The sequence below is a fragment of the Triticum dicoccoides genome, chromosome 7A, assembly GCF_002162155.2.
Source record: "Triticum dicoccoides isolate Atlit2015 ecotype Zavitan chromosome 7A, WEW_v2.0, whole genome shotgun sequence".
In the NCBI taxonomy this organism is placed as follows: Eukaryota; Viridiplantae; Streptophyta; class Magnoliopsida; order Poales; family Poaceae; genus Triticum; species Triticum dicoccoides.
Window position 1 is genome coordinate 549,170,109 of NC_041392.1, and position 72,089 is coordinate 549,242,197.

Sequence of the window (72,089 nt, forward strand, 5' to 3'; positions counted from 1 at the left end):
TCGGTGTGACCAAAAAGTTCAAATCGGTTGCACCGAGATTGAAAACCTAGATCAACTTAGTGAACTCGGTGTGACCAAAGTGGATGACTCGGTCATACCAAAATGCACAAAGAGGTTTTGGAAGTTTAAGTCTATGATGAATCAGGGACTCCGAGTGCTCCTCACACAGAGTGGTTCGAATCTGACTTGATCAAACTTTGTGATGTAGCATGAATAGAGTTTGAGACGAGAAAAGCATAGATAGCTAGAGGAGGTTCTTAGGCATTCTTGTCCATCCATTTGGCAAAAGAGAAAAAAGCTAAACAATCAAAGCAACAAATGGATGTCCTCGAATGAGTAAAATATGCAACCAACATGCTCACACAATAAGATGGCAAATGAAATATGTGACAAAGCATGCACAATCACTCTAGCATCTATCAAGCAATTTGCGATGACTAGGTCATCTATATATGAGTATATTGACTAAGGAGTCAAATGAGAACATTTGATCGTAGGTCATACTCATCGTTTAAGCACAAGTGGGGTTGCCACTTTTACATAAAGCATTGTTGTGTTCACACCATTAGAGTTGCTTTAGCTCAATTGATTAGAGTAAATCTCCCCCTAGATGTGATATCCCCCTAAGAGGGATGAACTAACCTTGGGTTTTGTCGATGATGACTTCATGTAGTGTTGTAGATGTAGATGCTCAATGTTGATGTAGATCATTTGGAGCAATCCATTAGAGTGAGTTGCACTTTCAATACCTACATGGGTTAGTCCCACAAGGAACAAACAAGGATATCCATAGACATAGAGTGATGTTCACATAGGATGATGTCCATGAAAACATTAGGTTACCTTGTCCCTTGTCTTACCAAAAGAGGGTTTGTGACTCCTTGAACTAGTGCAAGATGTGGAAGTTGTTTGCACTTGTCCTCGCGATATGAGTGAAGTACGTTGGCAGAGTCACCCTCAAGAACTCTCTAGTTCTTTTTGTTTGGGATCCACTCCATCTTGATGGGAATCCTTGAAGTTTAGTCGTACTTGATGAAGTAGAACTTGATGTAGTCTTGGGAACCCACTTGACCAAGGCTTTGGGAGCTTCCTCAAATGCATCAATCTCCCCTTGAAGCTTGCCCTTGCCTTTTTGCTTGTGGTCTTGTGGTGGAAGATCATCTTGAGCTTGTGTTCCTTGGAAAGAAGTAGGATCATACTTCTCTTGTTGAGAAACAAATTTTGTCTTGGGGTATTGATCTTCTTCCCACTCAACTCCATTGGCATTGAACTTTCGTTCAAAACCAACACCTTGATTCTTCCGTTGTCTTCCTTGCTTGCGTACAATTTCCTCAAATTGCTTACTTCCGGCAAGGCTCTTATAAACTCCTTTCTCTATAATTCCCTTCAATAATCTATTTTCTTGCTCAAGTGTAACTTGGCTAAGAGAATCATTAGTGGAATCAAGAGAACTACTAGAAGCAACCGCATTGGGTTTAGCATGATTATTGTTACCACTAGAAGAAGAATCTTTCTTACTCTTGTTGTTAGATTTAACTTGTGGCATGTAAGTAGGCAAGCTTAAATGCTTGGCAATGTAAGAAGAAATTTTCTTGAGAAGATCATCATTGATCGCTTTGAAGAACCCATGCTCTTGCTCAAGGTTGTGCTTTTCGAAGCGTAACTTCTCATGAGTCTTTAAAAGCTCTTGATGATTTTCCAAGGTAGTTTCATGAGCCAACTTAAGAGTGTTTAGTTCTTTAGTTAGACGCTCAATCTCCTTCTTACCATCGTCATTCGTTTTATCTTGATTAGCAAGTTCATCATAGTTTTCATCACTAGAATTGTCAACAAGTAAATCATCATGTCCTAGCAAGTCATCTTCATCACTATTGAAATCAACATACTCGGGGTGTGATACCTTTGGGCCTTTAGCCATGATGCATCTTCCAATTCCTTCATTTGATGACTCAAATATGTCGTAGGAGTTGGTTGACACAAGTGATAGACCGGCAACACCTTCATCTTGAGTATATTCGGAGTCGGAGTGATAACTTCTCTCGGAGTGATTGTCGGAGTCGGAGCCGGATACTCATTCACCAACATGAGCTTCATGTCTTTGTTTTGTGTACCTCCTTGATGATTTGTCCTTCCCTTCCGAATCATTGCTTCTCAGTGATATTCTTTGTTCATAACGGTTATCTCTACTCCTTCTCTCTCTTGGTGGTGATTCTTCTCTTCTACTTCTCCTTTTGGGAGAATCTTCTCTTCTTTTGTAGGGAGTCGTACACTCAATGAAGTAGTATGAAACTTGACTGGTTCGGTTGCGGGGTGGGCCTACACTCGGCAGAGAACAACATGAGGTGCGGAGTGGAGGGATGGCCTGGCTGTCGGTAGCGTAGCGTTTCGCTGAGGCGCGCAAAACAACGCTGCTGGACACCGGACGCTGGAGCAGGCGGTCCCGGCAACGCCGGGGGAAAAATGAGAGATTGAAGAAGAATGCCAACCGTTGGATGTAAATCCAACGCCTTGTTAGGCTTCGACCTACTGGCCCACATGTCAGCCAGTCCATTTGTTTTTTAGTCCATTTGGGGGGCTGGGTGAAACAATGATGTAGCATCTTTGCAGCCTGTTTATATATATGGTAGAATTTAAAGCCCATTTGCATTTTTCTCGAAATCCGTGGACTTGCTGGGCTGGGTGAAAATATAATGTTGGGCTGGATGGAGAAATGTTATAAAAACATAAACACATGATTACACGTCTATTACTGCATTGGCCAGTAAAATCTTTGCAAGCTTATGTACGCAATCACTAGGAGTTAACTTGCCAAGTTATATATAAACAATTATTATTATTATTTTGTAAGAACTTTCAACTTACAAAATAAAATAACATTTTAATTTGATGAGTTCATAGGACATGGGGTATTATTATTTTTTAGCCTAGACGTGGGACAGTTGAGTTGGTACTAGGGAAAAGTACTAGGAGAAAACTCAGTTTACATAGAAAAATAATGTGGGAGAAAATTCAGATATAGGATTAACGAAAACGAGAAATAAAGGAAGTGGGAAGGTCTATAAAATGGTTGGCCGAATGACAGGTTTAATGGAACCTTATGTTGATTCTATTATATATTTATATATATATGTAATAAAATAAGATATAAATATAGGTTCAGTTTTGCATTCTTATAGAAAACATAGGTTCAGTTTTGCATTCTTATAGGAAAAATAGAACTGAGTTGTGCGTCGTCTTGAAAAAACAAACATAACTTGGGCTGCTGATGTTATAGATAAGCTAGGTTGGGAGGCCCAGAGGCCGCTTGATACCTGCTGGATCCAAAAAATGTTGAAACATGTCGTGGGCTGCCCATGTTAAACAACAAAACCTAGGCCATGGACCTGGTGGGCCCGGGACTGTCAGCCTCTCGATGAACAGTTGTCTCCCGATTCCTCTTGTTTTGCTGACCATGTTGGGAATGACAGACAGCGGCGCCGCAGCGAGAGCACCAAGGCGGAGGACGACGTCGAGACCTCAGACTGAATGAACCGGAGCGGGGGAAGATGCAGGCGGAGGGGAGTATGAGGGTTGACTTGTTCGGGTGCAAGGTGGGCCAGTGGAGCTACCGCCACCGGACAATGTGTGGGAGTAGACGGATGGCCAGCCACTGTATAGGAAGAGGACGAAAGATCGAACAAAATAAAGAACTACAAATGGATAGGTGGTTGGTCCTATATGTATGTGTACGAGACCTACTGGGTCCACCTGAGAAGGGGAATATGTTGACAGGAAGGAGATTCAAAGCACGGCAGCCGAGTGAACTAGCTTTTTTTAAACGGACAAGTGAAGTAGTTACATACATAAGCAAATAGCCACTAAAAAAGCAAACAGGTTAATGCGTTCTTAAAAGAAATATTTCGAACAAAACAGATAATTATGACACATAGGCTAATGCATGAAACACTCAGATGATAATGGTGCTTATAAACAGATAAAGTACAACATCTAGACATTACGGCAAGCATGCCAATGCATCCTTGGCCGCGTAGGTTATGTAGGCTAGATTCAGAGGTACCTCCCACGTGTTCAGGTCCTTGGTATCGTTGTCTTCTTTCATGTTGGCGTATCAGGGGTCGATGATGGTCTCGGCGAGGTCAACCACGGAGTCCTTCTCCTGCCCATTGCCGATGATCTTGTATTGCTTCTGGATGTCGACAAGCTTGTTGCACCAGATGGACGAATCGTCGCATTCTTCCTTCTCTCCATCGTAGCGAAGGTGCAGTCGGCGTTGCCGATGAAACGGGCGAATGCTCCAGAACCTCTTATGGCCCTACAGCAGTGGTAGACGAGAACACATACCTGGGCGACGGCGATCCGCTGGTCCCTATCAGGAGACGAATGGATGGGCACAAGGTCTAAGTCCTGTGACCTTGTTGTAGGATCGAGAGTATGTCTAGAGGGTGGGTGATTAGACTACTTGACCAAATAAAAATCTAGCCTTTCCCAATTTTAAGACTTGGCAGATTTTACCAACTTAGCACTAGTCAAGTAAACAACCTACACATGCAAGTCTAAGAGTATAGCAGCGGAATGTAAAACTTTGCACATGAAGGTAAAGGGAGGAGTTTGGAGGGAGCAAATGCAATGTAGACATGGATATTTTTGGCATGGTTCCGATAGGTGGTGCTATCGTACATCCATGTTGATGGAGACTTCAACCCACGAAGGGTAACGGTTGCGCGAATCCATGGAGGGCTTCACCCACGAAGGGTCCATGAAGAAGCAACCTTGTCTATCCCACCATGGCCATCACCCACGAATGACTTGCCTCACTAGGGTAGATCTTCATGACGTAGGCGATCTCCTTTCCCGTACAAACTCCTTGGTTCAACTCCACAATCTTGACGGAGGCTCCCAAGTGACACCTAACCAATCTAGGAGACACCACTCTCCAAAAGGTAATAGATGGTGTGTTGATGATGAACTCCTTGCTCTTGTGCTTCAAATGATAGTCTCCCCAACACTCAACTCTCTCTCATAGGATTGGATTTGGTGGAAAGATGATTTGAGTGGAAAGCAACTTGGGGAAGGCTAGAGATCAAGATTTATGTGGTTGGATGGAATATCTTGACCTCAACACAAGTGTAGGTGGTTCTCTCTCAGAAAATGTATGGTGGAAGTGTAGGCATGTTCTGATGGCTCTCTTTACGAATGAAGAGTGGGTGGAGGGTTATATATAGCCTCCACACAAAATCTAACCATTACGCACAATTTACCAAACTCGGTGGGACCGAATCAGAAAACTCGGTCAGACCGATTTAGTTCAAAATGTGAATGTTAGGATTTTTGGTGGGACCGATATGATCAACTCGGTGGGACCGATTTCATTAGGGTTAGGGCATAACGTAATCTCGGTGAGACCGATTACACAAACTCAGTGGCATCGATTTTGGTAATAAGCAAACAGAGAGTTGGTCAGGCAAACTCGGTGGGACCGATTCGCTCATCTCGGTTGGACCGAAACGTTACGAAGGGGAAATAGAGAGTTTGCATTGCGAACTCGGTGGGACCGATTTCTCATCTCGGTTAGACCAAAACGTTATGAAGGGAAACACAGAGTTTGCAATTCCATCTCGGTGAGACCGAGATACCTATCGGTGGGACCGAAGTGACTAGGGTTTTGTGGCAGTGGCTATGTCAACCGAACTTGGTGGCGCTGGATGGAAAGTTTCGGTGGGGCCGAGTTTGACTTTTGGTTTCGGACATATGTGGATATGAGAAAGTGGTTGAGGATTTTGGAGCATATCACTAAGCATTTTGAGCAAGTACCTCATTAAGCAACACCTAATCCCCTTTTAATAGTATTGGCTTTTCCTATGGACTCAATGTGATCTTGGATCACTAAAAGGTAAATGTAGAGACTTGAGCCAATCTTTTGTCCTTAGCATTTTTAGGGGTCCACATTTCTAATCCATGCCATGCCAATCATTGAGCTTTCCTGAAATATTTATCTTGAAATAGTATTAGCTCAATGAGCTATATGTTGTTAGGAATTACCAAAACCAGCCAGGGATAGTTGCACTTTCACATGTGCTTTCTCGTCTTGTAGGTACTGCTTGGATTCGGCAAGGCAGAGCTTCACCGATTCCGGATCGTTGGTGTACATCACATTCAAGTTGGTGCAGGCATAGGACTGAACGGCGAACTCAAAGGGGAACTCCTTGCCGAAGTCCATACCCAGCAGGCTCACCCCTCGGATCGCCATTGGAGTCTCTTCAAGTGAATGAGTGGGTAGGCGGCAGCAGTTCATTTTTCATCTCTTGGGGAACTAGAGTCAACAGTAAACTGAGTGTGTACATGCGACAACAGTTACTACCCATCCCTCGCCTGCTGCACGCCCGGCAGAAGATGCACCCTCGGCGCATTCAAACGCCTCCATTAAGAAACCTACTCCGGCCACACGTCGGTTCACGAGCGGGTCTATATTGGCACTTTCCCACAAATAATACTACCAAGTTTGAACTGTTTGGTATGGTTGTTGTCCTTTACATCATCATGTCGTGTTTCCCAGCTTGCAAGATTCGGAATCAACAAATAAGATCCAAATAATAAGTACAACAAAGATGCCTACACATCTCATTGATTCCCAGCTTTCAAAATTCATAACCAACAAATAAGATACAAATCATAAGTACAACAAATATGCCTACACATCTCATTGATTCCCAGCTTGCAAGATTCAGAACCAACCCATTAGAGCCTTTTGATAAAGTGAATATCGGGATTAAATCCATCTTGGCTAGCCGTGTCATACAATCGAAGAACTTGGCGAATGCTCTTGACCGTCACAACATCTGTAGTTGAGTATTATTGTTTGCACATCACAAATAAGAAGAGCCTGATTACTATAATTGTGGCACTAGTTGAACTCAACCTGTAGCTCCACTCAGATTAGGCCTGCCTGGACTTCCATGATTCAATTCATCCGCCTTTTTCTGCAGTTCACCTGAAATGAAGCAAAGATTGCATCATTCAGCTAGCAAGAAGTACTTGCTCCCGTGAGCTGGCAGGTTCTTTAGTAGTTGCACTAAAATTGAGAAACATTAAGGTTGGTTGTCCTGCTCATGTAAGGTGCAACTATAATTTGCTAATCCTTTTGTGCAGTTCCACTAAAATAAAGTGCCATTGTGGTGATAGTGACGACTCATCTTGCAATGGCTAATAAAATGTTGCACAAGATTACCAACAGAAATTGACGGAGATTTTGGAAACTCCAATCACCATTTTGTGCAGTTCCAACAAAATCGAGAGATGTTGCCCACCTGACATTTTAGTTGAACTACACAAGACACTCATTCCAAAAAAAGAGTGTTTTGTGTAGTTCACCAAAAGGTCACAAGAGCAACAAGGTAAAATGTATATCCCTATCTGCACAAAAAGATAGAAAGTAAACAACTGTTGGTCAATAAGAATATATGAAACATACCCGAAATGAAAAGAAGCATCTTAATTATGTTCATGGCAATCATGCAAGGACAATAGAAATTTTAAAATATCAGCAATGCTTCATGTTACCAGAAGCATTACGATCAACAATGACATTCGTCAAATATGGGATTACATTAATAGTGGTTACTGGTGTAAAAACCGGCGAATCTCGGGTAGGGGGTCCCGAACTGTGCATCTAAGGCGGATGGTAACAGGAGGCAGGGGACACGATGTTTTACCTAGGTTCGGGCCCATTTGATGGAGGTAAAACCCTACGTCATGCTTGATTATACTTGATAATATGGGTATTACAAGAGTTGATCTACCACGAGATCGGAGAGGCTAAACCCTAGAAGCTAGCCTATGGTATGATTGTACGTTGTCCTACGGACTAAAACCCTCCGGTGTATATAGACACCGGAGGGGGCTAGGGTTACACAAGGTCGGTTACAAAGGAGGAAATATACATATCCGTATTGCCTAGCTTGCCTTCCACGCCAAGTAGAGTCCCATCTGGACACGGGACGAAGTCTTCAATCTTGTATATTCATAGTCCAACAGTCCGGCCAAAGGATATAGTCCGGCTGTCCGGAGACCCCCTAATCTAGGACTCCCTCAGTAGCCCCTGATCCAGGCTTCAATGAAGATGAGTCCGGCGCGCAGTGTTGTCTTCGGCATTGAAAGGCGGGTTCCTCCTCCGAATACACCACGGAAGAATTTGAATACAAGGATAGTGTCCGACCCTGCAAAATAAGTTCCACATACCACCGTAGAGAGAATAATATTACCACAAATCTAATCTGCTGACACGTTTTGGTAGCATGACATCACGCCACGACCCGGTATTTATTTGAACCGTTTTTCTTTAACCAGCCCCGCACATAACGCGAGGCGGTTTCTTGACACGTCTTGTCAAAGCAGAGATCGTGTTCCCCTTATTACGGGATTCTCATCAATACGGACGTGGGTAACCCAACCGCGCCATCAATTACGGCTCTTGGGGGATAAGCGAGTTTTACCAGGCTAGTGGGGGCGCATAGTTTAGTCCACCCTTATAAAGGGATAAGATCTCACCTTTTTCTACCCATGCCTTCTTCCTCCTTGCTCATCCATTCTCGCGCACTCGAGCCCCAGCGCCCAAGTCCGCATCCTCCTCCTCAACTCTCTCCAAACATGTCCGGAGCGGGAGGCAAGTGGATGGCCTCCTCCATCACGGAGGGGCACATGAAAAAGTTACGTGGAGCCGGATACTTAGCCGCGGACATCGCGCACCGGCTACCAGCCGCGGGGCAGATCGTCCCTACCCCGGAACCTCACGAAAGGGTGGTTTTCCTCCCCCATTTCATCCGTGGATTGGGGTTTCCCCTCCATCCATTCATCCGCGACCTCATGTTCTACTATGGGCTGGACTTTCATGATCTGGCCCCAAATTTCATCCTTAACATCTCGGTGTTCATCGTCGTGTGCGAGGCTTTCCTCCGCATCCGGCCCTACTTCGGCCTATGGCTGAAGACCTTCAATATCAAGCCGAAGGTGGTGGGCGGCAACAAGTGGAATGCAGCGGAGCCATGGTGGGAAAAATTCCCAACGTGGCATGGCTCGAGGGCTCCTTCGTGGAGACCGTAAAGGGGTGGCAATCGGGGTGGTTCTACATCACCGAGCCACGCACCAACTGGGTGGCGGCCCCCGAGTTTCGATCCAGAATCCCCACGCGGCTCATTTCCTGGAAGGTGAAGGCCTGTCATGGGGTTCATCGGTGGAGCTGGACAGACTCCAGAAGTGTATCCGGAACATGACAAGCAAGAAACTTAAGCTTGTCAACATAGTCTAGGTCATGCTCTTCCGCCGGATCCTCCCGTGTCAACAACGGGATTTCAACTTATGGGAGTTCGACCCGGACCGGCACCAAACTCTAAGCAAGCTCTTCGACACGACACACAAAGACGTCTGGAGGGTGCTGTTCAAGGGCGTCGAGGTCCCTCCCTCTCTCACCGAGGACCGCGGGCTAAGCGCGAAGCGCCCTGCGAATCTGGTAAGTTCTGTACATCTGGTAGGATATTTATTTCCCATAGCTTAACCATGTGCGGGGTCTGAGCTCCCATGCCTTTGACAGGACTGGGTGGAGGCATCAGAGCAGATTGACTGTCCGGCCCCTCTGCCCGAAGACATTGCGGATGCTCTCCTGACGGAGATGCTGACTCTGGCTCCTTATGAGGTGCCGGATAAGGCCAAGAAGAAGGCCAAGGGAACCCGAAAGAGTTCCCGGCGCCAGGTAGTATCAGACTCATCGTCCGATAACTCCGCGACGCACTCCTCCCATAACAATGAGGAGGAAGATGAAGATGCCCCCCTCCAGCCGGGGGAGACAAGAAAAGGAAGGCCGCCCCAACCGGGGAGGCCGAAGGGTCCAAGAAGGGAAGGACTCTTTTTCTGGACTGCTCCGCCACCGTCGCCGAAGGAGAAGACGAGTGGCTGCTCAGGGCCAAGCCCCTGGTGAAGTCGTAAGTATTCGGATACCAGAGTAACTCATAGCATACCTTTGTCGCACTGCTTCTCCTAATGTCGAATATGATTATGCAGACCGCCCCAAGCCCGTATCAACGTATCCTCGTCGGGCAGTTCCTTGGACTCATCGGATATGGATAGCGATCCACTTCCAACCGCCTCCTCCCCTTTCCCTATGGACAATGTCGAGGTATTGTCTCAAGGGGCACCGAGCCAGGGGGAGATAGTTCCGGAGGCGCCTCAAGGCGACCTTCCGGACTCCAGGAGCAAAGGAAGCAAGACTCCCGGGGGCTCCAAGTACGGCTCTCAGCCGAACACCACGCCAGAACCTCCAGTGGTTCCTGACTCGGGCAGGCGGCCCCCTTCCAAAAGGGGCAAGACGCCCGTGCCGGTGACCTCTATCCATCCAGAGGCACCGAACAACCTGTTGGGAGCGCTTCGAGGCGCTTCCATCGACGAAGAACACCGCACTATTATGAGTGCGGTGATCAAGAAGGTTCAGTCCGCCAAGAGTGGACTGACTGAAGCTTGTGCCAGCTTCTAACAGGCTTTGAGGTAAGTATTGAAAATATAGGGAAAATATTACCGCATAGACAGTAGCCCCTGATGCTCTGTTTGGTGTTCTTAAAGAGAAACCGAATAGAGGATCAAAGAAAATATGCAGGAGTCTAATATAAGTATGTCTGTATGCGTATGCAGGCTTCGCTGCTGACCTCAGCCGCACTGACTGCGGAGGTCGCCGTACTGAAGCAGGACCTCGAGCGGTCCGAGAAAGAGCTCGGCCTTGCCAAGAGGCAGCTCGAGGATAACAAAGGTAAGTAATACCTTGTCTATATATATAAGATAAAATGTGGTTGTGAAATGACAGGATCATCATGAATGTGCCAGGGGCCACGGCCGAGGTGGCGACCATAAAGCAAGCGCTGTTCGAGGCCAAAGACAAAGTGGCCAAGGAGCGCACCGAGCGGGAAAAGCAAGAGGCACGGGTGGGCGAGGTGCGGCAAGAGCTCTAGGCTCTCATGACGAAGCACGAGGCTTTGGAGATTGACTCGAAGATGCGAGAGTCTGAGCTTGCCACGGCCCTCGAGAGCGCAAAGAATGCCAAGGCCGAAGCCCAAAAAGCCCTCCAGGAGATTGAAGCGATGAGGAAGATAGCGGCGGGTAAGGCATTCAATATGCAAAGCAAGCATGTGCAAGTAAATTACTTGTTACTTACCCGAGTCCGGAGCTCTCCAGGAGCATTCGCAGATTTGCCCCGCAGCGTGTCGGATGCCGCGGATATTACCAGGCCGAGGAGGGAAGCTCAACGGAGAAGTTGTTCTGGTCTCAGTATACTGGGACCGAACACCCGATGCCTGTGAGCGACCAGCTAAAGCAACTGGTCGAGCTGCACAAGGCGGTCGAACAGGCCATGAAGGGCTTTATAGTCCGGATGTGGCCTGGCGAAGCCCTTCCCAACAGCTACTTCGGCCTGGTGAGGCGGCTTGTGGATGCCTGCCCATGGCTGGAAGTCATCAAGCGGTCCGTCTGCATTGAAGGTGCACGCCGGGCTTTTGCCCGTGCAAAGGTGCACTGGGCCAAGATGGACGCCGAGAAGCTGGTGAAGGAGGGGCCGCCGCAGGGCAAGGAGCATCGCCACCCCGAGATGTATTATGAGGGTGTCCTGAAGGGTGCCCGTCTTGTAGCGGACAAGAGTGCGAAAGATGTAATATTTGAATGAACTTGCTCGTGTGATCCTATATTATGAAAACTTATTCATATGCGCTATGCAACGCTTGTTTGAATTTAAAATATTACCTTCTGTTCGGTTGTTTATCAAATCTGAGAGATGGCTAGTCGTGAGCTTCTGCCCCCATGCCACGAGTGCTGGGGTGTTCGGGATAAACCTGAGCACTCTTGTTCCCATTTTTGGGTCCTTCGAGGGAGGTGCTCAACACAACGAACAAGGCAATCAGACTATAATGCTTTCATCACTCTCACTTAACCATAGAATTCTATAATTTTAAATTTTGGCGAAGCCCCTAGTATTCGGAAGGCCGAATTCAGGGCGCTATACACGCCTTAAGCCGGACAAAGCCGACTCCTCTCTCTAAGCGGCATAAGTCTTAGGGACTCGAAACCTCTCGAACAGCGACCATTCTCTCGCCTTATCATGACAGTCAGTTTTAGCTTTCTCTACTGAGGTGCTTAGCCCAGCTGAACCGGGGCACAATCGCAGTAGTTCTCCCAGTGCTACGTTAGCCGATATAGCGGAACGTAAGGTACCAAAACATGGGAGCCGGGCAAACCCAACTATTGACCCAAGACATGATTCGAAGCTGATGCATATAATGCTATAAGTTCGGGGTGCCGCACTATCAAAGTGTTCGGACTTCTCACGTCGTATTATTGGGTATGCTTAAGCCCCTGGCGTATTGGCCGTACCAGAGTGTACGGGTGCTGAATGTCATGAATGAACATATATATAAAAAAAGAAGAATCACTACAAAAAAAGACACATCCGTGACATTTTGGGCCGAACGAATTTTTTTCTGTCATACATATGACACTTCTATGACGATAATTGTGACAAAACCCGGTATCATCATAGATGTGGTGGGCTCCTACTTCTATGACCAAAAATCGTGACAGAAAATGGGCTTCTCGTCCTGGGAGGGCCGGAGACGCAGCTGCATGACATTCTTTGGGCCATCCATGACGGAAAAAACAGTGGTAGAAGCGAGGGGGAGGAAAATTTCGGGGAGTTCCCGGTTACGGTGGGAGGTCGGGGCCGAGCAATGCACGTTTTTCTCGTACACGTACGCGTGTGTGTGCGAGGCGTTGGCTCTAACTGAACCCGGGCGAGGTGTTGGGCTCTAACTGAACCCGAGCGATTGCACTGCAGGCTACGCGTTACTGAACCCGAGCGATCGATCGATGGCTGTTAACTGAACCCGATCGAGCGATTCCTTGGCTACTGCTGCTAACTGAAGCTGATCGATGGGATGAACAGTGAGCATTGCGGGGGGGTTTGGATGAACAGTGAGCAGTGGCGTTGCCTCTGGATGAACAGGACCCCGTGCTGTGGTGGAGGGCTGGATGAACAGTAGACGGTGGAGGGGTGGCCGTGGAGGGGTAGATGAACAGGACCCCGTGGTGTGGAGGGCAGGATGAACAGTAGAAGGTGGAGGGGTGCCCGTGGAGGGGTGGTTGAACTGGACCTCGTGGTGTGGAGGGCTGGATGAACAGTAGACGGTGGAGTGGTGGTTGAACAGTAGCTGGTGGAGTAGCGCGCTGTGGAGGCTGGATGAACAGGAGCCCGTGGAGGCTGGAGGAGGTCGACGGTGGATGAACAGTAGCTCGTGGAGGCTGGAGGGGGTCGACGGTGGAGATGAACAGTATCCCGTGGAGTCCCGTTTTGCGGTACGCCACACCCCTGCCGATGAACAGGACCCCCGTTTCGACCGTAGCGCTCCAACACAAGTCTATTTCCTCCGTTTTACGGTACGCCACACCCCTCCCGATCAACATGTTGGAAATATGCCCTAGAGGCAATAATAAAAGCATTAAAATTATATTTACTTGTTCATGATAATTGTCTTTATTCATGCTATAATTGTGTTATCCGGAAATCGTAATACATGTGTGAATGATAGACACCAACATGTCCCTAGTGAGCCTCTAGTTGACTAGCTCGTTGATCAACAGATAGTCATGGTGTCCTGACTATGGACATTGGATGTCATTGATAACGAGATCACATCATTAGGAGAATGATGTGATGGACAAGACCCAATCCTAAACATAGCATAAGATCGTATAGTTCGTTTGCTAGAGTTTTCCAATGTCAAGTATCTTTTCCTTAGACCATGAGATCGCGTAACTCCCGGATACCATAGGAGTGCTTTGGGTGTGCCAAACGTCACAACATAACTGGGTGACTATAAAGGTATACTACGGGTATCTCCGAAAGTGTCTGTTGGGTTGACATGGATCAAGACTGGGATTTGTCACTCCGTATGACGGAGAGGTATCACTGGGCCCACTCGGTAATGCATCATCATAATGAGCTCAAAGTGACCAAGTGTCTGGTCATGGGATCATGCATTACGGTACGAGTAAAGTGACTTGCCGGTAACGAGATTGAACGAGGTATTGGGATACCGACGATCAGATCTCGGGCAAGTAACATACCGATTGACAAAGGGAATTGTATACGGGGTTGCTTGAATCCTCGACATCATGGTTCATCTGATGAGATCATCGAGGAGCATGTGGGAGCCAACATGGGTATCCAGATCCCGCTGTTGGTTATTGGCCGGAGGGCGATCTCGGTCATGTCTACATGTCTCCCGAACCCGTAGGGTCTACACACTTAAGGTTCGGTAACGCTAGGGTTGTAGGGATATGTATATGCAGTAACCCGAATGTTGTTCGGAGTCCTGGATGAGATCCAGGACGTCACGAGGAGTTCCGGAATGGTCCGGAGGTAAAGAATTATATATAGGAAGTGTTATTTCGGCCATCGGGACAAGTTTCGGGGTCACCGGTATTGTACCGGGACCACCGGAAGGGTCCCGGGGGTCCACCGGGTGGGGCCACCTATCCCGGAGGGCCCCATGGGCTGAAGTGGGAAGGGATCCAGCCCAAAGTGGGCCGGGGCGCCACTTTCCCCTAGGGCCCATGCGCCTAGGGTGGGGAAACCCTAAAAGGAAGAGTCTAGGAGGGGAAGGCACCTCCTAGGTGCCTTGGGGAGGAGGGATTCCTCCCCTTGGCCGCACCCCCCTAGGAGATTATATCTCCTAGGGCCGGCGCCCCCCCTTAGCCCTCCTATATATAGTGGGGGAGATGGAGGACTTCTCACCTTTGCCTTTGGTGCCTCCCTCTCCCTCTCCAACACATCCTCCTCCTCCATAGTGCTTGGCAAAGCCCTGCCGGAGTACTGCAGCTCCATCATCACCATGCCATTGTGCTGCTGCTAGAGCCATCTCCCTCAACCTCTCATCCCCCCTTGCTGGATCAAGAAGGAGGAGACGTGGCTGTTCCGTACGTGTGTTGAACGCGGAGGTGCCGTCCGTTCGGCGCTAGGATCTCCGGTGATTTGGATCACGTCGAGTACGCCTTCCTCATCCCCGTTCTTTGAACGCTTCCGCGCGTGATGTACAAAGGTATGTAGATGCAATCCGATCACTCGTTGCTAGATGAACTCCTAGATGGATCTTGGTGAAACCGTAGGAAATTTTTTGTTTTCTGCAACGTTCCCCAATAGTGGCATCATGAGCTAGGTCTATGCGTAGTTCTTCTTGCGCGAGTAGAACACAATTTGTTGTGGGCGTAGATGTTGTCAACTTTCTTGCCGCTACTAGTCTTATCTTGCTTCAATGGTATTGTGGGATGAAGCGGCCCGGACCAACCTTACACGTACGCTTACGTGAGACCGGTTCCACCGACTAACATGCACAAGTTGCATAAGGTGGCTGGCGGGTGTATGTCTCTCCTACTTTAGTTGGAGCGGATTCGATGAAAAGGGTCCTTATGAAGGGTAAATAGAAGTTGACAAATCACGTTGTGGCTTTCACATAGGTAAGAAAACGTTCTTGCTAGAACCCTACTTCAGCCACGTAAAACTTGCAACAACAATTAGAGGACGTCTAACTTGTTTTTGCAGCGAGTGCTTTGTGATATGATATGGCCAAAGTTGTGATGAATGATGAATGATCTATATGTGATGTATGAGATGTTCGTGCTATTGTAATAGGAATCACGACTTGCATGTCGATGAGTATGACAACCGGCAGGAGCCATAGGAGTTGTCTTTATTTTTTGTATGACCTGCGTGTCATTGAGAAACGCCATGTAAATTACTTTACTTTATTGCTAAACGCGTTAGCCGTAGTATTAGAAGTAATAGTTGGCGAGCATCTTCATGGAGACACGATGATGGAGATCATGATGATGGAGATCATGGTGACATGCCGGTGACAAGATGATCATGGAGCCCCAAGATGGAGATCGAAGGAGCTATGTGATATTGGCCATATCATGTCACTATTATTATTTGATTGCATGCGATGTTTATCATGTTTTGCATCTTGTTTGCTTAGAACGACGGTAGTAAATAAGATGATCCCTCATAATAATTTCAAGAAAGTGTTCCCCCTAACTGTGCACCGTTGCGACAGTACGTTGTTTCGAAGCACCACGTGATGATCGGGTGTTAGATTCTAACGTTCACATACAACAGGTGTAAGACAGATTTACACATGCAAACACTTAGGTTGACTTGACGAGCCTAGCATGTACAGACATGGCCTCAGAACACAGAAGACCGAAAGGTCAAGCATGAGTCGTATAGAAGATACGATCAACATGAAGATGTTCACCGATGTTGACTAGTCCGTCTGACGTGATGATCGGACACGGCCTAGTTAACTCGGATCATGTTATACTTAGATGACTAGAAGAGGGATGTCTATCTAAGTGGGAGTTCATTGAATAAATTTGATTAGATGAACTTAATTATCATGAACTTAGTCTAAATATTTTACAATATGTCTTGTAGATCAAATGGCCAACGTAGTCCTCAACTTCAACGCGTTCCTAGAGAAAACCAAGCTGAAAGACGATGGCAGCAACTACACGGACTGGGTCCAGAACCTGAGGATCATCCTCATAGCTGCCAAGAAAGATTATGTCCTACAAGCACCGCTGGGTGACGCACTGTTCTCCCTGCAGAACAAGACGTTATGAACGCTTGGCAGGCACGTACCGATGACTACTCCCTCGTTCAGTGCGGCATGCTTTACAGCTTAGAGCCGGGGCTCCAAAAGCGTTTTGAGAGACATGGAGCATATGAGATGTTCGAAGAGCTGAAAATGGTTTTTCAAGCTCATGCCCGGGTCGAGAGATATGAAGTCTCGGACAAATTCTTCAGCTGTAAGATGGAGGAAAATAGTTCTGTCAGTGAGAACATACTCACAATGTCTGGGTTACATAACCGCTTGACTCAGCTGGGAGTTAATCTCCCGGATGACGCGGTCATTGACAGAATCCTCCAGTCGCTTCCACCGAGCTACAAGAGCTTTGTGATGAACTTCAATATGCAAGGGGATGGAAAAGACCATTCCTGAAGTATTTGCAATGCTGAAATCAGCAGAGGTAGAAGTCAAAAAGGAACATCAAGTGTTGATGGTGAATAAAACCACTAAGTTCAAGAAAGGCAAGGGTAAGAAAACCTTCAAGAAGGACGGAAAGGGAGTTGCCGCGCCCGGCAAGCAAGCTGCCGGGAAGAAGCCAAAGAATGGACCCAAGCCCGAGACTGAGTGCTTTTATTGCAAGGAAAGCGGTCACTGGAAGCAGAACTGCCCCAAATACTTAGCGGACAAGAAGGCTGGCAAAACGAAAGGTATATGTGATATACATGTAATTGATGTGTACCTTACCAGTACTCGTAGTAGCTCCTGGGTATTTGATACCGGTGCAGTTGCTCACATTTGTAACTCAAAGCAGGAGCTACGGAATAAGCGGAGACTGGCGAAGGACGAGGTGACGATGCGCGTCGGGAATGGTTCCAAGGTCGATGTGATCGCCGTCGGCACGCTACCTCTACATTTACCTACGGGATTAGTTTTGAACCTCAATAATTGTTATTTAGTGCCAAGTTTGAGCATGAACATTGTATCAGGATCTCGTTTAATACGAGATGGCTACTCATTTAAATCCGAGAATAATGGTTGTTCTATTTATATCAGAGATATGTTTTATGGTCATGCTCCGATGGTGAATGGTTTATTCTTAATGAATCTCGAGCGTAATGCTACACATATTCATAGTGTGAGTACCAAAAGAAGTAAGGTTGATAATGATAGTCCCACATACTTGTGGCACTGCCGCCTTGGTCACATAGGTGTCAAACGCATGAAGAAGCTCCATGCTGATGGACTTTTAGAGTCTCTTGATTACGAATCATTTGACACGTGCGAACCATGCCTCATGAGTAAAATGACCAAGACTCCGTTCTCAGGAACAATGGAGCGAGCAACCAACTTATTGGAAATCATACATACTGATGTGTGCGGTCCAATGAGTGTTGAGGCTCGCGGTGGATATCGTTATGTTCTCACCCTCACTGATGACTTGAGTAGATATGGGTATGTCTACTTAATGAAACACAAGTCTGAGACCTTTGAAAAGTTCAAGGAATTTCAGAGTGAGGTTGAAAATCAACGTGATAGGAAAATCAAGTTCCTGCGATCAGATCGTGGAGGAGAATACTTGAGTCATGAGTTTGGCACACACTTAAGAAAATGTGGAATAGTTTCACAACTAACGCTGCCTGGAACACCTCAGCGTAATGGTGTGTCCGAACGTCGTAATCGCACTCTATTAGATATGGTGCGATCTATGATGTCTCTTACCGATTTACCGCTATCTTTTTGGGGCTATGCTTTAGAGACTGACGCATTCACTTTAAATAGGGCTCCGTCGAAATCCATTGAGACGACATCGTTTGAATTATGGTTTGGGAAGAAACCTAAGCTGTCGTTTCTAAAAGTTTGGGGATGCGATGCTTATGTCAGGAAACTTCAACCTGAAAAGCTCGAACCCAAATCGGAAAAATGCGTCTTCATAGGATACCCTAAAGAAACTGTTGGGTATACCTTCTACCTCAGATCCGAAGGCAAGATTTTTGTTGCCAAGTATGGGTCCTTTCTAGAGAAAGAGTTTCTCTCGAAAGAAGTAAGTGGGAGGAAAGTAGAACTTGATGAAGTATTACCTCTTGAACCGGAAAATGGCGCAACTCAAGAAAATGTTCCTGAGGTGCCTGCACCGACTAGAGAGGAAGTTAATGATGATGATCAAGATACTTCTGATCAAGCTCCTACTGAAATTCGAAGGTCCACAAGGACACGTTCCGCACCAGAGTGGTACAGCAACCCTGTCTTGGAAATCATGCTGTTAGACAACGGTGAACCTTCGAACTATGAAGAAGCAATGGCGGGCCCGGATTCCGACAAATGGCTAGAAGCCATGAAATCCGAGATAGGATCCATGTATGAGAACGAAGTATGGACTTTGACTGACTTGCCCGTTGAGCGGCGAGCCATAGAAAATAAATGGATCTTTAAGAAAAAGACAGACGCGGATGGTAATGTGACCATCTATAAAGCTCGGCTTGTTGCTAAGGGTTATCGACAAGTTCAAGGGGTTGACTACGATGAGACTTTCTCATCGGTAGCGAAGCTGAAGTCCGTCCGAATCATGTTAGCGATTGCCGCATTCTATGATTATGAAATATGGCAAATGGACGTCAAAACGGCATTCCTTAATGGTTTCCTTAAGGAAGATTTGTATATGATGCAGCCGGAAGGTTTTGTCGCTCCTAAGAATGCTGACAAGGTGTGCAAGCTCCAACGCTCGATTTATGGGCTGGTGCAAGCATCTCGGAGTTGGAACATTCGCTTTGATGAGATGATCAAAGCGTTTGGGTTTACACAGACTTATGGAGAAGCCTGCGTTTACAAGAAAGTGAGTGGGAGCTCTGTAGCATTTCTCATATTATACGTAGATGACATACTTTTGATGGGAAATGATATAGAACTCTTGGACAGCATAAAGGCCTACTTGAATAAGAGTTTTTCAATGAAGGACCTTGGAGAAGCTGCTTATATATTAGGCATCAAGATCTACAGAGATAGATCAAGACGCCTCATAGGTCTTTCACAAAGCACGTACCTTGATAAGATATTGAAGAAGTTCAATATGGATCAGTCTAAGAAGGGGTTCTTGCCTGTGTTACAAGGTGTGAAATTGAGCTCAGCTCAATGTCCGACCACGACAGAAGATATAGAAGAGATGAGTGTCATCCCCTATGCCTCAGCCACAGGTTCTATTATGTATGCCATGCTGTGTACCAGACCTGATGTAAACCTTACCGTAAGTTTGGTAGGAAGGTACCAAAGTAATCCCGGCAAGGAACACTGGACAGTGGTCAAGAATATCCTGAAGTACCTGAAAAGGACTAAGGAAATGTTTCTCGTTTATGGAGGTGACGAAGAGCTCGTCGTAAAAGGTTATGTCGACGCTAGCTTCGACACAGATCTGGATGACTCTAAGTCACAAACCAGATAAGTGTATATTTTGAATGGTGGGGCAGTAAGCTGGTGCAGTTGCAAGCAGAGCGTCGTGGCGGGATCTACATGTGAAGCGGAATACATGGCAGCCTCAGAGGCAGCGCATGAAGCAATTTGGGTGAAGGAGTTCATCACCGACCTAGGAGTCATACCGAATGCGTCGGGGCCGATCAAGCTCTTCTGTGACAACACTGGAGCTATTGCACTTGCCAAGGAGCCCAGGTTTCACAAGAAGACAAGGCACATCAAGCGTCGCTTCAACTCCATTCGTGAAAATGTTCAAGATGGAGACATAGATATTTGTAAACTACATACGGACCTGAATGTAGCAGATCCATTGACTAAACCTCTCCCTAGAGCAAAACATGATCAACACCAGAATTCCATGGGTGTTTGATTCATCACAATGTAACTAGATTATTGACTCTAGTGCAAGTGGGAGACTGTTGGAAATATGCCCTAGAGGCAATAATAAAAGCATTATTATTATATTTCCTTGTTCATGATAATTGTCTTTATTCATGCTATAATTGTGTTATCCGGAAATCGTAATACATGTGTGAATGATAGACACCAACATGTCCCTAGTGAGCCTCTAGTTGACTAGCTCGTTGATCAACAGATAGTCATGGTTTCCTGACTATGGACATTGGATGTCATTGATAACGAGATCACATCATTAGGAGAATGATGTGATGGACAAGACCCAATCCTAAACATAGCATAAGATCGTATAGTTCGTTTGCTAGAGTTTTCCAATGTCAAGTATCTTTTCCTTAGACCATGAGATCGTGTAACTCCCGGATACCGTAGGAGTGCTTTGGGTGTGCCAAACGTCACAATGTAACTGGGTGACTATAAAGGTATACTACGGGTATCTCCGAAAGTGTCTGTTGGGTTGACATGGATCAAGACTGGGATTTGTCACTCCGTATGACGGAGAGGTATCACTGGGCCCACTCGGTAATGCATCATCATAATGAGCTCAAAGTGACCAAGTGTCTGGTCACGGGATCATGCATTACGATACGAGTGAAGTGACTTGCCGGTAACGAGATTGAATGAGGTATTGGGATACCGACGATCTGATCTCGGGCAAGTAACATACCGATTGACAAAGGGAATTGTATACGGGGTTGCTTGAATCCTCGACATCGTGGTTCATCCGATGAGATCATCGAGGAGCATGTGGGAGCCAACATGGGTATCCAGATCCCGTTGTTGGTTATTGGCCGGAGAGCGATCTCGGTCATGTCTACATGTCTCCCGAACCCGTAGGGTCTACACACTTAAGGTTCGGTGACGCTAGGGTTGTAGGGATATGTATATGCAGTAACCCGAATGTTGTTCGGAGTCCCGGATGAGATCCCGGACGTCACGAGGAGTTCCGAAATGGTCCGGAGGTAAAGAATTATATATAGGAAGTGCTATTTCGGCCATCGGGACAAGTTTCAGGGTCACCGGTATTGTATCGGGACCACAGGAAGGGTTACCGGGGGTCCACCGGGTGGGGCCACCTATCCCGGAGGGCCCCATGGGCTGAAGTGGGAAGGGATCCAGCCCAAAGTGGGCTGGGGCGCCACTTCCCCCTAGGGCCCATGCGCCTAGGGTGGGGAAACCCTAAAAGGAAGAGTCCTAGGAGGGGAAGGCACCTCCTAGGTGCCTTGGGGAGGAGGGATTCCTCCCCTTGGCCGCACCCCCTAGGAGATTAGATCTCCTAGGGCCGGCGCCCCCCCTTGGCCCTCCTATATATAGTGGGGGAGATGGAGGACTTCTCACCTTTGCCTTTGGTGCCTCCCTCTCCCTCTCCAACACATCCTCCTCCTCCATAGTGCTTGGCGAAGCCCTGCCGGAGTACTGCAGCTCCATCATCACCACGCCGTCGTGCTGCTGCTAGAGCCATCTCCCTCAACCTCTCCTCCCCCCTTGCTGGATCAAGAAGGAGGAGACGTGGCTGTTCCGTACATGTGTTGAACGCGGAGGTGCCGTCCGTTCGGCGCTAGGATCTCCAGTGATTTGGATCACGTCGAGTACGCCTTCCTCATCCCCGTTCTTTGAACGCTTCCGCGCGTGATCTACAAAGGTATGTAGATGCAATCCGATCACTCGTTGCTAGATGAACTCCTAGATGGATCTTGGTGAAACCGTAGGAAAATTTTTGTTTTCTGCAACGTTCCCCAATACAACAGGACCCCCGTTTCGACCGTAGGAGGTCCGTTTCCTCCGTTTTGTGGTACGCCACACACCTCCCGATCAACAGGACCCCCGTTTCGACCGTAGGAGGTCCGTTCCCTCCGTTTTGCGGTATGCCACACCCCTCCCGATCAACAGGACCCCCGTTTCGACCGTAGGAGGTCCGTTTCCTCTGTTGTGCGGTACGCCAGGCCTCGTTTCCATCGCCTCTTCCATCCAAGCCCTCCCGATGAACACGACCACGCATTCCGTTCCGACCCATGAACACGACGACGACGTTGTTTCTCCGTTCCAACCCAGCCATGTACACGAGCCCTCGCCGTACGTATGCGCGAGTAGGCGTTCGAGACCCCGCCCGTATGTACACATACGTGGCCGTATTTTCTTTCTTGCATCCTGGCCGCTGTACGTACGTGTACATGCTACGCGTGCACCTCTACTACGACACGTGCGCGCCTCTACTACGACACGTGCGTGCCTCTACATCGACCAGTATGTACGTACATGTTCGCGACCAGAATGACAACGCTACGTACACTTCGACCAGGTGGGTCCCGACTGTCAGCCACTTCCTTGCCTGCGAAGATGTAGCTCGTGGGTCCCAGCAGTCAGGGGGCGAATCGTTTTTTTTTGCCCGGACGCACTTCCTTGCGTGCGAAGATGTAGCTGGTGGGTCCCAGCAGTCGGGGGGCCGGTGGGTCCCAGCAGTCAAGGGGGCGAATTGTTTTGGTTTTCTTTTTTTTTGCCCGGACGCACTTCCTTGCGTGCGAAGATGTAGCTGGTGGGTCCCAGCAGTCAGGGGGGCGAATCGTTTTTTTTTTGCCCGGACGCACTTCCTTGCGTGCGAAGGTGTAGCTGGTGGGCCCAGCAGTCATGGGGGAAACGTTTTTTTGTGAAATACGGTGGCCTGTCCGGTGGGTCCATGCTGTCAGGTGGAGGAATCATTATTTTCCGTGTAATAGGGAGGCACTTCCTTGCTCCCGCCGTGGACCCATCTGTCAACCTCTCCACGTACAGTCCACGTCCGATGGAAGTCGTTCCTTGACCACGTTGACCACGCCGCACCGAGAGCACCAGGGCGGTGGACGACGGCGAGGACTAGGAAGGGGACGACGGGGAGCCGGGGAAGACGCGGCAGTGGAAGCCCGCGCGCACGCGGAGAGGAGTACAAGGGTTCACTGGTTCGACTGCGGTGTGAGGCTGCCGTCGCCGCAGGGCCTAGCCAGCGGTGGGAATAGTAGGGGCAGTGAGGCCTCCGCGGCAGCACAGCCGGCCACGGGAGGCAGGAGCATGCGGCACGACCGACACTGCTTTTGGGCGGCTAGAGCAAGAAGACCAGAGGTTGAAGAAGCACTACGGCCGTTGGATGGACATCGTACGGTCAGTGGAGCTAGAATCATTCATATTGACTAAAGTTGACAAAGGCCCTCGTCCCAGTCAACTTATTAGGCCCACAAGTCAGCCTCCCACCATGGTGGGTCCTGGCTAGCAGGGGAAGTATTCATTTTTTTGTGCGTAATAAGGAGGCACTTCCGGTGGGTCCAAGCTGACAGCGGGGGAACGTTTTTTTCGTGAAATACGCTGGCCCGTCCGTTGGGTCCGAGCAGTCAGGGGGGGACGGGTTTTTTCACGAAATAAGGTGGCCTGTCCAGTGGATCCCTGCTGTAAGGTGGAGGAATAATTATTTTGCGCGTAATAAGGAGGCACTTCCTTGCGGCTGCCTGGACCCAGCTGTCAGCCTCTCCACGTACAGTACTCTTCCGATGAAAGTCGGTCATTGACCACGTTGACCACGCCGCGCCCAGAGCACCAGGGCGGTGGTCTGGACGACGACGAGGCCTAGGAAGGGGATGACGCGGAGCCGGGAAAGATGCAGCAGCGGAAGCCCGCGTGGAGAGGAGTACGAGGGTTCGCTGGTTCGGCTGCGGTGTGAGGCTGCCATCGCCCCAGAATAATAGGGGGTGTGGGTGAGTAGAGGGATGGCCTGGCCAGCGGTGGGAGTAGTAGGGGCGATGAGGCCTCCGCCGCATCGCAGCCGGCCACGGGAGGCAGGAGCATGAGGCACGACCGGCGCTGGTTTGGGCGGCTGGAGTAAGAAGACCAGAGGTTGAAGAAGCACTACAGCCGTTGGATGGACATTATACGGTCACTGGAGCTGGAATCGTGCATATTGACTAAGTTGACAAAGCCCTGCGTCCCCGTCTACTTAGTAGGCCCACAAGTCAGTCTGCCACTATACCGGGTCCCAGCTAACAGGGGGAGTATTCATTTTTTTGTGCGTAATAAGGAGGCACTTCCTTGCGTGTGAAGATATAGCTGGTGGGTCTGAGCTGTCAGCGGCGGTAACGTTTTTTTTTGAGAAATACAGAGGCCCTTTCGGTGGGTCCCAGATGTCAGGTGGAGGAATCATTATTTTGCGCGTAATAAGGAGGCATTTCCTTGCGTGCGGCTGTGGACCCAGCTGTCGGCCTCTTCACCTAAAGTCCACTTCAGATGCATGTCGGTCGTTGACCACGTTGACCAGGCCGCGCCGAGAGCACCAGGGCGGTGGACGACGGTGAGGCCTAGGAAGGGAACGACACGGAGGCAGGGAAGACTCGGCAGTTGTTTCCCACGCGGAGGGTAGTATGATTGTACGAGGGTTTACTGGTTCGTCTGCCGTCGCCGGAGAATAACAGCAGGTGTGGGTGAGTACAGGGATGGCTAGGCCAGCGATGGGAGTACAGTGGGGCGGTGAGGCCTGCGCGGCAGCAGGGCCGGCCGCGGGGAGGAGGGAGCAGGCAGTCCCGCCGGCGCCTATTTGAGCGGCTGGAGAAGGAAGAGCAGAGATTGAAGAAGCACGGCGGCCGTTGGATGGCCATCCAACAGTCACTGCTTGTGCGTCAACCTTTTTTTAGGAAATCCTCAAATCTGTGGGAAATAGCATACAACCCATCTGCCATTATTTCTAATAATTTACAGCCCATTTACTAATTATTAAGGTTTTTTTGGAGCTCATATTCTTTTTGTTAGCATTACAGCCCATATTGTGGCCACGGTTAAAAAGTTATACGAAATTTTGCATATTTTGGTGCGGTCCGAACTATTTTTAATCCCGAAATTTTGACTCACATTCAAACTGATTTTAAAAATAAATGTATATCAATATAAAATCCAACAAATTCTCCACGCATAAAAATTAATGTAATTTAAAATCTTAAAATGAAAAAAGAAGATATTTGAAACTAATTGCCGGTTTGATGTGTTTTAAAAATGTACATCCCATTTCTCCTTACTGATGGGCCATTTTCTCGGCGAGCCGAATGAAAGCTCTCCTCGTCTTGAAAGAGTTGCAGCCCAACAGGCCCGACAAAGCGACTTGCTTGGCAAATCACAAAAAAACTGGGGTGTGGCCATGGACCCAGCTGTCAGCCTCTCCACGTACAGTACTCTTCCGATGGAAGTCGTTCCTTGACCATGTTGACCACGCCGCGCGGAGATCACCACGGCGGTGGACAACAGCGAGGCCTAGAAAGGGGATGACGCGGCAGTGGAAGCCCGCACGGAGAGGAGTACGAGGGTTCACTGGTTCGGCTGCGGTGTGAGGTTGCCGTCGCCGTAGGGCCTGGCCAGCGGTGGGAATAGTAGGGGGCGGTGAGGCCTCCGCGGCAGCACAGCCGGCCACGGGAGGCAGGAGTATGCGGCACGACCGGCGCTGCTTTGGGCGGCTGGGGCAAGAAGACCAGAGGTTGAAGAAGCACTACGGCCGTTGGATGGACATCGTTGACCACGCCGCACCGAGAGCACCAGGGCGGTGGACGAGGGCGAGGCCTATGAAGGGAATGACACGGAGCCGGGGAAGACATGACAGTGGCTGCCCACGCGGTGAAGAGTACGAGGGTTGACTGGTTCGGCTGCCGTCGCCGGAAAATAACAGGAGGTGTGGGTGAGTAGAGGGATAGACAGGTTTGGGATGCGAGTATGATGGGGCCGTGAGGCCTTCCCAGTAGCACTGCCAGCCACGGGAGGCGGGAGCAGGCGGTTCCGACGGTGCTGGTTTGGGCGGCTGGGGCAGGAGGATCAGAGACTGAAGAAGCAAGATTGTCGTTAGATTGACATCTAACGGTCCGACGCTGGTAGAGTCGATTGTTGACTAAGTTTCTTTTTTGAGAAACCTTGTGTACGCATGAACTTAGTAGGCCCACAAGTCAGCCTCCAAATCTGTGGCAGACAACATAAAGCCCATTTGCTATTTTTTATAATTTGCAGCCCATTTGCTAATTCTTAAGTAATTTATTACAGCCCATTTTCTGCCTAGGACCACGGTCAAAAAGTCCAACCTTATTTTGCATATTTCGGTGGAGTTCGAACTGTTGTAATCCCGAAATGATAAATATTTTTTTAAGAACTTATTGATTTGCCAAAAAAATCATTTTGTTTTTGTAAGCAAATAAGACGTGGGACAAATTTAGTTGGTTTAAGGGAAAACCAGTGGTAAAAAAATCAGCGCTGGGTGGGAAAAAACAACAAAAATAAGGATGTAAATATGAAAAGGGAATTTTATGTGTTTTCAATATAATGATACGTGTATCATAACTAGTAAAACTATAGGTAGAGCTTAGAAAACGGATGTAGGACATGTGTTTCAAGAGGAAAATAGAACTGAGCTGTGTGTTTGATACAGTAAAAAAACTGCATGTGGATGTTGTAAGACAAAATATAACTAACGCTGGCGGGCCAGAGGCCAGTAGATACCTGCTGGATCTTTGTGCCCCGTTGTCGTCATGGGCTGGGCCTGTTAAAAACCAAACAACCCTGGCAATCTACAGCCCGGTTGAAACTTGCTCGACCTGAAAAACAATACACATGCTCAATAAACGAGAGAATTCTGCAGGTACAGACTGATAACTGGGATGCAGCACGGATATTGTTTTTTTATCGTGATAATAAGTGCACGCACTTATTTCGTAAAAATTAGAGAACTGGGAATTCGAACGGCGGGTGCTTATGCTACCCATCAAATAAAAATCAGGTGTCTGAAAATTCGTTTCGAAAAAATGATTCAGCTTTATATCGACGTCGACCCTCGGCATGATGGTTGGAAGCAAATGCAAGTTCATATCAAAAGATCATTAACAACAATACCAATTTGCGGACGACAAGGTAGTACAACTACCAATACCAAACTAACTTATAATCTTTTTACTCCTGGCCCTAGTGTTCGTCTGGTAGAAAATCTTGCAGAGGACCAGCTCCCGCTCCTTCTGTTGCTCCAGGTCCCCGAGGTGGTACTGGTGCATCACCCAGTTGGTCCTCTGCTGGTCGAAGTTCTTGTTGGTGTGCAGCACCAGAACCTTTTTTGCTGCCCGTCTGCCGGTCGTTGACCATCACCGGCAAGGTATTGCCGGTCTTGTGCCACATCGCGTGCATCCCGCACTCCGACTGTATCTTGCGACGCGTCCACGTGCCCCTTTTGAACGTCCTGAAATTGCGCTGGAAGAAATGCTTCCTTAGGCCACTCAGTGTGATACCTGCACTATTGTGGAATACAGGTTTTAGTGTACCTAGTTGGCATTTTCATAACATCTTTGGCATGTTGCAGTCACTTGTTTCACTTTTTATTAACTGTCAAATTGTAATTGCTTCACCAGGTCTATGTGTAAAAAGAAAAATAGAGCTATAAGCAAAGGAATATGTTTGCGCAAGTAGACGGCCGATCGGTGTCTTACCTGTAAGTTTCTCAGGTTGGGTGTAACATATGCCGTCCTCGCCGGCGATGCTTGGTATGAACAAATCGATGAGAGACTGAAATCTCGCGCTGTCAGCACTCACTTTGGCCTCAAGTTTCTCAGGTTGGGCCAATCCTTCTTCGACTTGCATCGGTAATTCCAGAATACCCGAACACGCCGCCAGGATTCTTGGGTCACCTCACGCGCAGCGTGTTGTCACGTCAATTCAATGTTTGGACATGATGAATAATTTGACCGACGTATACTAATACTGCTACTGTACTACTTACTAGCCGTATTTAGTGTCACAATTTATACATAGATTTAACTAACAAATGCGCATTTGAAGCCTAACTGATATGTGTGTGTGTATATATATAGGACAACACTATTCTAATCCTAAGATTAGAACAGTTATTTGGATCACAACCCTCTGTATAGGGCCACGACATGTTCCTGAGATCGGGCGAGAACAGAAATAGCGCACCCAAACCTTATCTCCGTCCCTCCCGTCGCCATCTTCCCCCTCGACCTCCCCCAACCCGCCAACCACGTCCGGCCGCCGCCCACCCTGCTCCGACGCGCCCCCGGGCCCTCCTCCTTTCGGGCGCGCGGGCGCACCGCCGGCCCCGCCACCTCCCGACGCGCCGCGGCCCCGCCTCCTCCAGGCGCGCCACCGCCCCGCCTTCTTCCGGTGCAAGGCCACCGCCCCCACCTCCTCCTAGCACGCCGTCGCCTTCTTCTGGTGCAAGGCCGCCGCCCCCACCTCCTCCTAGCACGCCGTCGCCCTCGCCTCCTTCCGGCGCAAGGCTGGCCCCTTCCTTCAGGGCGAGGTGGATTTGGACTTCAACCCCTCCCGCTCCTCCCATGCGCCGCCGCGCGTACCCACCCAGAACCTCACTTGCTCCCGTGTCGTCCTGCTCGTCCGGCTAGCGGGACAAGACTATGTCCTGTCGTGAGAGTGAGAGCGGCACAGAGGATGTCGCCGACGACGACGCAACGGAGCCGGGCAAGTACATGATGTGGGCGCGCCACTGGTGCCTAGTCTCACAGCCCTTGTTCGTCTCTGTGATGCTACAGGAAGTTCGATTCAGCAGCCCGAGCTCGTTCAAATGCATGAACTAAAAAGTTCGAGCTGCCTCTCATGGTCATCCATCAGTGAGATGCCTGGAGGACTCCTCCATCGACTTGCAGGTTCGGCAATGGATAAGGAAGCTGCCCTTGACCATTTTCTCGTGTACAGGCTGCATGAGGCGTACAGATCCAACTCCCCCGCCCGGCAGCTATGGCATGTGGCTGCCCAGCACATCAGCGCCCCCCAAGGTCCATTTTCTAAGTGATTTTCTTGTCTGAAGTTCAGACGTACTTGCAGGTGCAAAAAAGTTGATGTTCTGATATATTGGTTCATTTTCACTGGTCCTTCAATATGGGAAAACATGAGTTTTCTTCTCCAAAATGAATCGACGCCATGGAGTGCTAATTCTTCTTGGGTGCTTATATCGAGCCTTGTGTTTCAGGCACGACCATGACGAAACAGCTCATCCTATTTTGGACAGGAAATCAGAGGAATAGGCGGAATGCAATTAAGAGATAATGGGGAAACGAGGGTTCAAAGATATTTTTTAGTACATGCGGAGAGCTTTTTCAGTGCACTGTAGCCAAAAATCTACTCTGAAGGCCAAACTACTGACGTGTGGCTTGCTAGCACTAGTAGATCTTGGGATATGGGCACACTAGGAAGAAGACAGAAAAGAAAATGGTGAGTTGGAGATCGCAAGTTCACTGCTCAAAAGGATAAGATCCCTGTTGGTTTTATATAGAGAACACCCACCGAGGGTAAAAAGAGCATCGCTTTGTCCAAGTCCACCAATCAAATTTTTGCTCTGTTTAAAGGTTTACGTCACTGTCTAAAATTGTTGATTGTTTCTGTATGTTTGAGCATCCGACTTAAGTTTCATTTGTGAGGCGGTTTAATTACATTAATTTTGTCCGTTCAGTAATATGTGTACAATTTACTATATACAAATAAAAAAGCTAAGAAATTTACTCAGCAGTTGAAGAAGAAGAAGTTGTGTGATGTGGCGCTAATGGGGCTTGTACTAGGTTGTAGTTTAAGCAAAGTTTTTAAAAAAATGGATTTTTCTTGTTTTAGAAAAACAGAGGTTTCAAATTTAAATAATGGAGAAATTCAAATATTTATTACAAAACAAAGAAGCTCATATTACATAAAAAGGGAAGTTCAAACATTTTATACAAACGTACTTTTCCATTTCTAAAGAAACCTAGAAGATCAAATTTAAAATAAGTACGAAGTTCAAAATTTGCAAAAACCTAAGACTTACGTGTTCAAAAAAGAAAACAAAAAAGATGTCGCATTTTTATAACTGCTTATAAACAACAACGAATTTAACAAAATGTCTACATGAAAAAGTTATTCTTTCATAAGCTTTTCAATAGTATATCATATGCTCTATTCGGATAAAAGATTCAAATGTATGGTGTATATCGTTGGAATCAAGTTTTTACGTATTAAAAAATCTTTTAAACCATGGCAAATTTGAGAAAAATGATTCACAAGAAAAAAGGTATATCTTTTCAGCAGGTTTCTGAAGGTATACCATGGTTTTTTTTTCCTTTTTGGAAAACAAATTTTCCTCGTTTCTAAATAATAACTAGAAGTTCACATTTAAATAACGAAGCGGTTCGATGTTTATTACTACATTAGGATTTTCCCCGTTACTAAAGAGTAAACCAAGGAGGCCAAATTAAAAATATAAAGCGGTTCAAAATTTATACTACCGTTTTGAAGTAAATTAGAGACCCTCTGGTAGAAATGAAAAAGGGTATCAAATTTTTCATAAGCTTTCCAACGCCATATCATTTACATCCAACCAATGAAATGAAAAAAGATATCAAATTGTTTCCGTTACTAAAGAATAAAAAGAAGAAGTTCAAATTAAAATAAATGGTGCACCTAAAAAAGTTTAAATGAAATTTCCCTGCTTTAAAAAACTAGAAGTTCAAACTAAAATAATGAAGTGGATCGATATTTATAAATCCCAAGGTTCTCAAATTAAAACAAATGGTACACCTAAAAAGAGTTTATTTTAGTGAAAAAATGGTTATTAGAAGTTCAAGTGTTCGGCGAGGAAAAGTTCTGAGGGAGGTTCACCGTGTACTTAGATATCCAAAATACATAAAAAAGATGTTGTTTTTTTTGTTTTAAAATAATTGTCTCAAACCAGAGAGAATTTCAAAGTAATAACAAGCGGAAGTTCACATACTGCATGGTGTGTGTTTCCTATAAGAAAAAGACAATAAAGTGAAACAGAGTGAAGTTCAAACAGACATGCCCCAGAAGATCAACTACTTCACGCAGTGCACAAAACAGCACGTCAAAAAAGAGCACGTCAAACACAGAGTGAAGTTAAAACATACATGCCCCAGAAGTTCAACTACTTCACGAAGTGCATTTCCATTCGCGATGAAGGCAGAAATCATGATCTCGTCATTTTCTAAAACGGCAGGAATATCATTTGTGTAACTTCAAGTCCTCGGTCGTAGAAAATTAAAAAAGAATTGTGAGAGAGGTTTGTACAAAAGGAATATCATTTGTGTAACACTGACGAATGGATGAGAAAATTACAAACGAAAATATGTCACATTAATATTTAAAATAACCGAGAAGGTCAAAAAATGTAGAAGTTCAAATTTGACAACCCTAGAAGTTCAATTTCAAATAACCAAGAAGGTATAAAAACTAGAAGTTCAAATTTAAAAACCTAAAAAATTGTTTGCTTATGTAAAACCATATTTTTCTAAGAAGTTCAAAGTAAAAGAAATCAAAGGTAAAAAAAACTTAGATGTTTTGTCGTTACTAAATAATAAAATGAAGAAGTTCAAATTAAAAAAAAGGAAAAACTAAAAAAAGTTCTAAAAGAATTTTCTTGTTTTTTAAAACCGAAATAGAGAGAAGTCCAAATTGATAAATGTCGGAAGTTCACGTATTGCATGCTGTGCATTTCGTATGAGAAAAAAAGAATAAAAAGGCAAAGTTTAAGTGCTCTTCTCTCGGAAGTTCAAAAATTCTTGTTATTAAAGAAAACTTAGATTTTCCTCATTATTAAAGAATGGAAACAAGAAGTTCAAAAATTAAATAACAAAGAAGTTCAACTTTTAATAATAGAGTGCTTCAAAATTTCATAAAAAAGGATTAAGAAAATCAGATTAAAAATTCATAAAAAACTCATATATTTTCATGTATCCGAGAGAAGATCAGATTGATAACTGCCAGAAGTTCACGTACTACACGGTGCGCATTTTTTATTAAAAAGAATAAAAAAGCAAAGACTAAAAGTTTGTTGATATAAGTGCAAGTCCTCCGTCGGAGAAATTTTAAAAAATATTGTGAGAGAGGTTTATACAAAAGAAATACCATTTGTGTAAAACATGACGAATGGATGAGAAAATTACAAATGAAAAATACGTCACAGAAGTTCAACGTAAAAACAACAGGAAGTTCACTGAATGAATATCAGATGAAAAACTTTTAAAATCGTCGCGAGTATGAAAAAATGATCAACACGGGAAAGTTGCGTGTTTACAGCAGCTTTCCACTGGTATATCACTTGCTCAATTCCGGTGAGTGGATGGAGAGCTACGAGCAGTGGATGGAGAGCTACGAGCAAAAAAACACGCAAAAAACAGAGTGAAGTTCGAGTAGACATGCCGAGAAGTTCAGGTTCTTCACGCGGTGCATTTTCGAAGAATCTGTTTTGCCATAAAGACAGAACGAATGATCTCGTCATTTTCAAAATTACTTGAAAACGGTCAGGAATCAGAGAAAACAATCAACATGAAAAAGTTTCGCATTTTCCATAGCTTTTCAGCGGTATATTATTTGCCCCATTCCGATAAAGTTTGTAGAAATTATGGTAAAAATACGTTTTTAACCATTTTCAAAACTGACATAAAACCGTAATGAATTAGGAGAAACAATATCTACAAAAAGTTTCGCATTTCTTCAAGCTTTCCAACGCCATATCATTTGCTGCATTTGGACGTACGGTTAAAAAATTAGCTCGAAAATACGAACTTGGTGAAACTTGTACCGTTTTCTAAATTACTTTTAAACCATTCAAAATTAGAAAAAACTTTTAACATAAAAAAGTAGCACATTTTCATAAGATTTCCAATGCCATATTATTTTCCTCAATTGGATTAGCCATTTAGAAATGGCATCAAAAATACGAACTCGGGTGTTCGGTTTGTGAAATTTTACGATTTCTGAATTACTCTTTAACCGTAGGGAATTAGAGAAAACTTTCAACATGTGGAAGGAGCGGTTTTGCAGCAGCTTTCCAACGCCATATTATTTGCCTCATTCCGATAAACAGTTTTAAAATGCGATCGAAAATACGATTCACGTTTTTATATGAAGAAAAAATGGTTTTCAAAACTGCTTTTAAACCGCTTACATTTTGCCAAAAATTTAACTTGGGTCATGATACTGATGTCCATAGCTATCCAACGGTATATCGCAAGCCCCATTTGGACACCTTTTAGCTGAAGTTCAACCTAGTGCTCGGGGAAGGTCAGGCACGTTACTCGGGAAGTTCATGTTGTGATCAGAATATTATTCTGATCCCGTGATCAGAATAGTGTTTATGTATATATATATATATGGCTTCTGCACAGCATCTCCATCATCATTATCAGGTCATCCTACGCAGGTGAGTTAGGATGCACTTGATCCCAGGAAGGTATCTATCCTTCAAACCAGAGGAGTGCTTCAAACTAACAAAAGTACATAATATCCAACAAAAGAGGGTCATGCTACAGCAGAAGGATACATGGCTCAGTCTACATATCAGTACGAATCAAGTTGTGCATATTTTCTGTTGGCATGAACCACATCGCCGCATGTCGGGTTTGCAAAAGCCATCCATTGCATGGAAGCTTGATGCCTTTCACACACTGAAGATTATCTGGCAACGAGCTGTGTCGATGAATCTCTGGATAGGGTGATTCATGAAACCCATAGTATGATGTGTAAACACAGCCCCCCTCGCGAATGGAAGTTGCATAGCACAGTAATCATCGCCGGTGATATGATCGATGATTGGTTGGATGATCGGATAATTGAGCCCAAGGAACAAGGAGTGGTTGCCGAGGCTGTAAACCCGCCTCCAGTTGAATACACCTGGCCCAACGGAGCTGGGATCTTTCTCGAACACGAAGCAGCCATAGCCATCAATGTCACGAACGCCCCACGCATTATACTGCATGTGGTTTGATGTAATGGTTTGGTCAATTTGGTACGTGCGAATGAGCATCAAATGACCATCGTCAGCTGAACGAGCGATAAACCACCACCCATCGGCTGGTATGATTCCAGGTCCTGGAAGCATGAAGGCCAGCGCATTTGCGTCTGCTACAACAATTCAAATTGGAGACCAAAAGGACAAAAATAAACAATCATGTTCAGAGTATGTGTGGAATTAAGATTATTATAACAGTGACACATATCATAGACAGAGAATTGCAATGCCATGGTCATAATCATACCCCAAGTTAAAAAAAAATAAGCCAATGGCTTTCATATTCTAGCAATATGTCATGGTTCAAACATCATGTAACAATGAGAGGAAAACAGCTATGACAGCGCCTACTCATATTCTACCATAGCACTTACTACTACTGTTCTCATATCAACTCTAAGCAATAACATGTGTTGTTATAAAAATCTTGTAAACGAGAGTAACATATAGCAATCATGATGTTATGCTCATAATATGTATTCTAACAATCATTAGATGCCAATTATTCTCATATCAACTCTATTTATAACATGTGTGGTCATAAAAATCTAGGAAATGAGAGGAACATATAGCAATGATGTGGTTATAGACATGCTATGCATTCTAAATTTGTAACAAATGAACAGGCAGTCGTATTCATAAGGTATAGATGAGATGAGATACAACAATTACACGACGATAGATTCCACCAGTATAGGTAGCCAATCTGTGCGTCGACCGCGTTAACAATGCCATCATGCACTATAGCATCAGACAGAAATGTTTCCTCAACAGGATTGATGATGAGCCATAACCATGTATGGCGACCGGATTCCAGATAGACTGATCCCTTGTTGAACAAGGCAATGAGCTTGTAATCCATGTTGTCTTCTGATGGTGTGGGCACTTCGCAGATTACAACTTTCTGCAAACAGAGGTCGAGCCAAAAGCTTGACGCGTCTCGTGCGTAGTAGGCAAGAGTGTCCGGCAGGCCGCGAGGCTCGATGGAGGCGGTATCCAAAGATGGAAGGGTGATCTCTCGCTGGGTGTAGATATCCACGAGACGCCATGGACTACCAGATTGGTGGATGAGGATGACCCAGTTGGCCTTCATGCCCGCCCAGTAGTGGCCGCGCATGAAGGGCAGGTGGACGGGTAGTGGTAGCATGTCGAGGGGCACCACGGCAACCTCCGTAGGATCGTCAAGTCGGTGTCTGGGCCACCTGCGAGGATCGGGCATCAGCAAGCATGGTGTCTTGAAAAGAGCCGGCCGGTTGCAGACGAGTAGACGGTACAAAGACACCGAGCATGCGGCCAGACGGACGGTGCTGAGTAGGTCCATACGACTATAGATCTGCTCCAAGAGAACATCGGGGAGGGAATTCCAATCGCGGCTCTGCGTGTCAGTCGGTTCTGCCATTGGGGTTTTCGGTGCCTGCGAGCCAGCGGGGAAGTGGATTCGGGCGGGCGAGCAAAGAAGCTTCTCCTCATGTGGCCGAGCAGTGAGCGGGGGGATATGGTACGCGCGAGCTACCAAGGAAGATGGCGTGGGCGGGCGGGCAGTGAGTGGGGGTAAATGGTGTGCGGCCGACAATGTGGAAGAGAGGAGGAAGAAGAGTGGAAGACGGGGAAGAAAGTGCATTCAATCTCAATTCTACTAGTACTACTGCCAGGATATACCGTCATTCGGAGTGTAAATAGTTACACCGATGACATGTGGATCTACCACAACAGGGCCCATATGTCAGTTAATGGAGGACAGAGGTGCGTAGGCGTATTTGCGGAAGCGTGCTCTACTGGGAAACATGATGGCAGTACTGGGTAAGGCTAATTTAGTAACACCAACACGCTGGTTCAGCTTATTAATTACGTGTCCCATCTGCTGCAGCGTGTATTGTCACTTCACTGCGAAGACTAGTTGAATATTTCTCTCTGACTGAGATGGGGAATAAATGGATCACGAGGACTTCCTTTCTACAGTATCCCTATGCCTCTACGCTCACTTCACTCATTTTGCTCCGTACCTAGTCACTTGTTGAAATCTGTAGAAAGACAAATACTCCGTATTTGAGAACAGAGGGAGGCTTTTACTCCGTACTACTCCCTCCGTTCCAAAATAGATGACTCAACTTTGTACTATATTTGGGAACAGAGGGAGTATCACCATATGGAGGGAACAAAGGAAGCTTGAAATATGAACATGTCAATGGGAGGGAGTAAGCCCCATGCATGCATGCATGCATGCAACATGCAACACTCACACGTACACATGGACGCACGCAACACTCACGCACCCATGCGGCACACAGCACACAACGCAACACAAACGCTCACGCTCAAGTGCTCAACCTACTCCCTACGTCCGTGAAAGACTGTACATTTAGAGATTTACACATTCACCAGGGCATAATTAACGCCCAAAAGTAGCAGACTTATGTGTGCATGCGACCATTGAGATAAGAAGATTAAATGAAGGCCGTTGCATGTTGTAATTAAGGATAGACATGTAGCCTATACCTACAGCACAAGTTGGTGCATTAGTCAATCAATATCGATTTAGTAGATTAAAGGCTAAATGCATTGGAAGTGTAGATGTACATCATGTAGTACACTCTTTGTTGGAAGACCGAGGGAGGACACGTGCATGAACTCACATACACAACCAGGCGGTTCGCGCGCAAGGGTTGGACTCGTGTCGCGCCTGCATAAAGTTTTGTTTAACTGATTTCTTTGCTCTGCAAACTAATAGGTGGGACCCAGAAACTAGGTGACAATTTAACCAGTCAACAAAGTGCCACATCGACTATGTGGCCGGTCAGTAGGGTGCAATACGTACGCTGCTCTATGATGAGCTAGTGATCGCATAATCGCCGCAAAACTATATAGAGTGACCGTAAAGAGCGTACTGTTACATACGTTGACCGCCAGTGTATTTTTCTCGTTTCAAATTAAGCCCTATTAATCGGAAAGGATGCAGTATGGACTACTACTACTAGTACTAGTACTTCTTTGATGTGTCCCGTCAACTCGCCGAATGAGGAGAAGCTTGCTTACTATGCCTCTCCCTCGCCCACGCGCGCGGTGGTTCGCAGGACGAGGAGAGGGTTTTGACTACAGCGCCCTCTCCCTCTCCCTCGCCCTCGCCCTCGCGGTGGACGTGCAGCAGTTCAATCGGTGTCAGATTGCCAGAAGCATATTGTACTGTAGTATCATCATTGTTGGACCTTCCGAAGAGGCAAAGAGCCAAGTGCAAGGTTCACACGAGTACGAACTGTTGAACCTCCCGAAGAGGCAAAGAGCCAAGCGCAAGGTTTTATAGGAGTTGTCGTCCTAGTAGGAGTGTACTAGTACAACTATAGCGAACGATGCTACTGTATGATGCCGCCACGTCACGTATATCCAAAGCTGTGCCACCTTTTTTTCTCAAAGAGCGTGTTGGAGCCCATGCAACAACCACGCAAGTTGCACGTAGACATAATACATTTACTAGTAATAAATTCTAAAGGACAAATGCAAGTATGCCACACAAGTTCATATCCAACTCATGTGATAAATTTGTGCACGACTAGTCTACATATATTCACAGCGCTACCGTTCACAATTACCGTACTCCACTTACACGTTATAGATGGGCTACATGTCCTCCTCCAGGTTCCAGTCCCAGGCGTTCTTCATGGATGGCAAGATCCATAGCGATGGGCAACGGGAATCATTGTCGCAGCTTTCTAGTCCGGTTCCACACGATGGAGACTCATCCAAGCTGAAGCGGCATAAATCAGGGATAGCGTGTCCCAGCATGTCGTTCATCCGGCGGTGCACACTGAAGACACAACCATGCTTCATGAACAGTAGGCCTTCCGTGTCGTGCATGGAAGGTGGCATCCGCTTCACAATGGGGTAGCTGTCCCCAATGAAAAGCGAGTACTCTCCAAGAGTGTTCCTCGGCACACACGTAGCATCACGGGGGTCGAACTCGGCACCGTTCATCTGGTACACGCGGCATCCCAGATCTGGACACATGGTGACGTACATAGTCAAGGTCCATGCATAATAATGTTGTGCTCAAATGTGGCGGTCAGTAATACTATGCAGCAAATAGTAATACTCCAGTATAGAGGAAGTAAAATAACCGACTTATTATATATAGCCACTCTTGGCTACATGGATGAGATAGTAAGACATGGAAAAACAAAAATGGTGGCAGCTAGTGGGTTCAAGTCTTCAAGGGCCTAGCTAGCTATACGCGTCCTCCAAGGTAAAAAGTACTCCTACTAGTACTACAAAGTATACTACTAGTACAACAATGAAAGAGAAGGCGAGAGGGTTAAAAAATGGCCTGGGTAGATGGTGACGGTCCGATCGTGGTAGATTATGTGACCATGTTGCACATCAGTGGTACCATGGATAATGACTGCTAAGATAGTTGATCCCAATATGCCAAAGTCAGCTACAAGGTTCCAGGTTAGACCAAATCGCAGATGCAAATGCACATCTAGGATCGGCGATCTTATTTTGATCGGGGGATGACTGGTCCCTGCAAAATAATGGAGTACCGTTAGGGATGCAAATGATGGTTTGTGCATTCTGTTTGTAATCTCCTGTACCGTAGGATTTCAACCAGATGAAACAAGTCCCCTGGCTTGTCACCGCGAAGATACGGCCTAGATGGTGCACTGCGTCTTCGAACGTGTAGGGGTACAAATCTGCCGCCGCCAACATGCGCCAGCCTCTGCCGTTACTGCCTCCTGCATTGATGGCAATCCTTATGTCGAACACCGCGATGAGATAGTAATCGTCGTAGCCGCGTCGCTTTGTCGGTGGGTCCACAATTTCTATCTTCTTCAATCTCATGTAGGCATCATCATACGTATTCTTGCCCAGCCAGTCCGGAAGGCCGATCCCAATGGTGGAGAAGGGGTCTACCGGAACGGCCACACTGTTGTGGATGTTGTGCAAAATCATGGTGGTATCCGGCCGGAGGTATGCAAGCCAATCTTCGTTGGCACTGACCCAGACCTATATATAAGACGATGGGCAGCGGAGAAATTACGGGATGTAAATGGAATAACTAAATACTACATGATCAAACTCCGTTACTGACCTGCTCATTGGACAAAATCCGACTACCTCTCAACGTCGTCAACTCTAGCGGAGTCAACGTGCAACCATGGCCAGGGAGAGGTGGACTGTTTGAAGAATTGTCCCATAGAATAACCTTCTCCTCGAGGATGCATGGAAGACCAACAAGCATGGCCTTTCCCCAAGCCTGTTTAAGCAGCGTCTTGAAAAAGTTGGTGCAGGAAGCATCGAGTCTTGCGGCGGTGAGGACGTCGGAGCGGCATGCGATTTCTCCCAGAGAATCATCGTCCAAGGTCTCCCAGCCCCGACGAGGAGGAGAACCGCCTGGCGAATCCATGGGAGCAGCGACAAACTGCCTTCTCTTCGGGGGGAGGGGAACTGGCGAGGAGGAGATAAGAGCATAGTAACCGCAGGGCCTCGTCCCTTCCAACTGTAGATCGTTCCTCAGCGAAGGGGTGAGGCTATTATTTACTACTCTAAATAATAGCACTAGTAAGAAATTTTTGGCATTAGGTAGTAGTTTTTGGTACCATGGAGTACTAGTACTATCATTATGGAACGTTATGGGATTGCATTATAGTGTAAATAATAGCACTAGTAAGAAATTTTTGGCACTAGGTAGTAGTTTTTGGCATGGATTAAGAAATTTTGGGTATGTTTTTGCCATTTTTTGTACACGCCAACTAGTGTCAAAAAACGTCGTACATTATGTGACGGAGGAGTACGTACTCGTACTGTAGTAGTACTAGTACTACTTTTCTCAACTACTCCTCAAAAAAGCACCCAATTAATGCTCTTGTTTTCCTCAAAAAGGTATGTTTACCAACGCATTAATTGCAATGCATGCATGCATAAATTACATTCATTGGTCAATTTTCTCTTAATACTTGCATGCAATGATTTAATGCACCTTGGAATCTGAACATGTGATGGGAAAAAACCAAATTGAGCCTTATAAAATGGAAAAACTAAAATTATGAGATGAGCCCTATAAACCGGAAAGGAGGGAGTACTGTACTTCTAGTCTAGTCTTGTATAGTGCACCAGTTTTGAACTCTTGAATCTCAGGGCCAAGGAGCTACACTTGGAAGTGGAGGGTACTACTGTTCTCTAGAACCATCGCTGTACTATCAATGCAGGGGAAGTACACCTGCGTAGTGGCCTAGTGGGTACTCCCGGTGCTCTATTCAGCCGCTCCTCTCACGTAGCTGGCCTACTCAGCCGCTCCTCTCACGCGCACACTAGCAGCCTGTTTATCAGCGATGGTTACTGCGGGGGCAGAACATTTGAGTTATTTGATACAGCGAGACTAGGCTTTTCGCTTCCATTTGTGGAGGTGTAATGGATCTCGTCGAACTTTGTTAGTAGTTCCTTCTTTATGAATGAGATGAAGCAAAGCTTTTGCCTCCGTTTCAAAAAAACACGTCAATAGGAATTTCTTTTATAGTAGAGCCGATAATGGAGTGAAGTCCATACATGCAACGCCACAAGCTACAGAGTAGTAGTAGAGCACTTTACGTATAGAGCCATATTGCACAGTTCCCAATGCCCCGACAGGCTTTTTCGGCTCCTCGGGCTTAATTGGGAGGCGCTAGTTTAAATATGCTACTAGCTGGAAGCTGCAAGCGAGGTGCGGCTAGGGTGAGCACGTGAGCCACGGGATGCTGGGAAGGAAAACCCGTTCACGTGGCTAGACTGTCCAGACTCCAGTGCACCCAGATTGTGGGGCCGCACGTCCGTTTGACTTCAAAACTCAAACTACCCGTGTAAAATATTGGCTCGCAGCGAAGTGTAGTACTCCCTCCGTCCGAATTACTTGTCACAGGTATGGATGTATCTAGATGTATTTTAGTTCTAGATACATCCATTTCTGCGATGTATCTAGATAGTATACTTTTTTTAAAAGGCCGCCGTGCGTTCGGCCGGGATCAAACCCACAAAATGAGGTATACACTCCCGCGACCACTACTAGTACTCGTTGGAGTACAACGCAACCTAGAATCGCCTTTTGTCGCTAGTAGTACGTACATTGTTCCTTACAAGAAACCCCTAAGAGCATGGTTAATAGTATAGCCAGCTGCTGGCTATAAGCCAGTGCCATGTCATCTACAACCCATCTTATAGCCAACATGTAGTAGTAGTTTATTTCTTATAGCCCGCTGACTCAGCTCTATTGTACTTGCTCTAATAATGCAAGAAACCACTAAAATGCCAAGAAACTACTACCACTTGCATACGTGGCAGACTTAAGATAAGACTACCTTATCAACCATTATACTCCTCTTACCAACAAAAATCCTCGAGTGACCTCCTACATCCGGCCCGTCCACCTAGTCATCCTCGGCCATGGATGCAGCTACTGCTGCCGGCAGAAGGCGAGGTCAAAACCGCCAGCGGTGCGGAGCCCATGTTGCGGCAACCTGGATGCCAGCTCCGTTCGGCGCTCGTGGCTGCTAGCTAGCCAAGATAGCTCCGTCCAGCTGCTTGTCTGCAAGGTTTGCTAGCTAGATTGGCACGGCAGCGCGGCGGCTTGCTCACGCGCGCCGCGCTAAGGCCAGCCATCTGGCTCGAGCGAAGGAGATCGCGGCGGCTTGCTCGCTCGTGAGTCACGCTCGGGCCAGCCTGCCATCCCGTGCGGAGGCCAGCGCGGCGTCCGGCCCGTCCGGCGAAGCGGCGGCCAACTCGCTCATCACCAGCACCACCGACGAACACACATCAGTACTGTTTGAAGTAATGTTCAGGAAAAATAATGATTTGAGGGGGAATAACAGGATAGAAGGTTAGGTGTGGGTCCCTCGTGTCAACGGTCAAACAAAATGTGTTGGTTTAAGCTGCCTCATCAGCACAGACACGTGGGCCAACCCTGTCCTAAATGGGTTAAAACGAACCTAATCGGTAGGAGTACTAGGTAGTTTTTGGCGTGGATTAAGAAATTTTGGGAATGTTTTTGCTATTTTTTGTACAATAGATTCCTCCTAGGGCTGGTTGAAAGTGGTAGTTTTTTGTTAAATACTCTACATATTGTAAGTAGGAGTGAAAGTTAAGCTTTGGAAGCCAATAAGCAAGGCTAGTTACATAGTGCATATGTGTACATGATTGAAAGTAAATATCAACCATGACTGACTAATATCTTGATGGAAAACTCGAAACTATGGAATACTAGGAAAAGAAATGCATGGTTGGAAATACTAGCAATGTTCATGTCCGTTGCAACGAATCACAATTAGAATAATACTTATTCACAAACTTGGTACAAAACACTCTAATTTTGATATACATATGTCACTAGAGATATATTATGTTTCAATTAGAATATATTCCTTGGGCTGTTTTGGTGAGGTCAGGGAGGGATGTGGTTAGTTTTAAGATACTAATTATGGGTTTTTCTGCAAATTGGTAGACAAGTGGGATGTTGGTGAGAAAAGGCAACAACTTACCTCACAATCGTTAGATGTAGATCTAATGGTCAGAAACGACGGATGGCAGACACACCAGCATCACCAACTTAGTCTTGTGTAGGAGTACTAGCAAGATCCGTGCATTGCACGGAACATCAAGACGCATTTTTTATAAAACACTTGTTGTGATTGACCCTTGCCGGAGTAATCCCATGTGTAAAAACTAATGATATCTCGAGAAATATGAGATAAGGTGAAGAGGAGTGGGGTGTGGTGGTGGTCGGTGGTCGGACTGAGCGGAGGCATGGGGATTGACGACGCCGGCAGCGGCCACCAGGCTAGTTTGTTCCAGAGGCTTCCTTTATTAATTGCTCAACAATGAGGTTTGTTGGAGATAAGGATGAACGAGGGAAGGCCTTGTCTGCAAATGTGGAGAGGGCTGCGGGTATCTTTTAGTTTAATTTCCATCTGTCAGATATAGATCAGACGGTCTATATTGCAAGATGGCACACGTACCATCCTCACCAACTCGTTTTTTTATAAGAGAAGAAATATAAGTATGGAGATACAAACGTATTATTGATACTTACTTCCGTAAAGTAGCATCTACATTCTATTCAACGCCTCGACATGTGGGGCCTTAGCACAATGACTTCTCGACTGTGTAAGACGAAGATTTTCCCGTCACTGACAAGGAGGGGGTGACGGCGGCGCACTTTTTGGCTTGCTCTAGTCCTAGTAGTCATACTAAGTGGTCTAAGCACATGTAGATTTATTCTTTTTCACATCTCGTGTTCGCCGTACTGCCACGACTGTTCATGAATAGATGGTAAGTTATTCACGGGGAAACCCTTGTTGAGCGTGCTTGCGAGAGAGAGAGAGAGTGTGTGTGCGTGTGCATGTGTGATATGTTAGAGACTGAGGCAATGATAACAGATTCTTTGTGTCTATGTGTGTGGAGGATAGAGAGAGACATGTACATGGGTATTTGTGTTGTGTAACGTGGAGACACATATACATAATTAGAGAGTGAGTGTGTGAGATACACATGCGGACATGAGGAGAGATGAGGATCCAGGTAAATGGGTGTTTGTGCGTGTCTGTGTGTGTTTGTGCACGCGTTTGTGTGTGAGAGGCAGAGAGTGTATGTGGAGTAGAGAGACCACTGATGATGTAAACCTAGTATAAGGGAAGGGGGATGGTGTGACATGTGTAGTAGCGAGATATCACGGGTGCGGGCGGGGGGAGCAGACTATTTGGAAGAGACATCGAGTGTGTGTGTGGGAGAGGGGTGTGAGAGCGAGAGAAAGAGAGAGATAGCGACGGAGAGAGAGAGTGAGAGGAAGAGAGGGGGCGAGAGGGGTTGTTTTTGTCCATAAATGGCGTATAGATAGGGAGACAATGTTGATGTTGTCCGAAATTGGCCTATGAGCGGAGACGCAAGGGAAGCAAGTCATCGTGTGTGTGATAGGGACTTCATGAGAGATCTAGAATAGATGGTGTAGAGAACAATGTGCGAAATCGAGAACGATTATACATTAGAGCTATGCAAAGAGTCACGACATATATTATACGGGGAAAGAGCTGGGGCGGGTCCGCATGTGGGAGAGATAGAAAGAGGAGAGTGGTGCACAAGGAGACAAAGTGTGCTTGTTTGCAGTGGGGGTGGTGTGTGAGGTGAGTGCGCGAGAACCACATAACTAGGAAGATAGATGTTTGGGGGTGACATTTTGTGTGTATGGGAAATATACACTCTACATAGTGCGTGTGCTTGGGTAAGAGAGATAGCGGGAGACCTAGAGAGCGAGGGAAGAGATGTGTGCATGCCCGAGAGACAAAGTGATAGAGATCTATGTTGGGGTCCGGACTTTACAAGAGAGAGGGGTGTTAATGTGCTCGTGTGTTGGTGTTTGGGGGAGAGAACGACTTCTCTCTGTGTGTGTGTGTGGTGGGGGGGTTGACTTCAGATAAAGAGTGAGGTGTCTATATTTGAGGGACTTTAGCGTAATTGAGATATTGTGCACTCATAGTTGGTCAATTTGTTTCACAGTTTGTACTATGAGATAACGATACTTTTGAACATGCATGATATACCTTGATGTACCAGAATTACAAACCTAAGATTGGAATTTTGGAATTCGACTCCATCATTAGCTTTTGTAATTCATTTAAACGGAGGTACATTTTTTAAGCCAGGATTTCATGATTTCAAATTCATATATCAAACCTAGAGATATACACATACGGGCATGTTCAAACTTTATAATCATCCACTTTATTCATACACATACACATTTTTGCTTTTGTCATCATATTTAGGATAAACACATTTGGAATTTCATTTGAATTGGACCGTATGATGGTATTTGCTTGTACTAGCTCAATGATCCATATTTGAATTGAATGGACAATCTAAGTTTCGAGCTGGAGACATTGATTTTCAAAACTTGCACATTTTTTGCGTGCAAAACAAACAAATTGTCGGCCATGATATCATAGTCAGCCGTACGAGAGCAGAATACTTATAATTTTAGGCGCCAAAAGCTTTCAAACTTCCCGCTCACATCGAAATATCACGCGCCCGAAAGTTTAGCCCTATGGTATTCCTGTTTTACCCCTGCCACATGAACGGAAAAGGGCTGCTTTGGTAACTCCATTGTTTTCCCCTCTTTGCCCCCAACATTCTTCCCCAAAGCCCCTCCCCTTCCCCACCCCGACCCCCAACCACGGCAAGCCGCCGAATCTAGTCCTCCGCTGGAGCGGTGGACCTCAGACCCCGCTGGATCAACCTTCCGCACCTTGGAACCCCCAACTGCCAACTCACCACTTCACCGGAGCTGCTTTAGCGACTGGCTTGTCCACCGCTCCAGATCTCCTTGACCGCCATCATGGTCCACCGCACCGGAGCGGTTGCCGGCATGATCTCCTGGACACTGTCCGATGGTAGAGCTAAATCATGCTCATCGTGACCGCGTGGCGCACTAAGCAGGGGCTCAAATCCGTCGAAGATCAAGTCTCCGCGGATATCGGCCGTGTAATTTAAGCTTCCAAACCTGACCTGATGGCCAGGGGTGTAACTCTCGATCTGCTCCAGATGACCAAGTGAGTTGGCCCGCAGTGCGAAGCCGCCGAATACAAAGATCTATTCGGGGAGGAAAGTCTCACCCTGGACTGCATCGCTATCGATGATCGAAGGAGCCATCAATCCTAACGGCAACGACACAGAGGAACTCTCAATGAAAGCACCAATGTCGGTGTCAAAACCGGTGGATCTCGGGTAGGCGGTCCCAAACTGTGCGTCTAAGGCGGATGGTAACAGGAGGCAGGGGACATGATGTTTCACCCAGGTTCGGGCCCTCTTGATGGAGGTAAAACCCTACGTCCTGCTTGATTATACTTGATAATATGGGTATTACAAGAGTTGATCTACCACGAGATCGGAGAGGCTAAACCCTAGAAGCTAGCCTGTGGTATGATTGTACGTTGTCCTACGGACTAAAACCCTCTGGTTTATATAGACACCGGAGGGGGCTAGGGTTACACAAGGTCGGTTAAAAAGGAGGAAATATACATATCCGTATTGCCTAGCTTGCCTTCCACGCCAAGTAGAGTCCCATCCAGACACGGGACGAAGTCTTCAATCTTGTATCTTCATAGTCCAACAGTCCGGCCAAAGGATATAGTCCGGCTGTCCGGAGACCCCCTAATCTAGGACTCCCTCAGTGGCATTGCTTGTTTACCAGATACAGTAAATCAACAACATCTAAAGAGTTGGTTTAAGGGCATGGGACCATGGGGACACCAGGACACTCAGCAGCGTGAAGGAGCAACTTACTTATCATACTGGGGAAAACGGCAGGAGTAGCATTTGTAATACAGTTTAATTGCATCATATCACTAGAGGCATTAGATTAACAATAACACTGGTTAGACATGTCCCTAAGGTAACAGTGTGATCGCTTCATTTTACATTACATTAACAACATCAAAAGGTTGGTATAAGGACATGCGACGCATTAGCACAATGTACCTACAAGAAGGCATAAAGTGGTGATGTCGAGTTTGTTCATGCTCTGTGAGGGCAGCAAATCTAATCATGGAGACCTTTTACTATGTGAGGGCAGCAAATCTAATCCTGGAGACCTTTTACTATGTGAGGGCAGAAAATCTAATCCTGTAGACCTTTTACTATGTGAGGTGAGCAAATCTAATCCTGGAGACATTTTACAATGTGAGGGCAACAAATCTAATCCTGGAGACCTTTTACTATGTGAGGGCAGCAATTCTAATCCTGGAGACCTTTTACTATGTGATGGAAACAAATTTAATCCTGGACATACTCTGTTGACTTGTCCACCAGCCGCCACTTTCTATCCTTTTTTCAACCAATAATAGATCTGTTCCTTATCCAGTTTGTATTGTGTTTTCCCAATATTTTCCTTTTCAACCAAGAGACCGGTTGGGTATCCGGTCTCTACTACTTTCACCATATTATTTCCTCTTTGAATCAAGTCCTAGATTCATGCTACAACTTTCCCCCCTTTCTGCGTTGTTTGAAGCAAGTCCTAGATTCGAATGCATGAAATAGCTTTACCTCTAATAATACTAAAACGTAAGGTGGCTTTGGAAGAGCTGATGGGAGTAGAAAAAGATGCACATGCAGACACGTGGGGAGATGGGGCAGTAGAGCAAGGCCACTTTCGAAGAACTTATACCTGAGGGTCGTCGGGATGTTGGCAGCGGTAGGTCGGATCTGCGCACAATACGACAGGGAGGAAGAAGGGTCAGAGGACCTCCCAAGTCGGCGCTGTGTCAGAGAGAACGGCACTGGCAGAGGATCGGGCCCCTCCGGCAGCTGTGGGTTTCCTCCCTCACCGGCGATGACCGCGTGAACAATGCACCTAGTCCTCTACACACAACAGCCGAAGGGAGCCAGACGGATCAGTGACCAGCGGTGAGCAGAGAGAAAATGTCGCTATCGATGTCTTGTTTAGATCCGGAGAGGATGAGAGAATAAAGAGAGCAACCCTAGTAAAGCAAGCACTCAGGCCCCAGCGTACATATATAGTGGAGTGATTATCTTTTTCTCTCCACAACAAGTGTTTCAATTTGTGTACGTGGCATTATAGAAACGAAACTATCTATTTAAGGTGAGTAACTGTACGACTCCTACTTACTACTACTACTACATCCGTCCTGGTTTATAGGTCACCTTTGTAGTTCGTGCCAAATTTTGACCAAATATTTAGCTAACAAAATGTTAATGCATGTCTGATGACCCACAAGTATAGGGGATCTATCGTAGTCCTTTCGATAAGTAAGAGTGTCGAACCCAACGAGGAGCAGAAGGAAATGATAAGCGGTTTTCAGCAAGGTATTCTCTGCAAGTACTGAAATAAGTGGTAACAGATAGTTTTGTGATAGGATAAATTGTAACGAGCAACAAGTAACAAAAGTAAATAAAGTGCAGCAAGGTGGCCCAATCCTTTTGTAGCAAAGGACAAGCCGAAACAAACTCTTATAATAGGAAAAGCACTCCCGAGGACACATGAGAATATCGTCAAGCTAGTTTTCATCACGCTCATATGATTCGCGTTAGATACTTTGATAATTTGATATGTGGGTGGACCGGTGCTTGGGTGCTGTTCTTACTTGAACAAGCATCCCACTTATGATTAACCTCTATTGCAAGCATCCACAACTACAACAAAAGTATTAAGGTAAACCTAACCATAGCATGAAACATGTGGATCCAAATCAGCCCCTTACGAAGCAACGCATAAACTAGGGTTTAAGCTCCTGTCACTCTAGCAACCCATCATCTACTTATTACTTCCCAATGCCTTCCTCTAGGCCCAAATAATGGTTAAGTGTTATGTAGTCGACGTTCACATAACACCACTAGAGGCTCAAATATCAAACGAATACCAAATTCACATGACTACTCATAGCAAGACTTCTCCCTTGTCCTCAGGAATGAACGTAATTACTCACAAAGCTTATTCGTGTTCATAATCAGAGGGGTAATAATATGCATATAGATCTGAACATATGATCTTCCACCAATTAAACCAACTAGCATCAACTACAAGGAGTAATCAACACTACTAGCAACCTACTAGCACCAATCCCGGACTTTGAGACAAGAATTGGATACAAGAGATGAACTAGGGTTTGGAGATGAGATGGTGCTGGTGAAGATGTTGATGGAGATTGCCCTCTCCTGATGAGAGGAGCGTTGGTGATGACGATGGTGATGATTTCCCCCTCTCAGAGGGAAGTATCCCCGGCAGAACAGCTCTGCCGGAGCTCTAGATTGGATCCGCCAAGGTTCGCCTCGTGGCTGCGGAGTCTCGTCCCGAAAAGTTCCTCTTTATTTTTTTCTCATCGAAAGACCTCATATAGGAGAAGATGGGCATCGGAGAGCCGCCAGGGGGCCCACGAGGTAGGGGGGCACGCCCTAGGGGGGGCGCCCCCACCCTCGTGAGAAGGGCGTGGCCCCCCTGGCCTTCATCTTTGGCGTGGATTTTTCTTTATTTCTTTTAAGATGTTCCGTGGAGTTTCAGGACTTTTGGAGTTGCGCAGAATAGGTCTCTAATATTTGCTCCTTTTCCAGCCCAGAATTCCAGCTGCCGGCATTCTCCCTCCTTATGTAAACCTTCTAAAATAAGATAGAATAGCCATAAGTATTGTGATATAAAGTGAAATAACAGTCCATAATGCGATAACTATCGATATAAAAGCATGATGCAAAATGGACGTAGCAACTCCCCCAAGCTTAGACCTCGCTTGTCCTCAAGCGAAAAGCCGATAACAATAAATATGTCCTCATGTTTAGAGGTAGAGGTGTCGATAAAAATAAAATACGGACATGAAGGCATCATGATTATTCTTATAACAACAACATATATAGGTTTTGTCATATGATTACTTATGTTCAAGTGATGATCTATTCACAATGCAAAAGTATAAATCATAAACCTTATTGGGTTCCAACAAACTATAATCTCAGTCAATGAAGCAATTGCAATTTATCATAACATCGGAAAGAGTCTATGTCAGAGCTAAAAAGCAAGTCCACATACTCAACTATCATTTAGTCCTCCATAATTGCTAACACTCACGTGATACTTGTGGTTACAGAGTTTTAATCGGACACAGAGAAAGATAGGGGCTTATAGTTTTCCCCCACAACCTTTTACCTCAAGGGTAATGTCAAAAATAATGGTTCATGCTCCCCTACATCCAATTAGATATATATATCATGTTCTTTCCAACATGCTGAGCTTGCCAAAGGATAAAATGAAAAAGGAAAGGTGAAGATCACCATGACTCTTGCATAAGGTAGAAGATAATAATAAAGGATAGGCCCTTCGCAGAGGGAAGCAGAGGTTGCCATGCGCTTTTATGGTTGGATGTATAAAATCTCAATGCGAAAGAACGTCACTTTATATTGCCACTTGTGATATGAACCTTTATTATGAAGTCCGTCACTTTTATTACTTCCACATCACAAGATCGTATAAAGCTTATTTCTCCCACACCAATCAATCATACATATTTAGAGCCATTTTTATTGCTTTGCACCGATGACAACTTACTTGAAGGATCTTACTCAATCCATAGGTAGATATGGTGGACTCTCATGGCAAAACTGGTTTAGGGATATTTGGAAGCACAAGTAGTATTTCTACTTGGTGCTGAGAATTTGGCTAGCATGAGGGGGAAAGGCAAGCTCAACAAGTTAGAGGAACCATGACAACATACTTTATCTCAGATATAAGAAAGACATAACTCATTACGTTGTCTTCCTTGTCCAACATCAACTCTTTAGCATGTCATATTTTAATGAGTGCTCCCAATCGTAAAAGACGTCAATGATAATATATCTATATGTGAAAACCTCTCTTTCCTTATTACTTCCTATTAATTGCAACAATGACCAAAGCTATGTCTGCCAACTCCCAACAACTTTAAATCATCGTACTCTTTCTATGTGAAGCCATTACTCTCAATAAGATCAATATGAACTCTAGGTTTCTTTTCATTCTTTTTTCTCTCTTCTTTTATTCACCCAAGATCATGGCAAAATAATCAAGCCCTTGACTCAACACTAATCTTTATTATATATAGCTCACAGACTCGATTACATAGAGGGATCATAAAGCAAAACTCAAAACTAGATCATGCCTTAAACTTTATTTTACTAGATCAAGATACTACTAATAGGATCGAACTAAGAAAAACGGTAAAGATAGGAGTTGTGATTGTGATACGATACCGGGGCAACTCCCCCAAGCTTGGCAGTTGCCAAGGGGAGTGCCCATACCCAGATACTCAATTCTTCTTTGTTGGAGGAGACGGGGGAGGTGTTGTTGATGATGCGGGCTTGTCATCCATCTTCCAAGGCATAGATTCACCATCATAGAAAGATGATCGAGTCTCCGGAATCCTCAAATCTGCAGCCAAACTCATTCTTTTGAATCTATATTCATACTCACAGTTTTGGTTTTGAAGGTCATAGACTTGGGCTTGGAGGTGCTCGATCTTCTCATGTAGCTTGAAGATGGCCTCCTCGGTATTCTTGGCATCCGGCTTGTAGTTGTTGGTGAACTCCGCGAGCATCATGTGGCTAGCGTCGATTCCACGCTCCACCATCCTTTGACACTTCAAAACTTGTTGCTCCACTGCTTCGAGCCTTGTCTCCATGCTTCCGATCCCCTTTGGTCCCTCTTCATCGTGGATGTGCAGCAACCCATCACGCATCTCAATAGTTTGAGGGTGTCGCAACACCCCCGCGAGGTAAGGGTTGATGACCTTCTCGAAGAACTTGTCCTTGGAGGCGCTTGGGGCCGTCATGATAACCTAGATCTGTTAGAAAAACAGCTCGAAACAAGAACAGGAGATTTTTGCGTGATACGGGAGTCAAAACCTTCAGGAGGTTATATAATGAATTTTTACCGACCAAAATACGTAACGTGCAAGAAAACAGAGTCCGGAGGGCACACGAGGCGCTCACGAGGTAGGGGGGCGCGCCCACGACCCTCATGGGGCCCTCGTGTCCTTCCCGGACTCCTACTTATTTTTCTATTTTTCTAAATATTCCAAAACAGAGAAATATTGCCTTAAAAATTGTTTTGGGGTCGGTTTACTTACCGTACCACATACCTATTCCTTTTTGGAGTCTGAAACGTTCCGGAAAGTGTCCCTTATGTATTCCTCTGGGGTTATGGTTTCAATAATATTGGTTTCAACATTTATGGGATTACCTGAGATATAATGTTTAATTCTTTGACCGTTTACCACCTTCGGATTTGTGCCCTCGAAGTTGTTGATTTTTATGGCACCGAAACGATAGACCTCTTCGATAACATAGGGGCCTTCCCATTTAGAGAGAAGTTTTCCTGCAAAAAATCTTAAACGAGACTTGTATAGCAATACATAATCACCTACATTAAACTCACGCTTTTGTATCCTTTTGTCATGCCATCTTTTAACTTTTTCTTTAAACAACTTGGCATTTTCATAAGCTTGGGTTCTCCATTCATCAAGTGAGCTAATATCAAATAACCTCTTCTCACCGGCAAGTTTAAAATCATAGTTGAGTTCTTTAATAGCCCAATATGCCTTATGTTCTAGTTAGAGAGGTAAGTGACATGCTTTTCCATAGACCATTTATACGGAGACATGCCCATAGGATTTTTGTATGCAGTTCTATAAGCCCATAATGCATCATCAAGTTTCTTAGACCAATTCTTTCTAGACCTATTAACAGTCTTTTGCAAAATTAATTTGAGCTCTCTATTGCTCAACTCTACTTGACCACTAGACTATGGGTGATAAGGAGATGCAATTCTATGACTAACATCATATTTAACAAGCATTTTACGGAAGGCACCATGAATAAAGTGTGAACCACCATCAATCATTAAATACCTAGGGACTCCAAACCTCGGAAAAATAACTTCCTTAAGCATTTTAATAGAAGTGTTATGATTGTCACTACTAGTTGGAATAGCTTCTACCCACTTAGTAACGTAATCAACAGCAACTAGAATATGTGTGTATCCATTAGAGGCAGGAAAAGGTCCCATATAATCAACGCCCCAAACATCAAATGGTTCAATAACAAGTGAATAATTCATAGGCATTTCTTGACGTCTACTAATATTACCAATTCTTTGACATTCATCACAAGACAAGACAAACTTACGGGCATCCTTGAAGAGAGTAGGCCAATAAAAACCAGATTGCAATACCTTATGTGCAGTTCTATCTCCAGCGTGGTGTCCTCCATAAGACTCGGAATGACACTTGCGTAGGATCTGTTCCTGTTCATGCTCAGGTACACAACGTCTAATAACACCATCTACTCCTTCCTTATAAAGATGTGGGTCATCCCAAAAGTAATGTCTTAAATCATAGAAAAACTTTTTCTTTTGCTGGTATGTGAAGCTAGGTGGTATAAACTTAGCAACAATATAATTAGCATAATCAGCATACCATGGAGTACTACGAGAAGTACTTATAACATTTAATTGTTCATCAGGAAAGTCATCATTAATAGGTAGTGGGTCATCAAGTATATTTTCTAACCTAGATAAGTTGTCTGCAACGGGGTTCTCAGCTCCCTTTCTATCAACAATATTCAAATCAAATTCTTGTAGCAAGAGAACCCATCTAATAAGTCTAGGTTTAGAATCTTTCTTTTCCATAAGATATTTAATAGCAGCATGATCAGTGTGAATAGTTACTTTAGAATCAACAATATAAGATCTGAACTTATCACAAGCAAATACAACTGCTAAAAGTTCCTTTTCAGTAGTAGCATAATTTCTTTGAGCATTGTCTAGAGTCTTACTAGCATAATGGATAACATTTAATTTCTTATCAACTCTTTGCCCTAGAACAGCACCTACGGCATAATCACTAGCATCACACATAATTTCAAAGGGTAAATTCCAATCAGGTGGCTGAACAATAGGTGCAGAGACTAATGCTTTCTTAAGTATTTCAAATGCTTCTACACAATCATCATGAAAGACAAATGGTATATCTTTTTGCAATAAATTAGTCCGAGGCCGAGAAATTTTTGAGAAGTCCTTAATGAACTTCCTGTAAAATCCGGCGTGACCAAGGAAACTTCTTATACCTTTGATGTCCTTGGGACATGGCATCTTTTTAATAGCATCAACCTTGGCTTTATCAACTTGAATACCTTTTTCAGAAACTTTGTGCCCCAAGACAATACCTTCATTAACCATAAAGTGGCACTTTTCCCAATTCAAGACAAGATTAGTTTCTTCACATCTCTGCAAAACTCGATCAAGATTGCTCAAGCAATCATCAAAAGAGGAACCATAGACGGAAAAGTTGTCCATGAAAACCTCACAAATCTTTTCACAAAAGTCAGAGAATATAGCCACCATGCATCTTTGAAAGGTAGCAGGTGCATTACATAAACCAAAAGGCATACGTCTATAAGCAAAAGTACCAAAAGGGCATGTAAAAGTAGTCTTTGATTGATCTTTAGCCGACACAGGTATTTGAGAGAAACCAGAATAACCATCTAGAAAGCAATAGTGTGTATGTTTGCATAATCTTTCTAGCATTTGATCAATAAAAGGTAAGGGGTAATGATCTTTCTTAGTAGCTTTATTTAATTTGCGGAAATCAATTACCATCCTATAACCTGTGATAATTCTTTGTGAAATCAATTCATCTTTATCATTAGGAACAACAGTAATACCTCCCTTCTTAGGGACACAATGGACAGGACTTACCGACTCACTATCAGCAACGGGATAGATTATACCTGCCTCCAGAAGCTTTAGTATTTCTTTTCTTACCACTTCTTTAATTTTAGGATTCAGATGTCGTTGAGGATCACGAACTGGTTTGGCATCTGCTTCCAAATTTATTTTATGTTGGCATAGAGTGGGACTAATGCCCTTAAGATCATCAGGAGTATATCCAATAGCAGCACGATGCTTCTTCAGAGTTTTCAATAATCCTTCTTCTTCATGCTCTGCAAGGTTAGCACTAATAATAACAGGATATATCTTCTTTTCATCAAGATAAGCATATTTAAGATTATCAGGCAAAGGTTTAAGCTCAAACACGAGATCACCCTTGGGTGGAGGAGGATCCCCTAAAATTTGAACAGGCAAATTGTGTTTCAGAATAGGTTCCTGTTTAAAGAATACTTCATCTATTTCCCTTCTTTCATTCATGAACATATCATTTTCATGGTCTAGCAAATAGTGTTCTAAAGGATCACTAGGAGGTATGGCAATAGAAGCAAGACCAATAATTTCATCCTTACTAGGTAATTCTTCCTCACAATGTTGTTTACTAAATTTAGATAAATTAAACTCATGAACCATATCATCCAAACCAACAGTAACAATATTCTTAGTGCAGTCTATGGTAGCATTGACAGTATTTAAGAAGGGTCTACCCAATATAATTGGACAAAAGCTATCTTGCAGAGAAGTAAGAACAAGAAAATCAGCAGGATATTTAGTTTTCCCACACAAGACTTCAACATCTCTAACAATTCCAATTGGTGAAATAGTATCTCTATTAGAAGGTTTAATAGTAACATCAATATCTTCTAACTCAATAGGTGCAATTTCATTCTTAATCTCTTTGTATAAGTCATGAGGTATAACACTAGCACTAGCACCCATATCAAATAAGCTATGATAACAATGATCTCCTATTTTAACAGAAATAACAGGCACGCCTACCACAGGTCTATGTTTATCCTTATCACAAGGTTTGGCAATTCTAGCAGTTTCACCTTCGAACTGAATAACATGCCCATCAATATTATCAGACAAGAGATCTTTAACAATAGCAATATTAGGTTCTACTTTAACTTGCTCAGGAGGTGTATAAGTTCTAATATTGCTTTTACGAACAAAAGTTGAAGCTTTAGCATGATCCTTTATTCTAACACAGAAAGGTGGTTTCTCAATATAAGAAGTAGGAACAATAGGCTCATTATAAGTGATAGTATTTTCTTCAACTTTAATAGGTGCAGCTACTTTTACTTCTATGGGAGGATGATATTTAAACCACTTCTCCTTAGGGAGATCAACATAAGTAGCAAAATATTCACAGAAAGAAGCTACTATTTCAGAGTCAAGTCCATATTTAGTGCTAATCTTACGGAAAATATCGGTATCCATAAAAGATTTAACACAATCAAACTTAGGTGTCATACCTGACTCCTTACCTTCATCGAGGTCCCAATCTTCAGAGTTGCGTTTAATTCTATCCAATAAATTCCATCTGAATTCAATAGTCTTCATCATAAAAGAGCCAGCACAAGAAGTATCGAGCATGTTGCGATTGTTTTCAGAAAGCCGAGCATAAAAACTTTGCATAATTATTTCTCTCTGGAGCTCATGATTGGGGCATGAATATAACATTGATTTAAGCCTCCCCCAAGCTTGAGCGATGCTTTCTCCTTCGCGAGGCCAGAAATTATATATATAATTGCGATCACGATGAACAAGATGCATAGGGTAATACTTTTGATGAAATTCCAACTTCAATCTTTTATAGTCCCATGATCTCATATCATCACATTGCCTATACCATACCAATGTGTCTCCCTTCAAAGAAAAAGGGAAGACCTTCTTCTTAGCAACATCATCGGGTATACCTGCAAGCTTAAATAATCCACAAACTTCATCCACATATATTAAGTGCTCATCAGGATGCTTTGTTCCATCTCCTGTAGAAGGATCAGCTAGCAATTTTTCTATCATACCCGAAGGATACTCATAAGGAAGTTCATTTTGAATAGGTTCAGTAGGTTGAGGAGAAACTCTTTGCTCTACTGGACGGGGTGAAGATACCCCGAACAAGCCCCTCAGAGTATTACTTTCCATAGTAACAAGTGACAGTAAATTTCAGCACACTATATAAATTTTTCCTTACCAAATTCCACCTACCAAAGGCGCTACACTCCTCGGCAACGGCGCCAGAAAAGAGTCTTGATGACCCACAAGTATAGGGGATCTATCGTAGTCCTTTCGATAAGTAAGAGTGTCGAACCCAACGAGGAGCAGAAGGAAATGATAAGCGGTTTTCAGCAAGGTATTCTCTGCAAGTACTGAAATAAGTGGTAACAGATAGTTTTGTGATAGGATAAATTGTAACGAGTAACAAGTAACAAAAGTAAATAAAGTGCAGCAAGGTGGCCCAATACTTTTGTAGCAAAGGACAAGCCGAAACAAACTCTTATAATAGGAAAAGCGCTCCCGAGGACACATGAGAATATCGTCAAGCTAGTTTTCATCACGCTCATATGATTCACGTTAGATACTTTGATAATTTGATATGTGGGTGGACCGGTGCTTGGGTGCTGTTCTTACTTGAACAAGCATCCCACTTATGATTAACCTCTATTGCAAGCATCCGCAACTACAACAAAAGTATTAAGGTAAACCTAACCATAGCATGAAACATGTGGATCCAAATCAGCCCCTTACGAAGCAACGCATAAACTAGGGTTTAAGCTTCTGTCACTCTAGCAACCCATCATCTACTTATTACTTCCCAATGCCTTCCTCTAGGCCCAAATAATGGTGAAGTGTTATGTAGTCGACGTTCACATAACACCACTAGAGGCTAGACAACATACATCTTATCAAAATATGTATCAACAAGAGACAGTAAAAAAGGTTTACGCAGGGTCTTAATCTAAAAAGAATCCTTGGAGCGGGTCCCTGCTGCATGTGTGCGCCTGTGTCTCCGTTGTGCCATATCCTGGACGGGTGTAGCACCATGATCGTCTATAAAAGAGAGGAAGTTAAGTGAAAAAGTTGTCGTGTAAAAAGATAGTTCTTTAAAGAAATCATGTATAATTCAAGATGAGAAGAAATTGCCATTTGTCTGCGCGCGTTGAGCCCCTTGTATTGACAAATAGGGGTGTGACCAATTATTCAGTATAAGTAGCGGCACCGGACTCGATTAGTTGTGTCTGAGGTCTTGACGACCTATTGGATGCTTTCGCTGGTCCGGCCGCCTTTAGTGTGCGCCTACCAAGGCAGCCTCACTCTCTTCGGCGCGTAGAGATCGCTTGATATTTCCGTGCACTGAAATGATGCCACGTGGACCGGGCATCTTGAGTGTGAGGGAGGCGTAGTGTGGTATTGCATTAAAGCGAGGGAAAGCTTCGCGTCCGAGCAGTGCTTGATAGCCACTTTGGAACGGAGCGATGTGGAAGGTTAAATGCTCACGACGGAAGTTATCGGGGGAGCCAAATATAAATTGTAGTAGGAGGGAGCCCGTACAACGAGCCCCTGGGCCTGGCGTTACTCCTTTAAAGGTAGTATTGCTATGGCAAAATTTTGTTGGGTCTAACCCCATCCCGCGGATTGTATCCTGATATATTAGATTTAGGCTGCTGCCGCCGTCCATCAAGACTCGTGTTAAGTGATATCCGCCAATTACTGGGTCTAATACCAGGGCAGCCCATCCTGCGTGTCGGATACTTGCTGAGTAATCGCGATGGTCGAAAGTGATCGGTTGAGACGACCAGCGGCGGGACCTCGAGGTTACAGGCACTTGGGTATATTTTCTTGGGAGTGCCGCGTTGTTTTTTCCCTTGATCACGTGTAACACGTTTACTATTTTGACTTCTGATGGAAATTTCTTTTGTTCCCCCGTGTCTTGCTTGGGAGGCTCGTCCTCGTCTTCACTTGGTGTATCCTCCCCCTTGTGTGCGGCGTTGAGCTTGTCGGACTGCTTGAAGACCCAACATTCTCTATGGGTATGATTAGCAGGTTTTCCAGGGGTATGGATCTGGCATACTTGGTCCAGAATTTTGTTGAGGCTAGATAGTTCATCCCTGGTGCCTTTAAAGGGCGGCTTTTGACCTGGCTGAGAGCTTTTGAATCTGGCGTTTACTGTCGTGCCCTTCATGCGATCTTCTTTATTCCGGCGTTTGTCATTGCTGTTGCACCGTGATTTCCCATTTCCATCTCTAACTTCAGATGTACTGGGGTCGCTGGTGCTGCATCTGGCTAGCCAGCTGTCCTCACCCACGCAAAAGCGGGTCATGAGGTTTGTTAATGCGGCCATCATTCTCGGCTTATTTTGGCCAAGGTGTCTGGCGAGCCATTCGTCACGGACGCTATGCTTAAAAGCTGCCAAGGCTTCGGCGTCCAGACAGTTGACAATCTGGTTCTTTTTAGTAAGAAACCTGTTCCAAAGCTTTCGGGCTGACTCTCTGGGCTGTTGAGTTTTATGACTCAAATCGTCTGCATCCGGAGGTCGGACATAAGTCCCTTGAAAATTTGCCTGAAAGGCATCTTCGAGCTCTTCCCAACTTCCAATGGAGCTTTCCGGGAGGCCTTTAAGCCAGTGACGAGCTGGCCCTTTGAGCTTGAGGGGTAAGTACTTGATGGCGTGGAGATCATCTCCTCGAGCCATATGGATATGAACGATGTAGTCCTCAATCCAGACCCCAGGGTCTGTTGTTCCGTCGTATGCCTCTATGTTTACGGGTTTGAATCCCTCTGGAAATTCATGGTCCAGCACCTCATCGGTGAAACATAGGGGGTGTGCGGCACCCCTGTAGCTGGGTGTACCGCGTTGTTCGGATGTTTGTTGTGTTGCATTGTATGCTGGGGCGCGCTTGCGTGGTCCATAGATGGATCTTGTTGCGCCGTCCTTTGGGTGCGAGCCCTCGCATGGGTCGCGTGTTGTATTGTGAGCGGCGTTGTATGCCGCTCTGTGTTGGTAGAGGGGTCGTCTATCCGACCAGGTGGCTGCTTTGATATTTGGTTGTGGGGGGTCTGAGGCCTCCTCATCGAATTCTGGTAGCAGCTTCCGCTTTGGGTAGCTCTTGGAGGGGCGATTGTCGCCGTACCTCGCTGCTGTGTTGAGTATTTTACTCCATCTGATTTGGAGTGTGTCTTGCGTAGCCTTGAGCCTTTGCTTCTGCTTTCTAAGACTCCTCGCGGTGGCAACAAGCCTTTTATGGGCATTCTGCTGCTCCGGGTGCCTGTCCGGCATTATATCGTCCAGACCATTATCCTTGATAGCATTTGTTTGTTCGGTTTGATTATCCGGATTACCGTTGTCCGGTAGCGGTTCGCCCTGCTCCAGCGCTGGGTCTGTGTGATCGCTGTTTCTGTCGAGGCGGGATTTGGGGCGGCGCTTGCATCACCGCTTTGACTGCCTTTCGAGGGAACAAGCCTTCGGTTCGTCCTTCCGCTCCTCGTCGTCATCTTTTGGTGTGTCCACCATGTATACGTCATATGACGAGGTGGAGTTCCAGGGCCCAATAGGCGCTGGTTCTTCATCGTCTCCTTCATCGGCATCCATACCGTTGATGTCTCCGGAGTCGAAGTCGAGCATGTCGGTTAAATCGTCGACAGTGGCTACAAAGTGGGTGGTGGGTGGGCTTTGAATTTCTTCATCGTCCGTATCCCAACCTTGCTGACCATAGTCCGGCCAGGGCTCTCCTGATAAAGAGAGAGACTTTAGCATCTTCAGAATATCGCCGAAAGGCGAGTGCCGAAAGATGTCCGCGGCAGTAAACTCCATGATCGGCGCCCAATCGGATTCGATCGGCAGGGGCACAGAGGGTTCGGAGTCCGGAGAGGAGTCCGTCTCCTTGGAGTCACGAGTCTCGCGGAGTGCGGGGCTGGTGTTCGGCTCGATCGCCATTGGGATCGCAGCCCCCGAGGCGGCGTCCAACCGCCCATCCTCGATCGGCGCAGTTGGCTCCGAATTAAGGGTCGAAGCTGATGCGGGTGCGGCCTCCAGGGCACTGTTCGGCGGCAGAGCTAGATCATGCTCGTCGTGACAGTGCGGCGCGCTCGGCAGTGGCTCGAATCCGTCGAAGATCAAGTCCCCCCGGATGTCAGCCGTGTAGTTTAAACTTCCAAATCTGACCTGACGACCAGGGGCGTAGCTTTCGATCTGCTCCAGATGGCCAAGTGAATTGGCCCGCAGTGCGAAGCTGCCGAAGACGAAGATCTGTCCGAGGAGGAAGGTCTCACCCTGGACTGCATCGCTATTGATGATCGTAGGAGCCATCGAGCCTGACGGCGACGACACAGAGGAACTCTTAATGAAAGCACCAATGTCAGTGTCAAAACCGGCGGATCTCGGGTAGGGGGTCCCGAACTGTGCGTCTAGGCCGGATGGTAACATGAGGCAAGGGACACGAAGTTTTACCTAGGTTTGGGCCCTCTCGATGGAGGTGAAACCCTATGTCCTGCTTGATTAATGTTGATGATATGGGTAGTACAAGAGTAGATCTACCACGAGATCAGAGAGGCTAAACCCTAGAAGCTAGCCTATGGTATGATTGTTGTTCTGTATGTCGTCCTACGGACTAAAACCCTCTGGTTTATATAGACACCGGAGAGGGTTAGGGTTACACAAAGTCGGTTACAATGGTAGGAGATCTACATATCCGTATCGCCAAGCTTGCCTTCCATGCCAAGGAAAGTCCCTTCCGGAGACGGGACGAAGTCTTCAATCTTGTATCTTCATAGTCCGGGAGTTCGGTTGAAGGTATAGTCCGGCTATCCGAACACCCCCTAATCCAGGACTCCCTCACCCCCCTTCCGTTCCGCACTCTAATCTGGTGCATGACACGTCGACCCGGATGCTGGCTCTCCCACATGTCGGCGATGTACGTAGGAGTAGTGCGAACCACGGCAGAGGAGTGCGAACCACGGTAGCCCAGTGAATCAGCAGCAGAAAACAATGTGCTTATATGGCCATAAAAACAATGTGCTATGGTCTAGACTATAGCATGTACAATACTACTCCTCTTTGTTTGGATCCCTAAGTTAGAGCTAGTTTGGGTTGAAATAGCCTCAAATTATCCAAACAGGAGGGGTTAGTTTGAGCTAGTTTGCTCTAACACAGCCAAAAAAACTAGGGACTAGGGACTTTTTAGTTGGGACTAGAAAAAGTCCTAGGACTTATGAACCAAACAGGGCCTCAAGCACCTATGGAGGCGACTGCCGCTTGCGTCTATTGCGTGTTAAGAGACGTTCCCGTCGACGATGAGGTGCCTATGGTGCCTATTGTGCACCGCAACCAAGGCGGAGAGGAAAACGAGAGAACTACATATTTATTTACGGTGTAGATTCACTCATTTTGCTCCATATGTACTCCGTCTCGGTGTAGTCTAGTCACTTGTTGAAATCTCTAGAAAGGCAAATACTTCTTTCTGGTTTACAGGGCTATACTAGCAAGTAATAGTGGGCTCACATAGCAATTTTGTCTCATGCAAGAGCCTGGGTATGTGCGTGCTCCAAGGTTCGAAACTTCCATGTTCGGGTTGCGCTTGGCTCTTCGCCTCTTCGAGAAGAAGAACAATGATGTTACTACTACTGCTTCTATAGTATCGAATCCACCGCTGCATGTCTGTCCACCGCGAGTGTGAGGGATAGCTTGTTGTAGTACTACTATAAGCAAAAAGCTTGTCCTCGTCTGAGAGGCATCGCGCGCATGGGCCAGGGAAAAGGCGAGTAGTAAAATTAAGCTTCTCCTCGTTGTACGAGTTGACATACCCGCAGTGTACAATACTCCATTTGCTGCAACCTCTTACATACCCCACCACAAATTAAAATACATATCCCTAGCTATCTTGACCAGATGAGCGTGCAAACTACAATCACCAGGATGACAGGTAGGGCCAGATGATTATTTTAATAAAAAAAGCATGGAGCCGACCCCAACGATTTTAAAGCTTACTGGCATGGTACACACTATCCTAGACTACTCTACACATGAAACTGCCACACGAGCGTCCGGGCTGCGCTTGGCTCTTCGCCTCCTCGGGAAGTCGAACAATGTTGGAGTACTACTATAGTGGAGGAGTACTACAATATGCTTCTGGCCATCTAACACCGATTGAATTGCTGCATGTCCACCGCGTGCGCGAGGGAGAGCATGTAGCGAATGAAAGATTCCCCTAGTCCTGCCAGCCACCACGCTCATGGGCGAGTGAGGGATGCAGCTTCATTGACTTACTACTCCTGCCTTTTCGTGTATGACAGGTGGGCCCAACAAGAGGGTGGCCCACCTGTCATGCAGCCAAAGGCAGGTGCTGTTAAGGCGAGAGGGCGTTGTAGTAATCAAACTTCTCGGTCTTGTACGAGTTGACGCGACACATCAAAGCACTACACACGATATATTTCAATAATTTGCGTTTACCAATGCATTAATTACAACACATGCATGCATGACGTGACTCTCCTTTTGATACTTGCATGTGTTGATTTAATTCACCTTGAAGTAGTATGAATATGTGATGGCAAAGCTTTGTGATGCCCCGGCCCTAATAAAGCGAGAGATGGTTGTGCACGAGGAGGGCAGAATTCTGAGGAGGGCGAGATCATGCAGACGGAAAAGGACCCGACGATGGAGATGTCTATGGTCTCGATGGACCTCACCTTGCTCCACTGCCCCTTGTATCTCCGCCCCTTGAAGCCTCCAGTGTATGAGGTTCGAATACACCTCCTCCATTTAGCTGATCGAGCAAGGTGCAGGTTTCTTGATTGATGGTTGTTCGATTGATTTGTGCAGTGCAAGGGAGGGCACCTGGCCTGCGCGGATAGCCGCGTCGAGCGTCCCGGGAACCAGCGGCAGTGCCAGAAGTGCAAGCGCGGCGGTGGCTTCGACATGCGGAACACGGCGGTGGACGCCGTCCTCTCCTCAGTGAGGGTGGAGTGCCCGCATGAAGGTTGTGGGCTCTAGGTCACTTACCACAAGCTCGCCGATCACCAGAGCGTGTGTCCGCTCGTGCCCTGCAAATGCCCTCTGCCTGTCTGCGGCTACGAAGGCCCGCAGTCGGCGCTCTCCCACCACATCAGCACCATGCATCCCATGCCCGTGCACAGGATCCAGTACGGTAAGGTGCTCCAGCTGCAAGTGCCACTGCCAGAACCACGGCTCTTGCTGTTCGTGGAGGAGGACAGCTGCGCATTTTTCTTGGTCGGTGGCATGCTCGACATCGGCGTGCCTATCGCCGTGTCGGTCATCTGCGTCAGAGCGGGGTCGTCCCCACTTCCGCACTACGTAGCCAAGCTGTGGGCGAACGACCCGCTAGGGGAGCCCAAAGGCAGGACCAATGCCGTCAAGGTGGAAATGGAGGTGACAAGCAGCAAGGATCCCGGCAATGTCGCCGTGCATGAGCTGACCTTCTTCATCACAGTTCCGCCCAAGCTGCTGGCCGGGGCTGATATGTCCATTTTGCATCATGCTTTTATATCGATATTTATTACATTATGGGATGTTATTACACATTATGTTACAATACTTATGCCTATTCTCTCTTATTTTACAAGGTTTACATAAAGAGGGAGAATGTGGGCAGCTAGGATTCTGGGCTGGAAAAGGAGCAAATATTAGAGACCTATTCTGCACAGCTCCAAAAGTCCTGAGACTTCATGGAAGTCATTTTCAGAATATATAAAAAATACTGAGCGCGAGAAGTTCCAGAGGGGGGCTACAACCTGCCCACGAGGATGGGGGCGTGTCCCCCTGCCTCGTGGGCCCCTAGGTGGCCCTCCGATGCCCATCTTCTGCTATATGGAGTCTTTCGTTGAGGAAAAAATCATAAGCAAGCTTTCGGGACGAGACTCCGCCGCCACGAGGCGGAACCTTGGCAGAACCAATCTAGGGCTCTGGCGGAGCTGTTCTACCGGCAAAACTGCCCTTCGGGAGGGGGAAATCATCGCCATCATCATCACCAACCATCCTCTCATCGGGAGGGGGTCAATCTCCATCAACATCTTCACCAGCACCATCTCCTCTCAAATCCTAGTTCATCTCTTGTATCCAATTCTTGTCTCTAAGTCTGGGATTGGCACCTGTGGGTTGCTAGTAGTGTTAATTACTCCTTGTAGTTGATGCTAGTTGGTTTATTTGGTGGAAGATCATATGTTCGGATCCTATATGCATATTAATACCCCTATGATTATGAACATGAATATGCTTTGTGAGTAGTTACGTTTGTTCCTGAGGACATGGGAGAAGTCTTGCTATTAGTAGTCATGTGAATTTGGTATTCGTTCGATATTTTGATGAGATGTATGTTGTGTCTCCTCTAGTGGTGTTATGTGAACGTCGACTACATGACACTTCACCATTATTTGGGCCTAGAGGAAGGCATTGGGAAGTAATAAGTAGATGATGGGTTGCTAGAGTGACAGAAGCTTAAACCCTAGTTTATGGGTTGCTTCGTAAGGGGCTGATTTGGATCCATATGTTTTATCCTATGGTTAGGTTTACCTTAATACTTTTGTTGTAGTTGCAGATACTTGCAATAGAGGTTAATCATAAGTGGGATGCTTGTCCAAGTAAGGACAGCACCCAAGCACCGGTTCACCCACATATTAGATTATCAAAGTACCAAACGCGAATCATATGACCGTGATGAAACCTAGCTTGACGATTATAACACCCTCGATGCGACTATAGCTCCCACGTGTCGAGGCACGACTTAGAGACATAATCACATTGAAGGCATATGTTGCAAGTGAGGTAATCTTCACACAACCCATGTAATACATAAGGGAAAGAGATACATAGTTGGCTTACACTCGCCACTTCACACAATTACATAAATAAAGCATTACATCAAACAGATACAATCAAGGTCCGACTACGGAACCAGAATAAAAGAAGAACCCCAAATGCGACAAAGGTCCCCGATCGACCCCAACTGGGCTCCACTACTGATCAACTAGAACGAAACAGCATAAAAGACATGATCTTCATCGAGCTCCTCCTTGAGCTTGGTTGCATCGTCTGTACGGACTCATCGGCACCTGCAAGCTGGTTTTGGAAGTATCTGTGAGCCATAGGGACTCAGCAATTTCGCACCCTCGCGATCAAGACTATTTAAGCTTATGGGTAAGGTAAAGGTATGAGGTGGAGCTGCAGCAAGCAACTAGCATATATGGTGGCTAACATACGTAAATGAGAGCGAGAAGAGAAGGCAAAGCACGGTCGATAAAAGTATGATCAAGAAGTGATCCTAAACAACCTACGTCAAGCATAACTCCAACACCGTGTTCACTTCCCGGACTCTGCCGGAAAAAGACCATCATGGTTACACACGTGGTTGATTCATTTTAATTACGGTCAACTTCAGGTTTTCTGCAACCGGACATTAACAAATTCCCATCTGCCCATAACCGCGGGCACGGCTTTCGAAAGTTCAAATCCCTGCAGGGGTGTCCCAACTTAGCCCATGACAAGCTCTCACGGTCAACGAAGGAATAGACCTCCTCCCGAGACATTCTGATCAGACTCGGTATCCCGGTACTCCAAGAAATCCTCGACAATGGTAAAACAAGTCCAGCAAGACCGCCCGATGCGCCGACATCCTGATAGGAGCTGCACATATCTCGTTCTCAGGGCAACACCGGATGAACACTACGTACAGCTAAAACCAGCCCTCAAGTTTCCCCGAGGTGGCACCGCAAGTGGCTCTAGTTTGGACCAACACTTAGACAAGCACTGGCCCGGGGGGGTTAATATAAAGATGACCCTCGGGATGCGCGACTCCCAAGGGAAAAAGGCTAGGTGGCAAATGGTAAAACCAAGGTTGGGCCTTGCTGGAGGAGTTTTATTCAAAGCGAACTGTCAAGGGGTTCCCATTATAACCCAACCGCGTAAGGAACGCAAAATCCGGGAACATAACACCGATATGACGGAAACTAGGGCGGCAAGAGTGGAACAAAACACCAGGCATAAGGCCGAGCCTTCCACCCTTTACCAAGTATATAGATGCATTAAGTAAATAAGATATATAGTGATATCCCAACAAGTAAATAAATGTCCCGACAAGGAACGGTCTCCAATCTTCACCTGCAACTAGCAACGCTATAAGAGGGGCTGAGCAAAGCGGTAACATAGCCAATCAATGGTTTGCTAGGACAAGGTGGGTTAGAGGTTCAACATGGCAGTTGGGAGGCTGGCAAGCAAAAGGTAGGCATCGTAGCATTGGCATAGCAAAAGAGCGAGCAAACTAGCATAGAAAAGATAGTAGTGATTTCGAGGGTATGATCATCTTGCCTGAGATCCCGCAAGGAAGAAGAACGAGTCCATGAAGAAGACAAACGAACGTAGTCGAACGGATCCTCACGCACACGATGTTACCGGAACCAACCCGAAGAAGCAAACACCGGAAAAGAAGCACACGACATAGTAAACAACCACCACATAGACATGGCATGATGCACAATCAAGTATGATGCATGTCCGGTTTAATGAAGCATGGCATGGCAAAGTGCACAAACAACACTACAAGTTAAGTGGAGCTCAATATGCAACGAGTTGCATATTGATGGAACACCACGTGATTCATTTAGTTCGATCTTGTTTATGGACCCAACAATATTAAATGTTGTTAAACATGGCAAGAGGGTGAAGCAAAAGAAAACTACCTATCTAGGCAAGTTTAAATGAGGCCGGAACAACGAACAACAATTCCGGAAACTCCTCATATGCATATATTAGGTTTGGTACTGTTCTGCCCTAAACATTATTGTAGAGTTGTTAAACATGCAAGACGAGTGCACCATGTTAAACTAGGCATTTTTATACCCCAATTACATATAAAGATTATTAAAATCGGAGTTACGGTTATTTAGTTATGAATTAAATCATTTCAACATGGCATAGGAGCAAAATTTAAACAAACATCATTTTAAACATTTTAAACATGGGTGAAAGTGACATATTATTAATCTACACATAATTTTAAGCAAGTTTCATATACAAACTTTTTACAAAGGATGCACGGTTGATTAGTTATTAAATGCATGAAGCTAGGGGGTTATTCTGCAAAACTACAGTCTCAGGAAAATTGCTAAAATCGCAACAGAGGAAAAAAAACATGCATCGGGCCGAATCTGGTGCAAACGGGCCAACAGGAGCAGGCGCTGGGGCATCTCACCCATGGGCTGAGGCCCAGTCAAAGCAGTGGTGGGGGAGGCTGGATCTGGATCGAACGGGCACGCTGGGCCTCGTGCGATGGGGAAGCAGCTGGGCCTGGGCGCGGTCGGCGTTCGTCTCTGGATCGATGCCGAAGCAGAGGAGGTCGAGTGGTCAACGGGTACGGCGAGGCCCTCGTCTCCTCGTTCGATGTCGGGTGAAGCAGAGGGCGGAACGGCATCCTGCTTGCTCGTTCGCTCGAACCGAACAAGGCAGAGGTGTGGCCCTCGCCGGGAAGAAGCAGGACGGCGGGGACCCGAGGTGGAGCAGCCGGCGTGACGCTGGGAAGAAGAGGGAACGAGGCGCTCGACTGCTGCTGCTGCTTGCGACACGGCGTCCACGGCTGCTCCTGCAGCAAGAAGAGCATGAGGGAGAGATGCCGTGAGAGAGAGCTACAGAAGGAGAAAAAGGGAACGAGAGGGAAAGGCGAAGGCACACCTGATTTGGTGCTCTGGCAAGAAAGGGGGTCGTAGAGGAGGCTGTTCCTGCGCGGATCCGAAGGGTGGCGATGAGGACGAACGGCGGCCATGGCAGCTCGGTTCCCTGTGAAGAAGAATAGAACAAGGGGAGAGCTGCACATAAGAGAGAGAGAAAGAAGGAAGGGAAAAGAGCAGGGGAGGAAGGGCGCAGGGCACGGCCTGATTCGGTGGTGGCGGTTGAGGTCGCTAGCGGCGGCGATGGGCAGTTGGCTCGGGCATTGGTTGGCCATCGGGAGCGGGGAGAAGGAGACAGGGAGCAGGGGCTCTGGTTGGTGTGGTGGTGAAAGCGAGGAGGGGCTCTGGATCGGGGAGGAAGAGGATTGGATCTAGATCCCGAGGAAAATATGGTAGGTGGCGGCAGCTCGGCAGGACAAAGTCCCTAGATTTTAGGGTTAGGTCGGTTTATATAGTAGGGGACTAGGTTTAGGGGTATTTGGTCCCTCCGATCGTAATCGGACGGTCGCGAATAAAATATCTAGGGAGTCCAAATAAGAAAACGGTGACGTTTTGTAGACGTTTGGAGATGATCCGGACACAGCGGTAACGACTGTCCGAGTCGGGTCCGGGACAACTTTCGGGCGCGTGCGCGAGGAGGGCGGCAGGCTGACGAGAGAGGTTAGGTTGGACCTGGCGGTAGGTAGTGAGCTGTGCAGACAGTCTCGGGCTGAGAGAAGAGAAGAGAGGGAGGCCCGGCGACTGTTTCCGGAGACCGAAAACGTCCGACGTTAGACCGGCTATAATGCCGCTATAGTTTAACGGTTGGGCTATCAAACAAACTCCGAACGCGATGAAACTTGGCAGGCGGTCTACCTACACTATAATAAGACCGCACGTCAACTCTCATCCCATTCCGAGAACATTTTCCGGCCACTTATAAAATACTATTTCGGACATGCCACGGGCGCGTGCAAGTGTGTCTGGGCTCAGAACGGACAACGGAAGGAACGAGGAGACCGGGACGGATGCAAGTTTTCAAAACATGATGATGCAATGCACATGATGACATGATGAAATGCAACACGCAAGCCAATGACAAGACAACAACAACGAATAACTGAACGACACCTAGCACATCGGTCTCGGGGCGTTACAACACTCCACCACTACGAGAGGATCTCGTCCCGAGATCTAGAATGGCACTGGAGGGAAAACGGAAGAGAAAGAGAAGAGGTAAACTAAGTTGCTTCTCTGACAAACGAGTGAAACCACGAACCTTGAGAGGTTGAACAAATTGGAAGAAATGAAACAACGGAGGAGAACGAAGTTCACAACACTCCGTTAAGAAAGAGGAAAAGAAGGAACCGATCCGGGTAGCACTCCGGTTGAGAAGGGATGCAAGACTTGATAAAATGAGAGAACTTGAGAAAAAGGGACACAACACTCCGGTTAAATGGATAAGTCAAGAAAACAACACGATCCTGACAAAACAAGAAGATGGGTTGCAGAGAGGAGCATCACAATGCCTCCGGAATAGAAGAAAGAGTGGAATGGAATGAACGAAGTGAAACAAGATCTTGAGAGAGCACGATAACAACAAATGCTAGAACGGAGTTGTTGGAAAACCAACAACGAAAAGATAAGCTTGATATGGTCTTGTGGAGTACATCTCAAATTATGAGGTGACAACCTGCCACTTACGAAAAACAAGATTGGATTGATATGAACAAGAAGACGAGAAACTTATTTCACTGGGAGGATAAATGAAGAAACTTGGATCATTTATAAGCACCATAATAACAACCATCCTTAGGGAAGGCTTAAGGTGAAATATAACCCAAGATAACTCCAATAACGAGATTAATGGATTTAAACTACCTCATTCTTGATAACTTGTGAATCATGAAACACGAAGGGAACATTATCAAGAATAACATAATACCACCTTCAATGATATGGAGGAAGGAATTGCACTCCGGATTACAATATGAAGAAAGCTTGAGCTTCTTAGAAAAGAATCTCGATGAACACCACGAGAAAGAGTTAAATCCTTGATGAACCATCATGTAGAACCTTCATGACGAACTCCGGTAAACAAAAGGAATGAAAAGAAAGAGAAATTGAAAACACAAGGTGAATCCTTGCAATGATTTAGATAGATCTCCGTGATGAAGTAATTGGAAAAGGTTGGAGCTCCGGGAAAAGAGAAGATGAACAATTGAGATCAAGAATTTTGATGAACCTCCGGAATAGGGAATTAATCATTTCGATGAAACAAGAATAAGAATTACATTATGCTTATCCTTCACCAATTAAATTGATGACAATCAACGGATTTGGCATACTACTTATTCTCGTTGAAAGGATTAAGATAGATATAGCGCAAACTTGAGAAGGTCTTGAAAGAACCATCGGTAGGATTGGAACAACGAATAAATTGATATGATGAAGAAGGAAGAGAACTCTTGAGCAAAACACCGTAAGAATTAAAAATGAACAAAAGAAGATAAAGAAGCACCAGGAATAATTATAAAATGAACGAAGATACTTGAGAGAATTTAGATACAACTGAAACGAAGAGATCACGCGCTGATTAAAGATCGCTTGAGAGAAGCACCGGTAAAATCGTTTAATGATTACTGAAAGCTGAGAATGAATAAATCTGAAATGATGGACTCCGGATGAACAAACTGAAAAGGCTCCTGAATTGCTCCGGATGGATAAAAAGAATTCTCACAATCGAACAATTATGAGAGGATGGCAACATGCTAGAATCACGAATCTTTGATAGATCGAAACAAGATTCAAGGGGAAACTCTTCTTCGGTCTTCAAGCGTTATGAAAGACGATGAGAGACACCACCATGAATTATTGAGACACTCCAGAATGAATCAAAAGCGAAGAGGTTGAGCCAACTATGGAAAAAAATTGAAAGATCTTGGAGAAAGGCATATGACTGATGATAATTCATTCTTACGTCAAAGTTTGAAAATAAATTTGAGGATAGCTCTGGGAGAATAAGAAGAGTCAGGTAAGATCCTGGAAAAAGACATGTGGGTTAGGGCCCACTCAAAAGAAACACCGTTGAAATGATTTAAAAGAGAGGTTGCACCGGTTGAATTAAATGACTTGAAAGAGATAACATCCTCGAAAGAGTTTGAATGAAAGCAGAGTGGAAACACAAGTCTTCTAGATATTATGAGCACTCCGGAACAATTAATAGCGAGAGGTGAACGATTAAGAATTTGCACCGGCATGAGAAAGCATTGAAATACGGAAAAGAATATGGTCAACACCAAAAGCTTAAATTGGTTTCACCGGAGAAGAAAAAGAATGGAGGATGATGAACTTGAAGCTCCGTTAGTATCTTCTTGAGAATCACCAGATAAGAACATTGACGGAAAAGAATGGAGAGATTTCCCATCAATAAAAGGATACTTGATTGAGATATATGAGTCCTCGGAGAAAAACAAGGGAGGGAGGGTGGGAAAAAGAAAGACAAATTGGAGATGGATGAAATGAACGCCGTTGAGAGAGCTGATACTTAATCTTGCAGATGTTGAAATGATCGGATCCACTTGAGGAGAGACACACCAGTTGAAAAGAAATTGAAATGAGAAACTCAATGATCGAGAAGGATTAGTATTCACATAGAAATATGAGAACACCATTTGGGGAAGGTATGGAATCAACATTTGACTTCGAAGCAACTCGAATACCACAACTCGAAACAAAAACAAAGGGATTGGCTTGCAGAATAAGCCGGAACAAACATATGATAGAGATTTCGTCCGAAGTTTTTGTGGTGGGGCCTACACGGGCTCAATCGTACAACACCATCATGTACAAGGCAGTGCACATGACATACGAAGCATCCCCGAGTCGGCATAGCCAAGGACTCTTTAAGACACAA

The 72,089-nt window shown here is 45.8% G+C and overlaps 1 long non-coding RNA gene across 1 annotated transcript; it reads left to right on the forward strand.

Annotated features, from left to right (window-relative positions):
• The first annotated feature begins 28,519 nt into the window (after positions 1–28,519).
• On the forward strand, positions 28,520–29,965 carry LOC119327929. The gene is made up of 2 exons (XR_005158756.1): positions 28,520–29,360; positions 29,506–29,965. It is a non-coding gene; the product is annotated as an uncharacterized LOC119327929 (long non-coding RNA).
• Positions 29,966–72,089: the final 42,124 nt, after the last annotated feature.